General features: G+C 50.6%; 2 protein-coding genes across 4 annotated transcripts; both read left to right on the plus strand.

Moving 5' to 3' along the window:
- Positions 1-6708: 6708 nt before the first annotated feature.
- On the plus strand, positions 6709-27212 carry LOC311514125 (uncharacterized protein). 3 transcript variants are annotated; one of them, XR_014709828.1, is made up of 4 exons: positions 6854-6866; positions 10731-10843; positions 18858-18990; positions 21027-21151. XR_014709828.1 is itself a non-coding variant. In XM_084616532.1 (3 exons), the coding sequence occupies exons 2-3, from the start codon at positions 10810-10812 to the stop codon at positions 22379-22381; spliced, it is 1389 nt and encodes a 462-aa protein (XP_084472658.1). In that variant the 5' UTR covers positions 6709-6866; positions 10731-10809; the 3' UTR covers positions 22382-27212. The 3 variants fall into 3 exon arrangements, 2 of the variants coding, with proteins under 2 accessions (XP_084472658.1, XP_084472659.1); XM_084616532.1 differs by lacking the exon at positions 18858-18990 and having other exon boundaries at positions 6709-6866; positions 21027-27212; XM_084616533.1 differs by lacking the exon at positions 18858-18990 and having other exon boundaries at positions 6709-6866; positions 21030-27212.
- Positions 27213-33923: 6711 nt separating this feature from the next.
- Positions 33924-51835, plus strand: LOC311514124 (uncharacterized protein). The gene is made up of 3 exons (XM_084616531.1): positions 33924-34100; positions 40317-40443; positions 49169-51835. The coding sequence occupies exons 2-3, from the start codon at positions 40410-40412 to the stop codon at positions 50533-50535; spliced, it is 1401 nt and encodes a 466-aa protein (XP_084472657.1). The 5' UTR covers positions 33924-34100; positions 40317-40409; the 3' UTR covers positions 50536-51835.
- Positions 51836-70739: the final 18904 nt, after the last annotated feature.

Raw genomic sequence — 70739 nt, forward strand, 5'->3', positions numbered from 1 at the left:
GCAGACTGGATTTTGGAATTCATTTTTAGAAGCTAGAGTTGGTTCTAATATATGTGAGATGGAGAACAAATGTTAAATGGGTCATAATAAATGACATAACAATTATTAACGTTTTCAGCACCAGGTTTTCAGCAAACGGACTGTATCCTGCCCGCAGAAAAGCCGGGGGAGGCGGGGAGGGAGAGGATGTTTTTGCCCAATTCTTAGCCCAAAGCGAACAGCAGAGAAGAATGCAGCGCTCAGATTTCAGTTGGTTCTTTTATAGTTGAAAAGGACACAGGCAAAATGACCTTCTTCAATGACTGTAACAGTCCCTTGTGCCCGCTCCCTCTCCCCAGCGCCCAAGTCACACGCTCGGACCCACAAGGAGCAGTCTGCCCAGCGTGGCAGAGGGAAAAAATCACCCAGCAGAGTGGCGCAGCGGAAGCGTGCTGGGCCCATAACCCAGAGGTCGATGGATCGAAACCATCCTCTGCTAGCTTGGCTTTTATTCCTCAGGGCCCTGGAAATCACTCAGCCTGCCTTCCTTTCAGCCACGTCCAGAACAGGAACACCTTCTCTGGCTATTTCACTTTTCACCGTCATGAAACCAAGGGACAAAGCCACAGACGGTCCCCTCCTGTACGGAGAGAGATGTCCTAGGACTCCACTCCCGTACAACCGCAGGACTGGAAGGGACATCGCGGGGCCATCGAGTCCAGTCCCCTGCACTCACAGTAGGACTAGGTGTTATCTACACCGTCCCTGACAGGTTTGTCCAGCCTGCTCTTAAAACTCCCCAATCATGGAGATTCAGAATGAAATCGCACAATTGAAAATCAGCGTTCACCGTTTTTCCCTTGTCCCCCACTCTTTTCTTAAACTGGACCTATTACCCTTAACTATTGCAACACATATGATAGGTCTTGTCCCGTCCTGACCTGAGACCTCTGCAAAAGCAAGAGTTAAGGACTGTTGCGTGTTTTAAGATGTCTTAAACCTGTTATTTTCTCTATTTTTTTAATAGGGGAAAATCCACGTAAAGAATGGATAGACTAGCCTGTTATATGCTGAAAATTACACCATAGTACGTAAACACACGTTTACACATTTTAATAAACGCGTCTGATGTAAACATTTAAGAACTTTAACTACACGGGTTGTTAACACAAAGGCCTGCGAGCGTTGCGACACGGGTAACAATTTTTAATTCAGCATTAAACCCGTGCAATCGCTCCTCATCGACATGGCCCACATCTCCTATTGTGAAAGAGTGAGTTTACGGAAAGATGTAGGATTTCGACTCCCTTGGGGAAGAGGGCTGCTATCGTGAAAGGCTCCGTAACAGTTCTGGTTTGTACAGCTCAGCCATTAGGATGTTCTCTTTGAGGCATAGATTTTTCCTTCAGGATGCATTTTTGGATGAAAGACTCGGAAGCCCGAGGGATGGTTTTGGTAAACAAACCCGGGGGGTAGTTAAGTCGGTTTTGAGAGTTTGGGCGTCTCTTGTGGATATGGAATGATTACCTCTGTGGAGAAGGCGGCTTCCTTCACCGGAAGCGGCCTTCTGGAGGAGACAGGGACACAACCCTTTCGTGAAGACGCTTTGCAGAGTACAGCTGGCCAAAGAAAGGGAAGAGCTGCTTTGTTCTGGGGGTCTCCAGACTACCTTGGAAGGGTCCACCGAAGGTTGTCGTTACCACGGTTTCCAACCTGTGGTCTGCAGGGGATCTGCCGACAAAGTCTAAGCTTTCCAAAGGGCTCCGCGCCTACCTTCACAATTTTTTAGGGGTCCGCAAATGAAAACTGGCCTGGGCATGGGGATGCCTGGTGCCTTTCCAGACCCAGCCCTGGGACGCAGGGCTTGAGACATCCACTCCGGCGAGTGGGGGAAACGGAAAAGCCCCTTCACTCCCCCCCAGTTTTTGCAACCAGGGTTCAGCCCATCCGGGGTAACTTTTATCCCGTCTGCCCCTCCCAGTGCCGGGGTTTTGCCCTCTGCCACCATCTCAACCAGGGCTGGTCTTAGGGGAAATGGAGCCCTGGGCAAAGTTGTATTTTGGAGCCCGCATGGAGGCCCCTGACCCCGCATTGCCCCTGGCTCCCGCGGGCTCCCCACCCCCCCAGGGTAACACTGCCTCCCCACAGTGTTTAATCTGGATTGAAGAGGTGTATATTGCCACACTTACTGCGTGCTGCAGTCTCTTCCCGGGCTCCTAAGCCCTGCACCCCCCCTCCCATGCCCCCATGGGGAAACTGACCTGGGGCTTGCTTCCCCATCCGTCCCCTCCCCCCACATTCCTCCGCACCCCCAAAGGGGTGAGCAAGAAGCTGCCCAGCCCAGGTGGGGAAAGTGACGTGGACGCACGGACTGCTTGGTATTGCCCCTTGCTTGCCCCCCACCCCAGCTCCCTGGGGGGGTGCAGGATCTGTGAGACACTGCTCGCCCTTCCACCCGTTCTTAAAAGGGAGGCTAATAAATACAGTCCTCAACCTCCCAGGACCACGCCGCACTGGCCGATTGTGATAACCACGCTGCAGATTTCACTGGCTAACGAAGCTCACATCTTCCCCGACCTTCCAGGGAGCCAGGACCCTGCCCTAAATTATTCGCAATCTTAAAATATTCCAGCTGATTTAGAAACCTGGAATTGCCCATTGGGAAACAAATAAAATAAGCAGTGAGCTCCATTCCCCTCTCAGTTTAATACACTCTCTGGGCCTGCATTTCACTGAACAAAACCGCCTTTGAAAAATATACGGGCCTATGCAAAGTGCTCGGATCTCTCTTGCTCAGAGAGGTTTGGAAATCTGGCCACCAAGTTTTGAGGGCAGACTGGATTTTGGAATTCATTTTTAGAAGCTAGAGTTGGTTCTAATATATGTGAGATGGAGAACAAATGTTAAATGGGTCATAATAAATGACATAACAATTATTAACGTTTTCAGCACCAGGTTTTCAGCAAACGGACTGTATCCTGCCCGCAGAAAAGCCGGGGGAGGCGGGGAGGGAGAGGATGTTTTTGCCCAATTCTTAGCCCAAAGCGAACAGCAGAGAAGAATGCAGCGCTCAGATTTCAGTTGGTTCTTTTATAGTTGAAAAGGACACAGGCAAAATGACCTTCTTCAATGACTGTAACAGTCCCTTGTGCCCGCTCCCTCTCCCCAGCGCCCAAGTCACACGCTCGGACCCACAAGGAGCAGTCTGCCCAGCGTGGCAGAGGGAAAAAATCACCCAGCAGAGTGGCGCAGCGGAAGCGTGCTGGGCCCATAACCCAGAGGTCGATGGATCGAAACCATCCTCTGCTAGCTTGGCTTTTATTCCTCAGGGCCCTGGAAATCACTCAGCCTGCCTTCCTTTCAGCCACGTCCAGAACAGGAACACCTTCTCTGGCTATTTCACTTTTCACCGTCATGAAACCAAGGGACAAAGCCACAGACGGTCCCCTCCTGTACGGAGAGAGATGTCCTAGGACTCCACTCCCGTACAACCGCAGGACTGGAAGGGACATCGCGGGGCCATCGAGTCCAGTCCCCTGCACTCACAGTAGGACTAGGTGTTATCTACACCGTCCCTGACAGGTTTGTCCAGCCTGCTCTTAAAACTCCCCAATCATGGAGATTCAGAATGAAATCGCACAATTGAAAATCAGCGTTCACCGTTTTTCCCTTGTCCCCCACTCTTTTCTTAAACTGGACCTATTACCCTTAACTATTGCAACACATATGATAGGTCTTGTCCCGTCCTGACCTGAGACCTCTGCAAAAGCAAGAGTTAAGGACTGTTGCGTGTTTTAAGATGTCTTAAACCTGTTATTTTCTCTATTTTTTTAATAGGGGAAAATCCACGTAAAGAATGGATAGACTAGCCTGTTATATGCTGAAAATTACACCATAGTACGTAAACACACGTTTACACATTTTAATAAACGCGTCTGATGTAAACATTTAAGAACTTTAACTACACGGGTTGTTAACACAAAGGCCTGCGAGCGTTGCGACACGGGTAACAATTTTTAATTCAGCATTAAACCCGTGCAATCGCTCCTCATCGACATGGCCCACATCTCCTATTGTGAAAGAGTGAGTTTACGGAAAGATGTAGGATTTCGACTCCCTTGGGGAAGAGGGCTGCTATCGTGAAAGGCTCCGTAACAGTTCTGGTTTGTACAGCTCAGCCATTAGGATGTTCTCTTTGAGGCATAGATTTTTCCTTCAGGATGCATTTTTGGATGAAAGACTCGGAAGCCCGAGGGATGGTTTTGGTAAACAAACCCGGGGGGTAGTTAAGTCGGTTTTGAGAGTTTGGGCGTCTCTTGTGGATATGGAATGATTACCTCGGTGGAGAAGGCGGCTTCCTTCACCGGAAGCGGCCTTCTGGAGGAGACAGGGACACAACCCTTTCGTGAAGACGCTTTGCAGAGTACAGCTGGCCAAAGAAAGGGAAGAGCTGCTTTGTTCTGGGGGTCTCCAGACTACCTTGGAAGGGTCCACCGAAGGTTGTCGTTACCACGGTTTCCAACCTGTGGTCTGCAGGGGATCTGCCGACAAAGTCTAAGCTTTCCAAAGGGCTCCGCGCCTACCTTCACAATTTTTTAGGGGTCCGCAAATGAAAACTGGCCTGGGCATGGGGATGCCTGGTGCCTTTCCAGACCCAGCCCTGGGACGCAGGGCTTGAGACATCCACTCCGGCGAGTGGGGGAAACGGAAAAGCCCCTTCACTCCCCCCCAGTTTTTGCAACCAGGGTTCAGCCCATCCGGGGTAACTTTTATCCCGTCTGCCCCTCCCAGTGCCGGGGTTTTGCCCTCTGCCACCATCTCAACCAGGGCTGGTCTTAGGGGAAATGGAGCCCTGGGCAAAGTTGTATTTTGGAGCCCGCATGGAGGCCCCTGACCCCGCATTGCCCCTGGCTCCCGCGGGCTCCCCACCCCCCCAGGGTAACACTGCCTCCCCACAGTGTTTAATCTGGATTGAAGAGGTGTATATTGCCACACTTACTGCGTGCTGCAGTCTCTTCCCGGGCTCCTAAGCCCTGCACCCCCCCTCCCATGCCCCCATGGGGAAACTGACCTGGGGCTTGCTTCCCCATCCGTCCCCTGCCCCCACATTCCTCCGCACCCCCAAAGGGGTGAGCAAGAAGCTGCCCAGCCCAGGTGGGGAAAGTGACGTGGACGCACGGACTGCTTGGTATTGCCCCTTGCTTGCCCCCCACCCCAGCTCCCTGGGGGGGTGCAGGATCTGTGAGACACTGCTCGCCCTTCCACCCGTTCTTAAAAGGGAGGCTAATAAATACAGTCCTCAACCTCCCAGGACCACGCCGCACTGGCCGATTGTGATAACCACGCTGCAGATTTCACTGGCTAACGAAGCTCACATCTTCCCCGACCTTCCAGGGAGCCAGGACCCTGCCCTAAATTATTCGCAATCTTAAAATATTCCAGCTGATTTAGAAACCTGGAATTGCCCATTGGGAAACAAATAAAATAAGCAGTGAGCTCCATTCCCCTCTCAGTTTAATACACTCTCTGGGCCTGCATTTCACTGAACAAAACCGCCTTTGAAAAATATACGGGCCTATGCAAAGTGCTCGGATCTCTCTTGCTCAGAGAGGTTTGGAAATCTGGCCACCAAGTTTTGAGGGCAGACTGGATTTTGGAATTCATTTTTAGAAGCTAGAGTTGGTTCTAATATATGTGAGATGGAGAACAAATGTTAAATGGGTCATAATAAATGACATAACAATTATTAACGTTTTCAGCACCAGGTTTTCAGCAAACGGACTGTATCCTGCCCGCAGAAAAGCCGGGGGAGGCGGGGAGGGAGAGGATGTTTTTGCCCAATTCTTAGCCCAAAGCGAACAGCAGAGAAGAATGCAGCGCTCAGATTTCAGTTGGTTCTTTTATAGTTGAAAAGGACACAGGCAAAATGACCTTCTTCAATGACTGTAACAGTCCCTTGTGCCCACTCCCTCTCCCCAGCGCCCAAGTCACACACTCGGACCCACAAGGAGCAGTCTGCCCAGCGTGGCAGAGGGAAAAAATCACCCAGCAGAGTGGCGCAGCGGAAGCGTGCTGGGCCCATAACCCAGAGGTCGATGGATCGAAACCATCCTCTGCTAGCTTGGCTTTTATTCCTCAGGGCCCTGGAAATCACTCAGCCTGCCTTCCTTTCGGCCAGGTAGGAAACAGGAACTCCTTCTCTTGCTGTTTGCTTTTTCACAGTCATTAAATGAAGGGATAAAGCCAGGGACGGTCCCCTCCTGTAAGGGCAGAGATGTGCTGGGGTGGGCGCAGAGCAGGGGTGGGAAGGGCTCGGGTGGGGTGGGGCAGAAGAGGTGGGATGGGGTTGGGGGCAGAGCGGGGGTGCGGGGCTTGAGCACCCCCAGGGAAGCCGGGGCCTGTGTAGCGCCCCCCGCCCCGTGCCCTGCGCTCACGCTCCACGCCAGGGCACCAGGTGTGGACACGCTCCGGCGGCGCCCGAGATCCTGCAGGGTTTGGATCTCGCCGGCTGCGCCTGTGTGGACAAAACTCCGCGGTGCGGAGACCCCGCCGGAGCTCCGGGCACCCCGGGCTAGACCCAGCCCCAGCCCCCGCCCCCGCCCCTGCCCGGGCTGAGGGGGGCGAGCACCCCTGGGGCCAGCCCCCCCCCAGCCAGCGCCGCAGCCGCGGGACGGGATTTGCAGGGCACAGGAAGGGGCTGGAGCAGCCGGGAGGAAGGAGGCAGGAATCCGGGAGAACAAAGCCCCGAGAGCATCAGACGCTGGGCGAGCAGCTGCTGCTCCCCCCGCGGTCCGTGCTGGGGGGAGGGAATCCCCCCATTAACCCCTCCCTGCCCGGCCGGGGGGCGCTTTCTCCAGCTGGGGCCAGCCCGGAGCCAGAGACGGCAGGTAATTGACAGAGACCGTGGGAAAGTGACCGTGGGAAAGTGAGACCCTCTGCTCAAGGGGACCTGGGGGCATTAAATCTTCCCCCCCCCCGCCCCGAATCTGCTCCCTTGCGGCTAATGAAGTTGTGGGGCAGGATCTGCTCCTGGTGGGGAAAGAGGTCCCCTAGTTCTCAAATATCAATTTAACATCTCAAAATTGGGGGGGAGGGTTCCCCCCCCTCCCCTCCACCTTCTCAATGCTCATTGACCTGGCTTAGGTGGGAAACTCTTGCCCTGAGTCATTCCCCAAATGAGAAGGGGCTTAGTGGGCGCAGCTTTGCGGCTGGCTCTGGGGTGGAGACGAGGGGGCTGTTCTCTGCCAGCAACAGGGCATGGAAGGGGCACAGGAGGGAAAGGGAGGAGCAAGTGCCCCCCCCCCTCCATGTGCCTAGCCCCAGGTGACCCAGTCACAGCTGCTGTAGTCTCAAAACTCCCCCCCCCCACCCCACCAGCTGCCAGTCACCTGTTGCCACCCCATCCCTGCCCTCAGGTAGCCCTTCCTGCTCCAACCCCTCTGGCTGCCCTCTTAAAGCGGCTTTTCAAAGGGCACCTTGCTGCCCATATGGGGGTGGGGGTGGGAATCCAGGACCGTTTACTGAACATTCATCTAAAAATCCCTTCAAAGGAGCCCACTTCCCCCCCGCCCCCTTCTTTAATCTGGATATAAAATCCCCTCCGATTTTGGTGGTTTTCCCTCTCGCGTCGTCAGCATTTTATCAAAAACCTCACAGGCTCCAACGAGAGACGGCTGAATTGGAATTCATTTGCAAACTGGATCCAGTTAACTTAGGCTTGAATAGAGACTGGGAGTGGATGGGTCATTACACAAAGTAAAACTATTTCCCCATGTTTATTCCCCCACCTCCCCCCGGCCGCTGTTCCTCCGAGGTGCTTGTCAACTGCTGGAAATGGCCCACCTTGATTATCACTAGAAAAGGTTTTTTTCTCTCCTGCTGGTAATTGCTCACCTTACCTGATCACTCTGGTTACAGTGTGTAGGGTAACCCCCACTGTTTCATGTTCTCTGTGTATATAAAATCTCCCCACTGTATTTTCCACGGCTTGCATCCGATGAAGTGGGCTGCAGCTCACGAAAGCTTAGGCTCGAATAAATTTGTTCGTCTCTAAGGTGCCACAAGTGCTCCTTTTCTGTCGCCCTGAGACAGTTTCCGGATGCAGGGGGTTAAATTGTCCCCTGATCAACTTGCTTCTCATTGGAGAATCATTTAAAAGGGTCGATGAAAGAGACTGGCCCCATATGTCATAGGCATTAAAGCCAGGGGCTGCCCCTCTTGGAAGGGGGATCAGTGTCTCCCAGCTGCTAACCAGACCGTGGGCTGCATCCTCTGCTTTTCCCCAGACGGCACAAGCCGAGGAGTTTGCTCCTCAGTGGGCTGCCCTGGGTGTAACTGGGTCCTTGCGGCCCCATCCAGTGCCCGAGCATCTCCAAGCTACCCTCACGTTCTCCTCACCATTTTCACCAGAGGTACCCCCACCCGCCAGGTGATGAACGGTCTCCCCTCGGGGGTTCCTTCCCCCAGCACCGAGATGCAGCCACTTCTGGGGTGGTTGCCTGGTGGCCATTCTTGGCCAGTGATGGGACATGGAAATTTCTTAAATATTTTTTGGTTCCTCCAGGCTTTCCATTCTCCTGTTAAAGACGCTCTCTCTGCCTGTATGAATGGCCTGCAAGGGGTGAGGATAACTTTCTATCCACTTACAAAGTCTGATATGAAATCACCACCGTTTTTGCTTCTCTTCCCCCTTCAAAACTGTAGGAACGCCAGGTGTTTCTCCTGGTGGCGTAGGTACTCCCCGCTCCCTGAGTGACAGTCGCTGTGGTGACAGGGTGCTCAACTCACCCCTGGGGGTTCGCGAAATGTTTCAGGGGGTTCTCGGGGAGGGGGGGAAATCCCTAATGTCGGACAGAGCTGTCCCGAGGGACCCCGGGCAGCACGGGACCGACAGCCCAGAGCCCCTGGACTTCCGAGAGCTGAGCAGATCAAAGCAAGCATCTCTATCACACTGAGGACATTTAAACTTCAAGACTTTATAAGAAATAGAAAGGAAGGTGGATTTTTTTGCTGTTTTTAAAATTCAATAGGCAGCTCGTATGGTTTTTAAAATTATGACAAAGAACAAGTTTAAGCTTCGTTGTAAGGTGCGTTGTTTGCCTGGACCGCTCAAGACCTGAATGCTTGTGTAAGGGGAACTCTTTGCGTTGGCTTCTTGAAGCCCTTCAGGCTGGTTCACATCCGATGCTCCTGGAGGAAACCTAGGAGCCTCCTCTTATAACAGGCGTATTCAAAGTGATACAAGCTGCCACCGTGAGATCTGGGAAGAGTGTTGCCGTTTTCAGAATGTAATAAAATACTGTAATGATGAATAATAATAAATAGTGTGTAATAAGAATGTCGTAGAAACAAAGTTTATGTTTCCAAGATCACGGCTTTTAGCATTTATACTCGGGTAAAGGAGAAAATCCCGGGAAATATTCATTTTTAGGAGGGGGTTTGCGAGGCTTGACATTTTGGTGAAAGGGGTTCACAGGTTGTTTAACGACTGCTCTAAGCTGTGGCCCGTTGAGTTAATTAGCCCCCCCCCCCGCAGTCTCCAATAACCTACATAAATTGGTGGGGTGTAGACGAACCTTCAGACACGTGTTAATCCAGAGTTACTGCGAGGAAGGACAAAGAGTGACTCCAGATTAACACGGGATAAATGAGATCAGCACCTGTCCCTGTGGGGAGGTGTTGTCATTAGCTGCCCGCACCACGGAGCTCCGGTTGTAGCTAAAGGAGGGAAGGCGGCTCAGACCCTCTGCCCCTCTCTGCTCAGGATATGGGGGTTCAGCTTCCTGGTCAGACCCTGCAGCCTCCACTGTGATCTGGGAGACCAGGCTGAGCAGCTGCTGCTCCCCCAGTGGGATCGGTGCCGAGGAGAGACCTTCATTAAAGCCCCCTCTGCGCCAGCCAAGGTGAGGACATTCTCCAGCCCCGTTGCTCCTAACTCCTGAACCAGAGAGACCTCAGGGAAAGTCCTGGGTCTGCCCCAACGGCCTCTCGTCTCTCCTCCCATTAGCGATTGCGGGAGCCGATCCAGCCACGGGAGAGCAGACAACTCCAAAACGGGACTTTCCCGGCCAGAGGGAGCGCGATGGGGAAAGAGGAGGGAGACTGAAGGGGGGCAGTGGGAGAAATAAGTGGGGAGAGCGGTTGGCCGACTGGCCTGCCCAGACACACTTCTTACAGCCTCCCTGGGCAGATCCGCCTTCTGTGAACAAGGTGAGGAGCAGAGAGAGGGGAAAAGCCAGTCCCTGGTTCTCCCTGTCCCCTGCTGCTGGGGGGGTGTGGTGCACTGCCCTGGGGACAGTGTCAGGGGAAATAGTCCCTAATTTGTGGAAGAGGAAACAGGACCCCTGGACTCGGTAGGGAAAACGGACCAGGCTGCCCATGCTGGAGCCTGACCCGACTCACCAGCAGCTGCTGTGAGATATGAAGGGGGCACCCAGCAGTGAGGCTTAGGGGAGATTCCCCCTCCCCTCATATCCAGCTGCTGACAGTGGAATTCGTACCAGGGGGCTTTCCGTGGACTCTGCTGGGGCCTCTAGCCACTGTAGGAGGCTAGTGGGTTTGCCCCTGTTTCTCTGCTGGGAGAGACCAGGGGCTCTCTCTTTCTCCCCACGCCTGATCTCCGCAGGGTGGGAGTGGGGCTTTGTTCACCGGGAGCCTCCCGGAGCTTCCACTTGATTGGCTCCTCTGCCCCACGAATGGTGGGGCTGTGAGTGGGGCAGCAGGTCCTGAGGGTTGGACTCTTGCTCTTTCAGGGGCCGGTGACCTTCGAGGAGGTGGCTGTGTATTTCACCAGGGAAGAGTGGGCCCTGCTGGACCCCGCTCAGAGACGTCATGCAGGAGAACTACAAGAATGTGACCTCGCTGGGTAAGGATTCCCGTCCCCTCGGTTCTTGGAAGGGGAAGTGCAGAGTTAAGGTTCACGTCACCCCCATCATGTAACCTTAACTCTGCCCTGTTTCAGCAACGTGCCACTGTCACACGCTCGAGCGCTCTGCCCTCTCCTGTTGCAGAACGCTGCGGGGAACAGAGCCCGGGAACAGTACAGGGCAAAGTCGAACATCTTCTCTTTGCTAAGGCAAAACGTAGGCTTAGGTGCAAGGGTCGTGAATAGAAACTTCCTACCCCTGGCCTGTAATCTACCGCACACAGGCTGTCCCAGACTTGCAAAATGGTACGGAGCCCGTCAGCCTCAGGTGAGTCGTTGCCGTCACTTACCCCTCGAGACCACCAAGCCTGTATGCCACCACACTGCTGACGATCCCCCTGGCCAGAACTCCCCCTGGTGACACAACCTACAACCCTGAAATGGGGCAGACTCAGTCCCTCAAGTTTCATGTGCGCGTCCCTTCATGTCACAGTCACAGCTCCGCCAAGCTGCTCCAACTGATCCCTCCCCCATCTGATTACAGCTGACCCAGTGCACGCAGCCGGAGGGCATGCCGATAAATGCTGGGATTCCCGTCTGTAGAGCACAAGACAGATGGTGACATGTTCTCTTAGTCCGTCCTCATATTTATGACAGATTCATGGAATTTAAAGCCTGAAGGGATGAGGTCATATAGTCTGGTCTCCTGGGTAACACAGGCCTTCGAATTTCGTCCAGTTACGGCAGCATTCAGCTGAATACCTTGTGTCGGACTGTCAAGGTTCCTCCCCCACCCTGAACCCTAGGGTACAGATGTGGGGACCTGCATGAAAACCTCCTAAGCTTACTTTTACCAGCTTAGGTTAAAACTTCCCCAAGGTACAAATTAATTTTATCCTTTGTCCTTGGAATATCCACTGCCACCACCAAACTCTAACTGGGTTTACTGGGAAACGTAGTTTGGACACGTCTTTCCCCCCAAAATCCTCCCAACCCTTGCACCCCACTTCCTGGGAAAGGTTTGGTAAAAATCCTCACCAATTTGCATAGGTGACCACAGACCCAAACCCTTCGATCTGAGAACAATGAAAAAGCATTCAGTTTTCTTACAAGAAGACTTTTAATAGAAATAGAAGTAAAATCAGGATGGTAGATACCTTACAGGGTAATTAGATTCAAAACATAGAGAATCCCTCTAGGCAAAACCTTAAGTTACAAAAAAGACACACAGACAGAAATAGTTATTCTATTCAGCACAATTCTTTTCTCAGCCATTTAAAGAAATCATAATCTAACACATACCTAGCTAGATTACTTACTAAAAGTTCTAAGACTCCATTCCTGGTCTATCCCCGGTAAAGACCAGCATATAGACAGACCCAGACCCTTTGTTTCTCTCCCTCCTCCCAGCTTTTGAAAGTATCTTGTCTCCTCATTGGTCATTTTGGTCAGGTGCCAGCGAGGTTACCTTTAGCTTCTTAACCCTTTCCAGGTGAGAGGAGCTTTCCCCTGGCCAGGAGGGATTTCAAAGGGGTTTACCCTTCCCTTTATATTTATGACACGGACTAAATCGTCCTGAAGATTTCAATAGCTGGAGAATCCATCTCTTCTTCCCTGGTAGTTTGTTAACCTTTGCACCGCCCTTACTGAACTCTTCTGAGTAGCTCTTGCCAGCTGCAGTGCTAGTGGGTGGGGGCAGAGTTAAGGTTGCATGGAAGAGGTGTTGTGTACTTTTCATCTCCTGGTTTTCGTTCAGCCACCGTCCACACGCGGGACCCCAGTTGTTGGTGGGTGGGATCGAACCGGGAACCTCTGGAGCTTAGTGCATGAGCTGAAAGCCAACTGGCTGTTAGCTAAGGCTGTAGAGGAAATTCCTTAATCTCCCTCTTTAAGTGGTCTCGGCGCCACTACGTGGGCGTGTGGGTTACAGTAGCATTCGGCAACCTTAACTCTGCATTAATGCAGGTATGGGCATTTAGGGTTTTTAATGGACTTGCCCCTGTTAACTGTGTCTATACGAGAGATCGGCCGGCATACCTGCATCGGTTAGGGGTGTGGGTCTGCATGTGGGTTTCAGAGAACTTTAAAGTATTGCTTTTAATCTGGAAATTTCGAAGTTGGGGCAAAACGTCAAGAAGAAACTCCTGCATATCACATATTGTCTGGAAGTTGACAGTGGTATGGCTCAGACTCTACAGCATACTCCCTTGAGCAAGCCAATCTTTGTGACAGTGGATTGCCGGAAACCTCTGGCTATTAACAGAGCCTTAATCTCGCCGCACTTCATGGGCGTGTCCGTCCTTTTGATGCCTCACGTTTCCTCGTCAGTCTGAAAGTTCAATCTGTACAGTTACAAACTCTTTCAACGCTGCTATCCTGAAGAATTTCAAGACAATCTGAGTAAGCATCTGGATTTGAGAGTTGTTAGAATATTTGACTTTTAAACAGAAAGTAATGCTGAACGTAAATAACTATAGCTAGGCTAGGCAGAATTCGATTTTTATTTTATTTTTATACTTTTGATGGATAATATCCATGTTTGTTTTTAAGCTGCTTTTCCCCCCGATTTTTATCAATGTAATGTTTCACAGTTGCTCAAAACGGTGGGTTTTAAGCGTTTTTGGTGTGTGCCGTTTTTATCATAAGAACAGCCTTACTGGTCAGACCCATGGCTCATCTAGCCCAGTATCCTGTCTGCCAACTGTGGCCTGTATCAGAGCTTGAGAGGGAGTGTACAGGACAGTTGGAGTGATCGACACATCTTCCCCTCCTGGCTTCTGCCAGTCAGAAGTTTAGGGTTGCTTCCTGCATGGGGTTGTATCGCTGACCATCTTGTGGAATAGCCATTGATGGACCTATCCTCCATGAACTTGTCTAGTTCTTTTTTTAAAGCCAGTTATACTTTTGGCCAACTCAACATCCTACAACAACGAGCTCCACAGGTTAATTGTGTAGGGGGGGAAAGAATACTTTTGTTTGTATTAAACCTGCTTCCTATTCATTTCATCAGGTGACCTCTGGTTTTGGTATTGCAGGAAAGGGTAAATAACACTTAGACTCATAGGACTGGAAGGGACCTCAAGAGCTCATCGAGGCCCGTCCCCTGCACTCATGGCAGGACTAGGTATTATCTAGACTGGCCCTGACAGGTGTTTGTCTAACCTGCTCTTAAAAATCCCCAGTGATGGGGCTTCCCTGTTCACTTTCTCCACACCATTCATGGTTGCATAGACCTCTATCATATCCCCCCTTAGTCACCTCTCTTCTTTAAGGGTAGGCGTTATTTTTGCACACACTACAGTGATGGAGAAGTGGTATCTTAGTTGAAAGAATTCTTCCATAGACCCAGCAGTGTCTACACTGGGGCTTAGGTCAGCTTAATTACATTGCGCGGGGTGTGATATTTTCACAGGCTTCAGTGACGTCCTTAAGCTGGCCTTAAATTTGTGTAGACCAGCCCTAAACCGAACAGCTCAGAAATATATATTTTAGTTTCCCCTCCTACAGAAGCTTTTCTATGCCCTTGATCATCTTTGTTGCCCTTTTCTGAACCTTTCCCAGTTCCAAGATCTCTCTTTTGAGATGGGGTGACCCCATCTGCGTGCAGTATTCAAGATGTGGGCATGCCATGGATTTATAGAGAGGCAATATGATGTTTTCTGTCTTATTATCTATCCCTTTCCGAACGGTTCCCAACGTTCTGTTCGGTTTTTTGACGGCCGCTGCACATGGAGTGGATGATTTCAGAGAACTAGCCACCATGACTCCAAGATCTCCTTCTTGGGTGGTAACTGCTAACTTAGACCCCATCACTGTATATGTAGAGCTGGGATTATTGTTTTCAACGTGCATCACTTGGCACTTACCAATTTTGAATTTCATCTGCCATTTTGTTGCCCAGTCACCCAGGTTTGTGAGATCCCTTTGTAACTCTTTGCTGTCTGCTTTGGGTCATTTTGTATCTGCCACTTCACTGTGTACCCCTTTTCCCAGATCATTTATGGATATGTTGAACAGCTCGTGCAGATCCTTGGGGAACCCCACCATTTAACTCTCCCCATTGTGAAATCTATTTATTTCTACCCTTTGATTTTCTGTCTTTTAACCAGTTACCAATCCACAAGAGGACCTTCCCTCTTATCCCATGGCTGCTTACTTTGCTTAAGAGCCTTTGGTAAGGGACCTTGTCAAAGGCTTTCTGAAAGTCCAAGTGCATTATATTCTCTGGATCATCCTTATTCACATGCTTGTTGACACCCTCAAAGAGTTCTAATAGATTGGTGAGGCCTGATTTCCCGTCACAAAAGCAGAATTGGCTCTTCCCCAACAAATCGTGTTTATCTCTGCGTCTGATCATTCTGTTCTTTACTGCCATTGTTACCAATTTGCCCAGAAGGGAAGTGAAGCTCACCAGCCTGTAATTCTCAGGGTCGCTCCTGGGATACTTTTTAAAACTTGGGGTGACATCAGGAAGGTTAAAAATCGGTCACAGATTCCATGACTTTCCGTGAGTTCTGGAACAGCAGCCATTCGGGTGTGTGGGAGGCAGTCAGGGGGGATGACTTACCTCGGGGTGGGGGTTTGACATGTTTACCGCCCGTGACCTGTCCATGACTATTAAAAATACCCGCGACTAGAACGTAGCCTTAAACATTAGCGATCTTCCAATAGTCCGGAACAGAGGCTTGCTTCAGTGATAGATTACAGACCATGGTTAGTAGTTCTGCAATTTCACCTTTGAGTTCCTCCTGAACCCTTGGGCGAATACCCTCTGGTCCTGGTGACTTAGTACTGTTAAATGTATCAGTTTATTCGAAAGCCTCTTCTGTTTACACATCAGTGTGGAACAGGACTTCAGATCTCTCACCCCAAAACGACCCCCCCCACCACCAGAGCTATTTCTCCCACATCCATCATTTAGCTTCTCCAAAATGGCCTTGTCTTCCTTGAGTGCTCCATTTTAGACCGTGGTGTTCTAGTCAAATTGGTCTCAGGATATTAGAGAGACGCGGTGGGTGAGGTGGTATTTTGGTTGTTGGACCAATATCTGTTGGTGAGAGACACCAGCTTTCAAGCTTAAACGGAGCTCTTCAACACCTTGGTTGTCTTGTGTCTCCACTGGCTATCTGGCAGGCCTTCTGCTTCCAGTATACTTAAAAATAAATCTGTTCGTTTTTGCATCTTTAGCAAGTGGCTTCTCAAATTCCCTTCTTGCCCTGCATCAGCGTATCAGAGTTTGTGCGTGTTCCTATTCACCTCACCAGCATTTAACGTCCAGATTTTACAGCATACCTTGAATGGCCTCCGTAGCTCTGTTGTTTAGCTATAGTGGCCTTGTTTTGGTCCTCTTACTGTAGAGGTTCTCAAGTTTTTTGTTTGTTTGTTTTGTTTTTGCTGGGACCAGCTCCGAAAATACTTCGTGCTGTGATGATCGTCCCCCCTCCCTTCCATGCCACCCTGACTTCTGCACGGCTGCTGGTGGCGATGCTGCCTTCAGAGCTGGGTGCCCGGCCAGCAGTCATTGCTCTCCGGCTGCCCAGCTTTGAAGGCAGTGCAGAAATATGCGTGGCCATACCATCACCCCCCTTTTGGGTCAGGAACCCCCAGTTTGAGACACTCTCTTGCCTTTTCCAATTTGGGTTATACAGTTAGTCTGAACCCATACTGGGGCAGTTTTCGATGTTCCCCGTACTGCTTTCAGGCGTTTAACCCTTGTGACCGCTCTTTTAAATTTCCGTCTCATTTTGGTGTAGTCCCCCTTTTTAAAGCTAAAGGTTACCACGGTATTGTCCCCCCCCCCCTTACAAAGACGTTAAATTTAATTACATTATGGTCACACTTACTGGGCTGTGCGGACCGAATCCCGTGTCCACTGAGGACGAAATCAAGAATCGCCTCTCCCCGGGTGGGTTCCAGAATCAGCTGCTCCAAGAAGAAGCTATGAATGGTATCTAAAAGTTTCACCTCTGCTCACCCCCTGAGGTGACATTTACCCAGTCAACATGAGGGTAGTTCACATCAGTATTATTTGTTCTTTCTGGTTTTGTAGACTCTGTAAACTTCTGCAGCGTTTCACAGTCCTGATCTGGTGGGTGGTGTTATATCCCTACTGCTGTATTCTTTTTATTCAAGCTCGGAATTTCTATCCATAGATATTCTACGGTGCAGCTTGTTTCATCTAATTTTTTATTTTATTTTATTTGACTCTCTGCTTTCTTTACCAGATGGTGCCACTCCCCAACCAGTATGACCTACTTTGTCGTTCCTTTATATTTTGTAACCTGGTATTAGAATAGAATATCAGGGTTGGAAGGGACCCCAGGAGGTATCGAGTCCAACCCCCTGCTCAAAGCAGGACCGATCCCCAATTAAATCATCCCAGCCAGGGCTTTGTCAAGCCTGACCTTAAAAACTTCTAAGGAAGGAGATTCCACCACCTCCCTAGGTAATGCATTCCAGTGTTTCACCACCCTCCTAGTGAAAAAGTTTTTCCTAATATCCAACCTAAATCTCCCCCACTCTCCTTGTTCTGTCATCTGCTACCACTGAGAACAATCTAGAGCCATCCTCTTTGGAACCCCCTTTCAGGTAGTTGAAAGCAGCTATCAAATCCCCCCTCATTCTTCTCTTCCACAGACTAAACATCCCCAGTTCCCTCAGCCTCTCCTCATAACTCATGTGTTCCAGTCCCCTCATCATTTTTGTTGCCCTCCATTGGACTCTTTCCAATTTTTCCACATCCTTCTTGTAGTGTGGGGCCCAAAACTGGACACAGTACTCCAGATGAGGCCTCACCAGTGTCGAATAGAGGGGAACGATCACGTCCCTCGATCTGCTCGCTGTGCCCCTACTTATACATCCCAGTATGCCATTGGCCTTCTTGGCAACAAGGGCACACTGTTGACTCAGATCCAGCTTCTCGTCCACTGTCACCCCTAGGTCCTTTTCCGCGAAACTGCTGCCGAGCCATTCGGTCCCTAGTCTGTAGCGGTGCATGGGATTCTTCCGTCCTAAGTGCAGGGCTCTGCACTTGTCCTTGTTACCTCATCAGATTTCTTTTGGCCGCAATCCTCCAATTTATCTAGGTCCCTCTGTATCCTATCCCTGCCCTCCAGCATATCTACCTCTCCTCCCAGTTTAGTGTCATCTGCAAACTTGCTGAGGGTGCAATCCACACCATCCTCCAGATCATTAATGAATATATTGAACAAAACATTGTATTACCATGTCCCACTGATTAGTCTCTCTCCACCAAGTTTCCATGATGCCTATTCTATCAATACCCTCATGGCATGTCAGGCACTCCGTTTCAACCATTGTATTATTTCGACTTCTTGTATTTGTATACCAGTCTTTCTAAATTTTGTCTGTGCTTTCCTTCATGTGTTCTATTTAAATGGGATTCTGTTTCATTTGACTGTTCCTCACTACCTCCTATCTGGACTTCTTTCCTGTCTTCTTTACTGAGATATAGACATCCCCCTTTAATTAAACTCATCCCTAAGAGATGTCTTTGTCTGAACCATGTGCGCCTCCACATCTCTTGGCTTTCCCTCACCCCATAATTGTAAAAAAAAAAAAAAAAAAAAAAAAAAAACAAACAAACAAAAAACCCTCTACTATCTTCTCTGAATTTTGTGTGGCAGCAATCTGGTTCCGTTCTGGTTTCGTTGGAGTTCTTCCCCAGTTGCTAATAAACTGAAATCCCTCCTCCCTACACCGTCGTCTCACCCACACATCAAGAGCTTTCAGTTCTGCTCTCTTACCAGCCCTGCGCATGGAACAGAGGAACCATTTCAGAGAATACTGCCATGGAGGTCCCGGACTTTAAATGATTTTAAATGGTTCCCTAGGGAGGTGGTGGAATCTCCTTCCTTAGAGGTTTTTAAGGCTTGACGAAGCCCTGGCTGGGATGATTTAGTTGGGGATTGGTCCTGCTTTGAGCAGGGGGTTGGACTAGATACCTCCTGAGGTCCCTTCCAACCCTGATCTTTTATGATTTAAATGTTCACAGTTTCAGGAAATTATGCACGGGAGGGGAGAGGCCAGACAATTATTTTATGACCCCAGATGTCGACGTTGAAAAAGTGAATGCTTTATAACGGTTAAAACACAAGTCGTCAACGTCACACGTCAAAATATACCAAGTAAGTCACCTGACATCCAACCCTAATAAGTTCTCAAGCAGTATTTTTCTTATTTTGCCTATCTGGAAATATAGATGGTTATCGATAGAAATATTTTCCCATCCGTATGTGAATGTACGGTGCGGTCAGTGTTCATCAGCATGTACTGGTAAAAATTTCATCTTTCCAAGCCAAACTATAACAGAACTGCTCATCTGCTATAACAACTCCCCAAGTGCATGGAGGGTGTGACAGTCAGGTGGGGCCATCCACTGACAGGAGACCGTGTGAGGTTCCTCTCCAGGAGTCCTTGGGAGAAGGGAGGGCAGGGAGCAGTGGGAGGGAAGAAGATGATGGGGAGCTGGTGCTCGTGGGGTGCCACAAAAGAGGGAGAGGTCTTAAGCACCAAGGACTCTTAAGCAAAGAAAGCTGTCGTGGGATAAGAGGTAAGGGGCTCTCCTGGACTGATAGGAAACAAAGGGTAGGAATAAATGGTCAGTTCTCAGAACGGAGAGAGGTAAATAGTGTTCACCCCTCCGAGTTGAGTCTATCCCTTCAGGAAGTCACAAGGGGCACTCGAGGCTCAAAGACTGACTTGGGTGTCATACAGCACCCAGTGAGATATTTGGGGAAATAACTACGTTGAACTAAAATAATCACCACCACCACCACCTGTGAGATAAACCACCACGACCTAAGAGTTAATAACCTGTGCATACCGAGAGAGATCTGTTTCTTTATTTAGAGGGTTATAGTTAAGTACACTCAGTAGTAAGTTTTATAGTGTGTGTGTGTACCTTTTTATTATATATATTCATCTATTTAACGTTACTGTAGAATCAAGTTCCATTTATTCTAGTTTAAATAAAATCCCCATGGTATTGTTTTGGACAACAAGTTGTCCTATCTCAGCTACCCTTAAATAATCTTTTACCCCAGTGTAACACGCCCCTACCAGAAACATTCCACCGCCACCGCCGTGCTGAAACGTTACTAAGTCTTGGCAGCAGGGTTGGAGAGGGGGTGACCTTTGGATGTATTTTAAATTACAACCCAATAACCTACTCTGAGAGATCCGTTCACACTGACATGCCTAGTTTAAATGCCTGTTCGTCATGGACTTCAAAGCACAAATTTTGGGAGTGTGTATAATTTCACATGCTGCATTATCATCATAGAAGATGAGGCTTGGAAGGGACCTCAGGAGGTATCTAGTCCAACCCCCTGCTCAAAGCAGGACCAACCCCAACTAAATCATCCCAGCCAGGACTTTGTCAAGCCTGACCTTAAAAACTTCTAAGGAAGGAGATTCCACCACCTCCCTAGGGAACCCATTCCAGTGCGTCACCACCCTCCTCGTGAAAAAGTTTTTCCTGATATCCAACCTAAATCTCCCCCACTGCAATTGGAGACCATTACTCCTTGTTCTGTCATCCGCTACCACTGAGAACAGTCTAGATCCATCCTCTTTGGAACCCCTTTCAGGGAGTTGAAAGCAGCTATCAAATCCCCCCTCATTCTTCTCTTCCGCAGACTAAACAATCCCAGTTCCCTCAGCCTCTCCTCGTAAGTCATGTGTTCCAGTCCCCTCATCATTTTTGTTGCCCTCCGCTGGACTCTCTCCAATTTTTCCACATCCTTCTTGTCGTGTGGGGCCCAAAACTGGACACAGTACTCCAGATGAGGCCTCACCAATGTCGAATAGAGGGGAACGATCACGTCCCTCAATCTGCTGGCGATGCCCCTACTAATGCATCCCAGTATGCCATTGGCCTTCTTGGGAACAAGGGCACACTGCTGACTCGTATCCAGCTTCTCGTCCACTGTCACCCCCAGGTCCCTTTCTGCAGAACTGCCGCTTAGTTTGCAATAATGTGTGTTCGTCGTGGGGTGGTCATTTTCAAATGATATCCCAGTATATGCCTTGTGGGGTATCATTTGAAAATGAACAACACATATTATTGCACTAATATCATTGCATTAAAAGACACGGGTGCTTAGTGTCACCCTCTCCCCTTTTTCCACTCCTGTTTCTGAGGTTTCTCTCTCTGTCCCAGCAGGTGATGGGACGGTGAGTGAGAATGAGGAGCAGGAAGATGCTGAGCACGGGGAATCACACGTGGCGTTATCACAAAGATCTAAAGGGGATGTGTCCAGGAGCTGGAAGCAGGGAAAAGGTTGTGAGAGTCAGCACAGGCCAGAGTGGGAGCGGGGAAATGAGCCAAGGGAGAAAGTGGGTCATTGTCACGAGGACCTCAAGGAAACCACAGCCCAGCAGAGCATCCCCACAAGTGAGAGAGAGCCCACGTGCCCTGAGTGGGGAGAAAACATCAGTAGCCATTCAGATCTTCTTCAGCCGGAGAGAATCCGCGCGGGAGAGCCACCCTATGAATGCGGTGAATGTGGGAAAACCTTCCATCGGAACTCGCACCTTATTCGGCATCAGAGAATCCACACAGGAAACCGACCGTTTAAGTGCTTGGAATGTGGGAAAAGCTTCAGCGTGAGCTCCAACCTGGTCGCACATCAGACCATCCACACAGGAAATCGACCCTTTTCGTGCTCTGAGTGTGGGAAGAGCTTCAATCGACACTCAAACCTTATTACGCACTGGAGAATTCACATGGGAAATAAGCCCTTTACGTGCTCAGAATGCGGGAAAAGCTTCACGGACAGCTCAAACCTTACCAGGCATCAGCGAACCCACACGGGGGAGAGACCCTATGAGTGCTGTGAGTGCGGGAAAAGCTTCACGGACAGCTCCGATCTTATCAGGCATCAGCGAACCCACACGGGAGAGAGACCCTATGAATGCCGCGAGTGCGGGAAAAGCTTTAGTCGGAGCTCAACCCTTATTCGACATCAGAGGATCCACACGGGAGAGACGCCCTATAAGTGCTGCGAATGCGGGAAAAACTTCAGCGTGAGCTCAAACCTTATCACACATTGGAGAATTCACACGGGACATAGACCCTTTGCGTGTTCCGACTGCGGGAAAAGTTTCACTGACCGTTCCAACCTTACTCAGCATCAGAGAATACACATGGGAGAGACCCCCTATAGATGCTCTGAGTGTGGGAAAAGCTTCACTCAGAGCTCGGCTCTTATTGCACATCAGAGGATCCACACAGGAGAGCGACCCTATGAATGCTGTGAGTGCGGGAAACACTTCAGCGTGAGCTCTGCCCTTGTTGCGCATCAGAGACTCCACACGGGGGAGAGGCCCTATAAATGCTCCGAGTGCGGGAAAAGCTTCAGTGTGAGCTCAACCCTTATCATACATCAGAGAATCCACACGGGGGAAAGACCCTATCGATGCTCGGAGTGTGGGAGAAGCTTTAATCAGAGCTCACACCTGGTTAGACATCAGAGTCTCCACAAGGGAGAGCAACACCACAAAAAGCTTGTCTAAGGCTGTCAACAAAAAAAAAGTTTTTGAATGCTTTTCTAATTCCCACATCGTGACCTTTAAGGCTCTTTGCGGTGTTTGCCTCACTGTGGTCCCGCAACTCCCCCCACCCCAGATGAGTAGCACACTGTTGATTTTCGCAGCTTGCTCTTCTTTGGTCCTTTCTATCCGCTCCTTTGTCCTGAGTCATGAGAATGTAGGTCCCTCCTACCGGGAATGTCCATCAGCCCCAGGTAGGGGAGATGGGATGCCATCACCTTGCTACACTGAGGTAAAATCTACCTTGTCTCCTCTGGGATTTTCCCAGGGGTTAGCTAGCTTGAGGTAGCGATCCTCATGTAAAAAGACAAGTATATTTGCAGTACTGCCCTCTCACAGGTATAATGGACAGGGTTAACGAACACATTGCCCCTTGACCTGTCCTAATCTACACCCCTTTTCTAGTCTAGACAAAACTCTGAGCACCACATTTCTACTTTTTACTCCCATTAGCCGGGTGATTGGCGGAGTCACTGAGTTCCCCCTTTGGTGAGAGATTGTCTCGCTCCCGGCTGTTCTGGGTTGTATTAAACAGAAGCTATAGTTCCTACCATTTTTCTCATTTAAAAATATACTTAAATATAACGAACATCTGGAGCAGGGATGGGATTAAAGTGTCCTTTCAGCCACCATTGTCACCAGAAGGCCATAGGGTGAGCTTGATGGATTCCCTCCTTTTCCATCACCGTTCAACCCCCCCTCAACCCAGCAGAGTTAGCGTCTGTGGGAGCCGCAATGGAGCTTACCCTCTCCCCATTTTATCCTTCCGCCTCCCAAAGTGCCACATGATCCAGTCTTCTCAGCTCTCCGTGCTTAGGAATCACAACTGGATCTTAAATCAGACTCACTAGGGCTGGAGATGAACGTGTCAGAGGCCTGGAGGGGGAGTTGAGAGGATCACAAAACCACTCCGTGATGGTTCAGTGTTTTCATCCCTTTCTCCATCTATTGGCAAAGCTTTTCCTGGACTTTTTGCTGCTGAGCTGGGATTGTTTCCAGATGAGAAGACTGGATGTTCTAGCATCATCGAAACGGGGAAAACCTTTTGTAAATAACTTGACTCAATAATAATGAAGTGGGGCGGACTGAAGCAGGTTTGAATGGGTGAGAGGAGAATGCAGTGCAGGAATCTGTTCTTCTGTTCTGGAGTTCACAGAGGTAACCTGCTTTGGAATTTCATTTTATGTGAAACTGAAAATGTCTGTGATGTGGATTTTTCTCTCCTGCCTGAAGCCCATTCAGTCACGTAACTGTATGTTAGTTTTGGTTGCCAGGATGTAGCTCAGATTTGGGGACCTTGAGACAAAGAACCATGTACTAAAATTGTCGTTTCTTACTTTATTTTTGCTTTTCCCCTGCTCCTTCATGATGACATGGAAGAAGCTCAAGTGCAATTCAGTCCATGGTTCAAGATAATTGAGTAACATGGTTGTCATTAATGCCAATCAGCGTGAGTTTATGGAAAATAGATCCTGTCAAACAAACTTGTCCTGCTTTGAGCAGGGGGTTGGACTAGATGACCTCCTGAGGGCCCTTCCAACCCTGATCTTCTATGATTCTATGAAACTTGGTATCTTTTTTGTTGAGGTTACAAGTTTGATTGATGAAGATAATAGTATTAATATAAACTACTTAACTTCTATAGGGCATTTGACTTGATACCACAAGGTATTTTGATTAAAAAACTAGAATGCTATAAAATGAACATGGCATTGTAATGAGACTGGTTCTGGTGGGACCCCACTGAGAGTGACAGTTCAAGACACATTGCTTCCAGCAGGGCAGTCACAGCCCAAGGCTAGGGTTTCTGTGTATACCAAGGCAAACCCAACCAGCCAGACAGAGAAGACTTCGATTTTACCCCACTGCCTAACCACAAATCACACTAGCAATTCCCTTAGACACTCCAGTTTCCCCATATCTCCACCAGGGCCACTCGTCATGGGGACAAATGGTTATGAAAACCAATATCCCAGTAAAAGAAAAAAGGTTCCCTCGATCCCAAAGGACCAAGCCCCAGACCCAGGTCAATATACAAATCAGATCTTACCCACAAATCACGCTGTGGCCAATCCTTTAGAATCTAAAATGTAAAGGTTCATTCATAAAAGGAAAAGGTAGAGATGAGAGCCAGAATTGGTTACATGGACTCAATTCCATCCAGTCATGGCCAAGTTCTTGTAGCAGTGGTGGAATAAACTGCAGGTTCAAATCCAGTCTCTGGAGAACATCCCCAGCTGGGATGGGTCTTTCAGTCCTTTGTTTATAGTAAAGTCCCTCCAGAAGCAAGAAGCAGGACTGAAGACAAGGTGGAGATGAGGCATCAGCCTTTTATAGTCTTTTCCAGGTGTAAGAACCCCTCTTTGTTCTTACTGTGGAAAATTCCAGCAAAATGGAGTTTGGAGCCACATGGGCAAGTCCCTGCACACTTTGCTGAGTCACAAGGTGTATCCCTTGCCTTCTCTCAGTTGTATCGCTGATGGTCCTTAATGGGCCATCCAGCAGGCTAGGCCGAGCTGACACCAACTTGTCTGCGGTCTCCCCCAGAAGCACAGCACAAGTTTGAATTACAGACAGTACAGAGCCAATATTCCTAACTTCAACTACAAAAATGATACATGCATCCAGATAGCAGAATCATAACCAGCAAACCATCACCTTTCCATAGACGCTTTAAACGACAACCTTTGTACTGTATTTGCTGCAAATATATAACAGTGGTTGCACCAGTGATCTATACAGGTAGAGATTATGTCAATAATGTCACAGGCACGTATTACATGGATTAAAAACAAGCTAACAGATAGGTCCCAACATGTCATTGTAAAAGGGGAATCGCCATCAGTTGGGTCTGTTTCCAATGGGGCCCAACATGGATGTCTTGTCGGCTGAATGCTGATTAACATTTTTATCAGTGAGCTGGAAGAAAACAGAGAATCATCACGATGACGTTTGCCGATGACAAAGAATAGGGGGGAGTGGTAAATACTGAAAAGGACAGGTCCCTGATTCAGAGCCATCTGGATTACTGAGTAAACAGGGCCCAAGCAAACAATGTGTGTTTTAATACAGCCACATGTGAATGTAGACCATACATACAGAATGAGGGACTCTATCCTGGGAAGCAGTGATTCTGGAAGAGATTTGGGGGTCGTGGTGTGATGCCGTGGCCCAAAGAGCTAATGATAGAATCATAGGACTGGAAGGGACCTCGAGAGGTCGTCTAGTCCAGTCCCCTGCACACAAGACAGGACGAAGTATTATCTAGACCATCCCTGACAGGTGTTTGTCCAGACTGCTCTGAAAAATCTCAAAATGACGGAGATTCCACAACCTCCCTCGGCAATTTATTTCGGTGCTTAACTACCCTGACAGTTAGGAAGTTTTTCCTAATGTCCAACCTAAACCGCCTTTCCTGCAATTTAAGTCCATTGCATCTTGTCCTATCCACAGAGGTTAAGAAGAACAATTTTTCTCCCTCCTCCTTGTAACAACCTTTTATGTACTTGAAAACTGTTATCCTGGCCCCTCTCAATCTTTTCTTTTCCAGACTAAACAAACCCAGTGTTTTCAATCTTCCCTCCTAGGTCATGGTTTCTAGACCTTCAATCGTTTTTGTTGCTCTTCTCTGGACTCTCTCCAGTTTGTCCACATGTTTCCTGAAATGTGACTCCCAGAACTGGACACAATCCTCCAGTTGAGGCCTAATCAGCGTAGAGTAGAGCGGAAGAATTGCTTCTCGTGTCTTGCTTACAACACTCCTGCTAATACATCCCAGAATGATGTTCGCTTTTTTTTTGCAACAGCATTACACTGTTGACTCATATTTAGCTTGTGATCCACTATGACCCCCAGATCCCTTTCTGCAGGACTCCTTCCTAGGCCGTCATTTCCCATTTTGTATGTGTGCAATTGGTTGTTCCTTCCTTCGTGGAGTACTGTGCATTTGTCCTTATTGAATTTCATCCTATTGGCTTCAGACCATTTCTCCAGTTTGTCCAGATCATTTTGAATTTTAATCCGGTCCTCCAAAGCACTTGCAGCCCCTCCCGGCGAGGTATCGTCCGCGAACTTTATAATGTGAATGTGCATTGCATAAATAGGGGACTCTTGAGTAGTAATAGGGTGATTATTTTACTTTTCGTGAAACCACTGCTGGAATACCGTGTCCAATTCTGATGCCCACCATTCAAGAAGGATGTTGATAAATTGGAGAGGAGTCAGAGAAGAGCCATAAGAATGATTAAAGGATTAGAAAACTTGTCTTTCAGTGGTAGAGTCAAGGAGTTCAATCTATTTAGGTGAACAAAGAGACAGTTAAGGGGTGCCTTGATTACAGTCCATAAGTATCTCGTGGGGAACAAATCTTAAAGGTCTCTTGAATCCAGCCGAGGAAGGTCTAACTGGATCCAGGGACTGAGGGTTAAAGCTAAAAAATGAAGAGTGTTAATCGGGTGTATGTTTTTAAATAGTGAGGGTAATTCACCATGGGAACAATTCACCAAGCATTGTGGTGGATTCCCTGGTCTACAGAGGGCCCCTGTCCTTAGGGGTGGATTGGCCCATGGGGGCTTCGTAAGACAGTGTTTGTTCCGAGCTGAAGTGCTAATGAACTTATTATGACGAGGGTGCTCCTACAGATGGGTCATAAAAGACTGCACTTCTCAGAGCCCGTGTGAGAGCTGGGATGAACCCTGGTAAGCGTCTTAGCACGTGTGTAGCTTCTATTGTTTGTGATATGTTTTTTCTCCCATGGTTTTTACCTTAAGAATAAAGTCGGTTTGCTTAGAAGGAACTCTGTGGTAACGTCTATCCATAGCAACCTGTCTGTGCTGGGAATTACAAAGGGAAGTCACTATCCATTCTGAAAATACCCCCATCAGAAGGTAGACAGAGGCATGTCTCCCCCAAAGCCTTTGCTGGACCACTGAAGGAAACGCAGGTCCAGTTGCCCTGAACTGTGACAGATGGATCTTCCATTGCCTGACCAGGGGGCTCCATTTGTATGTGGACCGTTCTTGACGGTGTATCCATGCCAGCCTGGATGGGACAATGGTACACCAAGAACCATGACTTCCTCTGTTCCAGAGAAGGAATTAACTTCCTCACACCCAGTAGTTCCCAATGCAAAGTGAGAGGGGAAATGGAGTGATGCATGTTTCTTTAAAAAAATTAAAACATAACGGCCATACTGGGTCAGACCAAAGGTCCAGCTAGCCCAGTGTCCTGTCTTCCGACAGTGACCAATGCCAGGTGCTTCAGCAGGAATGAACAGAACAGGTCATCATCAGATGATCTATCCCCTGTCACCTATTCCCAGCTTCGGGAAAACAGAGGCTAGGGACACCCTCCCTGCCCATCCTGGCTAATAGCCATTGATGGACCGATCCTCCATGAACTTATCTAGTTCTTTTTTGAACCCTGTTATAGTCTTGGACTTCACACCATTCTCTGGCAATGAGTTCCACAGGTTGACTGTGCGTTGTGTGAAGAAATACTTCCTTTCGTTTGCTTTAAACCTGCTGCCTATTAATTTCATTGGGTGACCCCTCGTTCTTGTGTTATGAGATTACAAAAATTCCCACATTCTCCACAGGGAGACATGGTCAAAGTGAAGGACTAGGACAATGAACCCTAAAATCATACAAAAATAGGACTAAAATAAACCTCACAAAGTCAGCTGGTCCATCCTGAGGCAGAATCGAGTATAACATCCCTCACGGGTATTTATTTAAACACCTCCAGTGATTGCTATTCCACAACCTCTCTTGAGGCTTGTCTACACTTACCGGGGGATCGATGCAGTGGTGGTGGATTTAGCGGATCTAGTGAAGTCCCACTAAATCAACCACAGATCACTTTCCCGTCAACTTCTGTACTCCACCAGAATGAGAAGAGTAAGGGGAGTCCACGGGAGAGCATCTCCCAATGACCCAGCGTAGCGTGGACCCTGCGGTAAGTTGATCTAAGCTACGTTGACTTGAGTTATGCTATTCATGTAACTCAAATTGCCTAGCTTAGATCGACTTTCCCATGTAGACAAGGCCTTTGTAACCTAGTCCAGTAATTATCTATCCCTATAGTTGGAAAGGCTTTCCTAATATCCATCCTAAATCTCCCTGGCTGCTGATCCAGCCTATTATTGCTTGTACTATCCTGCTGCTCCGTGGCGAACAATTGATCACTGTCCTCTTTATAACAGACCGTAACATATTTGAAGACTGTTATCAGGATCACTTCAGTCGTCTTTTCTTTTGTAGTGAGCCAGCCACGCCCAGTCCCTGTTCAAGCCCAAATTGAGGGTGTTAAATTTGCAAATGAATTGGAGCTCTGCAGTTTCTCTTTGAAGTCTGTTTTTGAAGTTTTTTGTTGAAGGATAGCTACTTTTCAATCTGTAATTGAGTGTCCTGGGCGATTGAAGTGTTCTCCGACTGGCTTTTGTATCTTACCATTCCCGATGTCCGATTTGTGTCCATTTCACCTTTTGCATAGAGACTGTCCGGTTTGGCGAATGTACATGGCAGAGGGGCATTGCTGGCACAGGATGGCATCTATCACATTAGTAGATGTGCAGGTGAATGAGTCCCTGATGGTGTGGCTGATGTGGCTGGGTCCTCTGATGGTGTCACTAGAGTAGATATGGGGACAGAGTAGGCAACGGGGTTTGTTAATTTGGGCTTGAGTAGGGACTGGGAGTGGCTGGCTCACTACAAAAGCAATTTTTCCTCTCTTGGTATTGACACCTCCTAAACAATTATTGGGAGTGGACCACATCCCCCTGACTGAATTGGCCTTCAACATTGGTTCTCCACTTGTAAGGTGACTCCCTTCTCTTCATGTGCCAGTATATTTCATAGAATCATAGACTATCAGGGTTAGAAGAGACCTCAGGAGGTCATCCAGTCCAATCCCCTGCTCAAAGCAGGACCAACCCCATCTAAATCATCCCAGCCATGTATCTGTAATTTTCACTTCATACATCTGAAGAAGTGGGGTTTTTTACCCACAAAAGCTTATGCCCAAATAAATCTGTTAGTCTTTAAGGTGCCACCAGACTCCTTGTTGTTTCTGGGAGACCTAGAAGACTGAACAAATATATTGACACTGGCCTTCGTGGTATAAAAATGATAGCCCCTAAGACCTGGTTGGGAGTAGCCTTCAGCCAAGGGTACTGCCTAGCAATGGGATGGGAGAACTGCCAGACAGCTACTAATCCCAAGGTCTGCAGGAGACAATACAGTCCCCCGGCTGATGGAGCGTGTGGCTCCTCATGGTTCCTGTCCAAAACCTAATCTACATTGCCGTTGAAACCCCCTTCCAGGACAATAATAGTCTCAGGGTCACAGCCAACCATGGCCTGGGCAAGTGTCTGCAGAAAGGACGTGTGGTTTTGTCCCAGCGTGTGTGTGTGGGGGGGGGGCGGGTTTCAAGAAAGCGTCCCCTTCCTATTCCTTAACTTGACTACTCCTAGGCCTTAAGGTCAGAAAAGACCATCATGACCATCTAGTCCGATTTCCTGCACGTCACAGGCCACAGAACCTCACTCACCCACTCCTGTAATAGACCCCCTAACCACTGGCTGAGTTAGGGAAGTCCTCAAATCAAGGTTTAAAGCAGTGGTTCTCGACCAAGGGTACACGTACCCCTGGGGTACACAGAGGTCTTCCACGAGGGGTCCATCAACTCATCTAGATATTTGTCTAGTTTTACAACGGGTAACACAAAAAGCACTGCCGAAGTCAGGACAAAACTACAATTTCATACAGACAATGACTTGTTTATGCCTCTCGATAGATGACACACTGAAATGTAAGTGCAATATTGATATTCCAATTGATTTATAATGAGCTGGTAAAAATGGAAAGGAAGCAATTTTTCAGTAAGTGCGCGCCGTGACACTTCTGTACGTTGCTGTCTAATTTTGTAAGCAAGTCGTTTTTAAGTGAGGTGAAGCTTGCGGGGGGTACACAAGATAGATCAGACTCCTGGAAGGGGTACAATAGTCTGGAAAGGCTCAGAACCACTGGTTTAAAGACTTCCGAGTTACAGAGAACCCACCGTTTATGCTAGTTTAAACCCGCAAGTGACCTATGCCCCACACTGCAGAGGTAGGTGGAAAAAACCCCAGGGTCTCTGCCAATCTATCCTGGTGGAAAATTCCTTTCCAACCCCAAATAAGGTGATCAAGTAGACTCTGAGCATGTGGGCAAGACCTGCCAGGCAGATACCGGGGAAAGAATTCTCTGTAGTAACTCAGAGCCCTCCCCATCTAATGCCCCGTCTCCGGCCGTTGCGGAGTTTTGCTATGGGCAGTCGCCGATGGGCCACAGGCCATTGTAGGCAGTCTCCTCATCCCATCCCCTCCGTAAATGTATCCAGCGCAGTCTTGAAGCCGGTTCGTTTTTTTGCCCCCCACTGCTCCCCTTGGAAGGCCATGCCAGAACTTCACACCTCTGACTGCTCGGCAGGTGCAGCGAAAGGGGACCCTGCCCCGAGGCGCTTCCATGCCAAACACACCCACCCTGAAACAGAACAGGATTCGTATACTCCGGAGAGTGCTGTAGGGTGACAGCTACCCCAGCTCCCAGCCCCTCCGGAGCCAGGCCACACTCAGCTCTTCAGGGTAAACCCCCCCCTGCCGTTCAGGGTGACCCCCTTCTCCTCTCTCACTGACCCGGGTTGGGAGATTTCTGACAAATCTAGGCACGGCCAGAGAGCTGGGGAAAGAAATATCCAGAGACAGTTACTGGCTCAGGAAAGGGGAGATGGGTCCCTCACTTCAGACAGCAGAGCGCGATCTGAGTGGGGCCGTTACCCGACCATCACCCTAGGCGTGACATGGTTTAAGCCCAGCGGATCAGCATCTGCACCCGGAGAGCGGGATGAGGAATGTTAGCTCTACCAAAGCTCATTCGTGCCTCAGTGACCCTGCGATGGGCCCAGCCGTTCCTGCTCATACCAGTGTCACCAGCCGTGGTCTCTCTGGGTGGGAGGGTTGCGGGCAGGGATGCTGAGGAACAGAGGCTTGGTCTCTGAGCTCCGCAGGGTGCAATCTCCAGGACGTTCTCCAGACACGCCTAGCATTGAACGTGACGTCTGGATTCTGGCGGATTTGTGGGATCTTCCCTCTCCCTCCCCCAGTCCCAGCCCCACTCAACGTGCTGCATGCCACTGGGGGGAAAGTTCTGTATACGGACCACTGTGGCAACGCCAGGATCCCTGGCCAGGCATCAGAGAGACAGCAGGGCAATCCCTTTTTTCAGCCCTGTCCTGGCCATCCCGACTTTTTTGGCCAAAGTGGGCATTTGTCGCTGAATGGTGATGCCAGTCCAAAGCGGGGGGGAGGCAGGGCATGGGCGAGCAGAGATGCAAGCCCCAGCCTTTGGGAAATACGGTCACCCTAGACAGCAAGGGTGTTAGCTTCTCCATCCCCCGTTCTCACTGAGTGGTTTCACGTCAACTCAGGGCCTCAATAGAAGGAAAAACCTTCTCCCTAAGTCACTTGACTTCAGAAACCCTGTCATGCTTCCCTGCCGGGGAGTGGTGGGAAGGGGCAGGACGCTTACAGATGCCACATCTAAATCCTCAAGTATTGAGAGGCTTTGGAGAACCTCAGAGATCCAAACTCCAGAGTTACAAACTGACCAGTCAACCACACACCTCCTCTGGAACCGGACATACGTGATCCAGCAGCCGCAAAGACCAAAAAATCCAAATTCAGACACACTACAGTATTGCGTGAAATGTATTTGACAGAAAATAAAGGGATAGCAGCCATTTTCTTCTGCATAGTAAAGTTTCAGAGCCCCCCAGCCATGTTCAGGTGTAAACTTTGGAAAGAACAACCAGAACGTTTCGTTCAGAGGTACGAACGTCCTCCGTTCCCAGCGTGTTCGTAACTCCGGTGTTCTGCTGAATTGCCAACCCCAAAGGCTCAGAAACCCTGAGGCAGGCTCACCCAAAATCATGAACATGTCTTTACAATCATGTGACTGTGTCAAAAGACATTTGGGCTTCTTTTTATTTGCCTTCTGCTTTCTGAGTCTTCAGGGCGCACGGGGGTCACATTCTGAAGCTTTCTCCGTAGCCACGAGGGCTAGAAACTTACTTTTTTCTTTAAGAGCGAAGGCTGAAATCATCACATGTCCACTTGACTCCAGGAGCTGGGGCTTTACGGAAAACAATAATCGTCATGAGAGTTGACAACACTGAGGAAGGCCCCACCCCATCTGGTCTCAGAGCTCTGAGACATAACAAGGCTGAATTCCCCTCCTACCTGACTAGACTGGTTTGAGCATTGGCCTGCTAAACCCAGGGTTGTGAGTTCAATCCTCAAGGGGGCCATTTAGGGATCTGGGTCAAAAATTGGGGATTGGTCCTGCTTTGAGCAAGGGGGTTGGACTAGATGATCGCCTCACCTTCCAACCCTGATATTCTATGAATTGGATAGACCTTGTGGCTCCTTTCCACCAGGAACTGTTATGGTGGGAGGTAACAGGTGGCTCTGCTTGCTATCCAGGCTGACCCCAGGTTCTTTTCCTGAGCACATGAGCAAATGTTTAGCCTTTGGGAGACAATGTGTCCCGGTGTATTTAGGGCATCAGTTGTCCTTGGAGAGAAGCCGTGGCAGACAGCCAAGTTGGCTCCGGCTTTGTTCTCTGAATTCAGAGGCAAGATGTCACCCAAAGCAACAACCTGGGAACCAGGCGTCGGGATGGGCTGAGATTTCTGGAGGAGCAGGCTTCCCCTGGGCTGTTTCTCCGCTCCAAGGCAGGTGTATTTGAATAACAACAAATCATACTTAGAATTAGCCTAGAGTCTGCTCGCTATTTCTCCTCCAAAGGTGCAAGGCCCAGGACATCTGTCGCTCAGCCGTGGGGCCACACTGGCCTCAGTAGGGTAATATAATAACTAGAGTGGCAGCAGAGGTTATTATTTAACAGCTTGCAAGAGCGTTTATCTCACAAGGAGGGGGGTGAAACACTGGAATGGGTTCCCTAGCGAGGTGGTGGAATCTCCTTCCTTAGAGGTTTTTAAGACCCGGCTTGACAAAGCCCTGGCTGGGATGATTTAATTGGGGGTCCTGCTTCGAGCAGGGGGTTGGACTAGATACCTCCTGGGGTCCCTTCCAACCCTGATATTCTATGAACCCTAATCTATGAGGCTATGAATTCATGCAATTATTATTCAGCGAGGCAAGGGTCTGGGCTGACGGGGCGCGTCCTGGAGGGAGAGGGGGGATCTCTGAGGCCCTCGGCGCTGGGGGCCGGGGGGGGGGGGGTTACTTGTCCTCAGCCCAGGGATGGGGCAGCAAATGGAGGGGAGGGGCAGATGTGGGGAGGCGGGAATCTCTCTCCCCACTGATGCCCCCTGCAGCTGCAGGCCCTTGCCCAGGGTCTCGCTCTCTCTCCCCAGCCCCCGCAGACACCCCCCAGCCCGGGACGGGGCGGGGGTTTGCCGGGCACAGGAAGGGGCTGGAGCAGCCGGGAGCGGTGGGTGCCGGGAGGAAGGAGGCAGGAATCAGGGAGAACAAAGAACAAGATCATCAGACGCTGGGCGAGCAGCTGCGGCTCCCCCCCCCCCGGGGTCCGTGCTGGGGGGGGGGGAAATCCCCTCATTAACCCCTCCCTGCCCGGCCGGGGACTTTCTCCCGCTGGGACCAGCCCGGAGCCAGAGGCTGCAGGTAATTGACAGAGACCGTGGGAAAGTGACCGTGGGAAAGTGAGGTATGGAGGGGGAGGGGGGTCCCCCCCACCCCGTGTCTGTGTCTGGAAGGGGAGAGATAAACACTCAGGTGGAGGGGGGGGGGGAGACTGTGAATTGCAGGGGATTTGCCTGTAAAGGGGGGGTCAAGTTCCAGCAGATCTTGCCTGTCTTCTCTGAACCCCCCCCCCCCAAGTTTTGGCCTTTTTCTTCCCCATGAAAGCTATAAACTCCATGTCTATTCCCCGCCTTTCCCTCGCCAGCCTGCCCCAGATTTGCCTCCGGTTTCTCTGCACTGGCCCTTTCAAATCGACAAAAGATCTGCAAGTGTGTCCCCCCCGCACACACCCCCCCCCCCACACACACACCCTGGTTTAGGTGGCCAATCGGTGCGCCCACTCCTTCGCTAAATAGCAAGGCAGTTGTGGGGTGCGGCTGCTTCTGGGGTGGGGAAGGCGTGCCCGTTCTCTGCCAGCAACAGGGCAGGGGCACAGGAGGGGGAAAAGGGGGCCGTGCTCCCCCTACGTAGACTGACCAGCCCCCGGTCACCCAGTCTAGGCTTCCCCCCAGCTGCCCAAGGCAGCTCCCCACCCCTGCTGCTGGGCCCACGCGAACTTTGGGCTTCAGTGCCTGCCCTTCGCTTCCCCTGCCCATGTGGGTGGCCGGGCAGTGGGGGAACCATCGCTTCCAGAACATCTCTCCGCGGCTCCATCTCACTGGCCGGACCCCAACCAGCGGGACCCCGCCAAGAGCTCCCAGCCTCCTACGGCTCCCAGGGAAGGTCTGTCTTCAGCTGGCCTCCGCAGGACTTAGCGGTTCGTTCCCACTCCCTCCTTCCGCCAGGATCAGTGCACTTTGCTTTCGCACTCACTACGTATAAATGCAGTGCGGAAATGCAGCCACCTCTTTGGAAAGAGCAGGGGAATTTTGGATAGGAAGAATCTTTTCCTCTTATGCCAAATGCTTGAGTGATTTAATGTTCAGACAGGGCTGCATCTGTGACGGTCTCATCTGACTGTCAAATATAACACCGCAATTTCGAAATCAAAGTCAGTGTTTCTTTTAAAATCAGGACACTAAGGCTCACAGTAGTTTGAAAAACCACTCATCTTCCCCTTTTTCCCGTCCTCTTGTATTAACAGTACAAAGCACTTTGAAAATCCTATAGACTATTCAACCTTCATGTTGTTTATGTTTTTACACTGGATCGGCTTGGATAATTAAGGTAGGTCTGTCCAGTTCCCCTTCAGAGTCTCACGCACACATACAATGATCCATTAAGAACATAAGAACGGCCCTACTGGGTCAGACCAAAGGCCCAGCTAGCCCAGTGTCTTCCGACAGTGGCCAGGGCCAGGTGCCCCAGAGGGAATGGACAAAACAGGGTATCATCAAGTGGGAATGGACAGAACAGGGTATCATCAAGTGATCCGTCCTCTCTCTCCCATTCCCAGCTTCTGGCAAACAGAGGCTAGAGACACCATCCCTGCCCATCCTGGCTAATAGCCATTGATGGACCTAACCTCCATGAATTTATCTAGTTCTTTTTTGAACCCTGTTATGGTCTTGGCCTTCACAACATCCTCTGGCAAGGAGTTCCCCAGGTTGACTGTGCGTTGTGTGAAGAAATGCTTCCTTTTCTTTGTTTTAAACCTGCTGCCTAATAATTTCATTGGGTGACCCCTTGTCTTGTGTTATGAGAAGTAGCAAACAACACTGCCTTATCTACTGCTCCACACCAGTCATGATTTTATAGACCTCTATCGTATCTCCCCTTAGCCGTCTCTTTTCCAAGCTGAAAAGTCCCAGTCTTATTAATCTTTCCACATACGGAAGCTGTTCCAGACCCCTCATCATTTTTGTTGCCCTTTTCCTGAACCTTTCCCAATTCCAATATATCTCTTTTGAGGTGGGGCGACCACATCTGCAGGCAGTATTCAAGATGTAGGGGTACCATGGATTTATATAGAGGCAATAGGATATTTTCTGTCCTATTTTCTATCCCTTTTTTAATGATTTCCAACTTTCTGTTCGCTTTTTGACGGCCGCGGCACGTCGAATGGATGTTTGCAGAGAATTCGCCACAACGGCTCCGCGATCTCTTTCTTGAGCGGTAACAGTTAATTTGGACCCCGTCATTGTGTGGTTCACTGCCCACGCTGGGCAGACTTTACAAACACATGGGCTCAGGCAAACCTTCATTTGGCTTGACGTCCCCCCCCCGGGCTTCTTTCCAGAAGGCCACTCGCATAACCGCTCCATAGATAGGCCCCTAGATAGGTCCCTCTGCCCTCAAAAAGCTTTTGCAAACACCGTGTGGGGAGGTTCAAATGCACAGCAGGGAATTGTTGCCATTGGAAGTCAGACCACACCGGTCACAAAAACGTTTCCGTTCATCCTAGTTTGGCTAATTTCCTTTTAACACACAACTCAAAAAGCCAGCCATATTTAGTGCTTATTTATAAATCTCAAAGTGTTTTACAGAGAAAGGTCAAGGTCATTATTTCCATCTGGGAAATGGGGAAACTGAGGCATGGTGCGGGGGTGTGTGTACAGAATAAACACCCCAACCCGTGGCCAGAGCAGATACGTACCCTCTTTGCAGTTGCTGTCCCAGACCCTGTGATTCTGGCACACTGTACCCATTCATGTCATGTAACCGCGATGGTACTGCGGCCCTGGGGGACTTTCTGTGGCCATTTATGTTCCTGGGTAAATTTCAACAAAAGTGTACGCACAGCTGACGTTCACCCTAATGAGGGTTTCACGCGGGAACAATCAGACCCCGTCGTTTTCCCAAGGGGCGCTCCACCGAAATACACTCGTTTAGCATCAGAATTTGTCTTAACTTTATTCGTCTTACCTAGAGCCGGTTCCTTTGCCATCGGTAAATGGGAAAGGCTCGCTCCTTCAGGCTGACACTTAATGCTTCACACCTGCTCTTCCTTCTGAATTGGGAGCACAGTTGTCATTGAGGGACAATGTTATGTTGACCCAGTGACTAACCTCAACGTAAGAACATTTCTGCCAGCTGATCCAAGTAATTGGTCTCTTATGCAGTGGTAAGCCAGGGCCAGTGAAATACTGTTTTAGCCATTTTTTTAAAAGCACGCAAAAATAAATAAATTACATAAACTGATAGGTAATGGCCAAGAATGAGGTTTATAGGACCTTTACATGAAGTTACAATTTATCAACCGGTGTGGAGCTTGCCTGGAGCATTTCTCTGGCAGATAAGTGACTGTTTTATTGTGGCTTTATCTCCTGGCTATTCAGGTGGTGACAAACCATATTCTGCTAATCATAAAATCGTAGAAGATCAGGGGTGGAAGGGACCTCAGGAGGTATCTAGTCCAACCCCCTGCTCAAAGCAGGACTGATCCCCGACCAAATCATCCCAGCCAGGGCTTTGTCAAGCCTGACCTTAAAAATATCTAAGGAAGGAGATTCTACCACCTCCCTAGGGAACCCATTCCAGTGCTTCACCACCAGGCGTTTCTCCCATCCCCACTGCGCAGCCCCCGGGTCCCTGGAAACCAATGGTTCTCTAATCAGTCTCGGGCACCCGATACTCCAGTCCCATTCCCTGGCCCGCTTCATACCCTGCCTTCCAGCACTGGTAGTCTGACGTCTTTCACTGTCTTGCCTCCACGGGCGGTCAGCTGGAGTCTCAAGCCAGCTGGCTTCCATGTCCTGGAGCTTCAGCCACCTCCCATTGGGAACCTGCAACACGTATCTGCTCCCGTCATCGGTCAGCCCAGACGAAGCTGAGCTGTCCCCTTTTATACTCTGATCCCCTCCTCGCTAGGCCTCTCATCTTCACTCTCAGTGAGATGATCCGGGGCACTTGCCCCTCTGGTTACTGTTCACTTTCGGGGACACAGAGTGGCCTTCTCGGCGTTTTTAGGAGCCCCTTTGGTGACCCGCGCATGGCTGTGTGTTCCCAGCAGAGCTGGGAATAGTTAAATATCCCAGAGTGTCCTGCAGCTTAAAGCAGCTGGCTCTGGGATTTTACTGCTTAGAAATGAGCATGAATACCTTGAACGCTGCATGCCCCGCCTTGGAAAAAAGTTAGAACTGGAAAAAGAACAGAGAAGGGTCGCAGAACTGATGAGGGGTCTGGAACGGCTTCCATATGAGGAGAGATTAATAAGACGGGGACTTTTCAGCTTGGAAAAGAGACGGCTAAGGGGGGATATGATAGAGGGCTATAAAGTCATGACTGGTGTGGAGAAAGTAAATAAGGACGTGTCGTTTACCCCTCCTCATCACACAAGAAGCGGGGGTTGGATGACATTAAGAGGCAGCAAGTGGAAAAGAAGGAAAATTGGAGTTACTTCTTCACACACTGCAGAGTCAACCTTTGGAACTGGCTTTTAGGGGGCCGTTCTGAAGGCCAAACGTATAACTGGGTCGAACAACGAACGACGTCATTTCACGCAGGATAGTCGGTGGCTATTAGCCAAGATGGTCAGGGAGGCAACCCCATGTTCTGGGTCTCCCTAAACATCTGATTGCCAGAAGCTGGGGCTGGATGATAGGGGATGGATCACTCATTCATTGTCCTGTTCTGTTCATTGCCCCTGAAGCCGGCCACTGTCAAAAGACGGGATACTGGGCTAGATGGACCCTTGGTCTGACCCGTGTCACTATTCTTGTGTCTTATACAATCGTAAGACGGGAAGGGACCTTGACAGGTCATCTAGTCCAGTCCCCTGCACTCATGGCAGGGCTAAGTATTAATGAGCTTTACCCTAATCAGAGATTTCCATTGTGCTAGTGGAGAATAGCCGTCCACCACGCTTTTGCTGGGGAGAGACCTTCATTAAAGCTCCCCCTAAGCCCCGCCAAGGTGGGGACGTTCTCCAGCTGGGACTAGCCCCAGGCGCTGCTGATGGGAACTCCTGACCCAGAAACTCCCAAGGGATTGAGAGAGACCTCTCCACTCCCTATATGTCTGTGAGCCCCAGAGCTGCTCCCACCATTAAGGCCAGAAAGGATCATTAGGTCATCTCGTCCGACCTGCTTCACCCAGGCCCTTCCATTTCTCCCACGCACCCTGTACTGCGTCCAATAACTTGCTTTTGGTAACACGTCTTCCTGCCTGGGATCCCCCTTCCCAGCACACGCAGAGCGGGGCCAGCGGCGGGAGAGAGAAAGCCCCCAAGAATGGGATGGTGACCACGCCTCCCATCTAGAGGGTGGAAGGAGAGAGGAAAGTGGGGGAGAGAAAGGGACTGAAGAGGAGAAATGAGTGAGGGGGATTGCCAGACTCCCAGACACACCTGCTGCACCATCCCTGGGCACAACCATGTTCCTGTGAACAAGGTGAGGAGCAGAGAGAGGAAAAACCAGCCCCTGACTCTCCCTGTTCCCCCTGCATGCTGCCCTGGGGATAGTGTCAGGGGGAATCCCCCCAGAGGGGCTCCTTTGGTTCTGCTCTTTCCTAGCGTTGGATTCAGACCCTGTCCCTGGGAGGGATTAGAAATGTCTCTGTGGGTTTAGTGCTGCAGAGTAAGGTTAATGTTTCGCTCCCTGCGACCAAGGATCAGGGACGAGAAAGGGCCGCAGCAAAGCCAGGGAAGGAAGGGATCCCCAGGAGAATGTGGGGGGGGGGCAGTTCCTGCTGGAAGGAGAGGGGCAGTGAATACATGGGAGGGGGGCGCTTCTGGGCAGTTGTGTCTGGAGGTGGGAAGGGGAGGAAACCTACAAGGTGGAGAAAGGGAGGGGGACAGGCTGGGACTGGTTTAGTTTGAGGCTTAGATTCTGTGAACAGACCCTGGGGGTTTTAGTGGGATTTGTGAAATGGGAAACAAACCCCCTGGCTGCTGCAAGATCTGAAGGGGGCACCCTCCAGGGAGGCTTAGGGAAGCTGCCCTGGCCCCTCACATCCAGCTGCTCTCAATGAGGAAGAGGTTGGGCTTCCTACCAGGGAGCTTTCCCTGGACCCTGCTCGGGGCTCCATCTCCGGTATCCGTCTGTGGCTAGTAGGTGTGTGATGGATCTGCTCGGAGAGACGAGGGGCTCCTCTTCGCCCCTCACCCTGGTGTTTCCTGGGTGCTCTGAGCGGGTGGGGGTGGGACTCTGTTGATAACGAACCATCCAGAGCTTTCATTTGGTTGGCTCCTCTCCCCCACGAATAGTGGGGCCGTGAGTGGGGCAGCAGGTCCTGAGTGTGGGGCTCTGGCTCTTTCAGGGGCCGGTGACCTTCGAGGCGGTGGCTGTGTATTTCACCAGGGAAGAGGGGGCTCTGCTGGACCCCGCTCAGAGAGCCCTCTCCAGAGACGTCATGCAGGAGACCTGTGAGAACGTGACCTTGCTGGGTAAGGATTCCCGTCCCCTCGGTTCTTGGCAGGGGAAATGCAGGGTTAAGGTTCAGGTCGTCCTCACAATGCCACCTTAACTCTGCCCAGTTTCAGCATCGCCCCGACCTGCCAGGGACACACACACACTCGCCCTCTGCCCTCCCCTGCTACCAACCGTTCCGGGAACGGAGCCCAGGAGCAGTACCGCACAAAGTCTAACCCTTTCCTTTTGCTCCGATGATATTTGGGTTTCTTTCTGTCATAGCAAACAGAAGCTGCCTGCCCCTGGCCTGCACTCAAACCCTGACTCTACTCCACGGGAACCGGCTCAGGCGTGCAGAATGAGGCCACCCCTTTACCCTCGCCGGCAGGAATCCTCCGGAGTCGTCACCTTCACTTACCCCTCGCACTGCAGAGCACGAGCATGCGTGCCCCTAGACCTATCCTGACACAATCTACTACACTCAGCATGGCCACGGGGCAGACCCGGTCCCTCTGGGGTCACCCGCACCTCCCTCCATACCGCAGTCCCAGCTCTGCCAAGCCGCCCCAACTGCTCCCTCCCCCATCCGATTACAGCTACGGCTGAGCCCGTGCACGCAGCCGGAGGGCATGCCGATAAATGCTGGGATTCCCGTCTGTGAACACAACACAAACAGTGGCATGTTCTCTTAGTCCTTCCTCGTATCTATTGTAGATTGATAGATCTGAGTGCCGGAAGAGACAATCGGGCATCTAGTCTGACCTGTATAACAGGCCATCGAATTTCAGCCGGTCACGACTATACTGAACTGACTACCTTGTGTATGACTAAATTATCTTCCCATCTTGACATCCTTCAGGAAAAGAAGTCTCCAGTTCTTGTGGTCATTAGTTAACCTTTGCAAAACCTTACTAAACCATTCCCAGTGGCTCTTACTCTCAGGAGTTGTGTGTGTGTGGGTGGGAGCGGGGGGGGTCAGAGTTAAGGTTACACTGTGAGGGTGGTATGTACTTGAGCTCTTCATTTTCTGGTTTCCCGAAGTCTACGTTTAGCCTTGTCCCTATGGTGAAAGGCATGAGACCACACTGGGCAACTTGACTTTCCTTGAACGTAGTTTATGGGCATTTAATTTCCTTGATTTTTTTTTTAATTGATGCTTTCGATACTATACCAGTGTCTACACTCGAGCTTTTGCCAGAATAGACATGTTGGATGCGGGGAGGGGGATTTTCCACAGCCCTTATCAACAGAGGGATGAGAGCAGACCATGTCAGAGTCTGCGCGTGTGTTTTCAAGGACTTTTAAAATATTGCTCTGAACCCAGAAATGTTGGTATCCGAGGGCAAAAACTTCCAAGAGGAACTCCTGCGGGACGCAAGCGAAATGCCGAATGCACAGTGCCTGAAAGGTATCAGTGGCAGGGCTGAAATCTCTATCCCCAAGTGCATGGGTGCCAGGTTCAATGGCCCCAGTCTGTTCTCTCGGTCCAAACCATTATTGTGATTGTAGATGACTGGAAATATTGTGGCTAATCAGAGAAGCCTCGGCCTCGCGGCTTTTCATGCACACGTCGCGTGCCTTTCAATCGCCGGCTCCTCGCTTTTCCGCGTGCCAAACTCCTCAGTTAGTCACTTTTGCGACGCTGCTTCCCCGTCGCGGCAGTGGGGTGGCGTGTACTAGCTGAGAGACGTGGCAAGTGATTGAGATCAGTCAGATAATTAGAACTGTAGTTCAAAGTTTTTTAGAACTTTTTGAAGGGGCGGGGGTTGTATTTTAGGGGGGAAAGGGAAGGAGGAGAATCCGGGGAACTACATCCTCACCTTGCCTCAGGGTTGTCGGACAAGATGCCCTCTTGATGTCCTTTTCAGAGCGGATTTTACGATTTATCATCCTAGCCCTTCACTTTGCCCGTATCGCGCTGTGGAGAATGTGGGCATTCTTAATTAATATTCTTTTGTCATGAACAATATGTATGACTCAGTTTCCTCTCTCGTTTTGCTTTGTTACCCACTGGAGGTGAAGGCGTTAATTCCTCCTCTGGGACCGGGGAATTAACGTCTGTTGGAGTAAGGTAGGCCTGCCCAGGTTGGCAGGGATACGCTATAAGGAACTGTCCATATATGAATGGAGTGCCCTGGAGAGACACAACGACCGGGCATCGGTTTGTGATGACCGTGAGCCAAGGGACCATCTCGGGACAGAGGGACTAGGTTATAAACAAACAGGGCTTCCAGTTAGCTCCTGCCCAGGTAGGGCCGGCTTTAGGTGTTGGCGACACGGGTGCCTGCCCGGGTGGTAGAAGAGGGGCATGATGCCAATGGGCAGAGGGGCGCCCAGAGCGGTGAGTGACAGTGGGGAGTGCAGTGAATGGGCAGAGTTGGGGGGACATAAGGGGTGTTGCCCCCCCCCCCCCCAAACTCACAGAGGTGATGCATTTCCCGGATTTCTCCCTGCTTTGTCCGCATGGAGGAACGTTCAGAGGGGTGAGCGGTGATGCGCAGAGTGCATCCCCCCGCCCCCAAACATTCCTCTGTGCCCTCCTAGGGGGCTCTGGGGGGCTTGGGGGGTGGGGGGGGCAAGCAGCAACACCAGGTGCTCCATGCATCTAGGGCAGTTTCCCCATGTGGGTGCAGAAGGGGTTCGGGGGCTCAGACGGGATTATTCATGATTATTATTTCGTCTTTTACAAATAATTTCAGACATACATCTCAGCTCAAAACCACCCTCAGTTTTATCAGTGGCTCCACTCTCTGCTTCTCTGCGCTAGCCCGAGATGGGGTCCATCTCCCCTTCCGTCTGCCAGGGTTCGCGCCTTCCCTTACGTTATTTTTGGGAGCATGCAGAAACCTGACTGCAGGAGCCAAAGATTTGATCCATGTAAGGCAGGGGTCTCAAACTCGAATCACCAGGAGGGCCACATGAGGACTCGTACGTTGGCCCAAGGGCTGCATCACGCCCCTCCCCCCAGCCCCCACTCTGCCCCTGCCCACCGGGTGCGGCAGGGGGCTCAGGGCAGGGGGTTGGGGTGCAGGAAGGAGTGCGGGGTGCAGCAGGGGGCTCAGGGCAGGGGGTTGGGGTGCAGGAAGGAGTGCGGGGTGCAGCAGGGGGCTCAGGGCAGGGGGTTGGGGTGCAGAAGGGAGTGCGGGATGCGGCAGGGGGTTGGGGTGCGGCAGGGGGCTCAGGGCAGGGGGTTGGGGTGCAGGAAGGAGTGTGGGGTGCAGCAGGGGGCTCAGGGCAGGGGGTTGGGGTGCAGAAGGGAGTGCGGGATGCGGCAGGGGTTTGGGGTGCGGCAGGGGGCTCAGGGCAGGGAGTTGGGGTGCGGGCTGCAGGAGGGGTTCGGGTTCTGGCCCTGCGCCGCTTACCTTGAGCGGCTCCGGGGAGGCAGGGGTGCGCACCGGGGCCAGGGTAGGCTCCCTGCATGCCCTGGCCCTGGCCCCCTGTGCTCCGGGAAGCGGTGGGCACCCTGTCCATGTGGCCCCAGGGGGATGGGGAGCAGAGCACTCCATGAGCTGTTCTTGCCTATGGGTACCTCCCCCGAAGCTCCCATTGGCTGCGGGTCCCCGTTCATGGAGTTCTCTGCTCCCCTTCCCCCCGGGGGCCGCGGGGGCAGTGTGGGGCCCTCAGCACCATGGGGTTGGCAAATCTGCAGGCTGGATCCAAAGCCCTGAGGTGCCGGATCCGACCCCGGGGCCATAGTTTGGCCACCACTGGCCTGGAGGTAGGCTAGGGCCACAGCGCGCTGGGGAGGGTCCAGGGGGGGGGCCCCCACGGGGAGCTTGGCGGGCCGCAATAGCCGCTTTGAACTCATGAAGGTTGCAAGGATCCGTCCCCCGCTCCTGCTGTGGTTTGGCAGTTCAGAGTTTTGGAGCCGCTCTACATTGGTGTAGATTTGTCTGCCAACCTTTCCAAGGTTTGCTGCTGTCGGGATGAATAAAGAACACTTCTATGTTCTTCCATACTTCAGTCTCTGTATCCTGACGTAAAATCACCAGGCCAGGCTCATGTTGTCTATACACCGCACGTATTGTGAGAGAGAAAGCGTGGTTTCTTGCCAGTTCTGAGACAGATGTTGCAGATGGGCTGATTTAGTGGGGGCTTGGTCCTGCTTTGAGCAGAAGCTTGGACTAGATGGCCTCCTGAGGTCTCTTCCAACCCTGATCTTCTACGTGTGTTAAAGCTAGAACGTACAGGTTCCCGACAAATTAATTCCTAATACAGGGAACTTTTTTTTCAGAATAAGCTCTGGCATCAACTTTCGCCGCTTTGATTAGCCTAATCAAGTGATGATTCTTGTAAAGGCGTTGTCCCCGATTTAACTGTGTTTTCTAAGTCCAGAATTTTGCACTTGTTTATATATTTATATTCTTTTTATTCTGTAGCTGACGTAGAAGTTGCTAAGTTATGCAGTTATCACAACAGAACCCCCGCCGAAGCAAGCTCAGTGTGGTCTGTGTTCGGTTTGACGGGTTTTTTAAGCCTTCATCTTGTGAGACTCCAATTTTTTCAGTTACGGACAGTGGAAATTCCAGGAGCAGATGACGCAGTGTCCATCACGTTTTACTGGAATATGTGAAAGAGCGTACTTCTCTTTTAAATGACTTACTCCTGGTTTGTTTGTTTGTTTTTAAATTTACAAATGCAAAAACGAAATGGGTGAACTAAGTTTTTATTCTGTGTGTTTGCAGAGTTATTTGAAAGCAGTAACAGACCAGCCCGAAGAAAAGCTGACCTATAAAGGATCCTCTCTCATGGCATCATATTAAACCAGCCCGATAGAACTTCTCTGCTCTATCAAGTGGCATCTTTTACAATGTGCAGACAGATCGGTTCTTCTTTAAAGCATTTCAAAGTTAATTTTTTTTTTTTTTTGCCCAAATCACAGGATGTGACAAATTTCTTGTAACTTGGCCGTTCTCTCTGGTTTTTGCCTTCAGACCCGGGCGTCCAGAGAATGGCGGCTGCTGGCCGGGAGACCAGCTCTGAAGGCCGCGCTGCCCCCATCAGCAGCCCCGAACGAAGGGTGGTCTGGTATCTGGTGTATTGCCATACTTACTTCTGCCCTGTTGGAGTCTGAAGCAGAGATCGCTCAGGACAGTGGGGGAAAGTGGTTGGGAAACAGGAAATTTTGGGGAACAGGTAGCGAAGAGGCCTGCAGGGACTGAGAGCGGAAGCGAGAACACCGGGAGCAATTGCTTCTGGAGACCCAGGAGGTGGAGAGGGGTGAGACCAGTGGGAGGAAGGGGAGTGGGTCTCATAAAGAGTGACCGGGCTAGCTGCACCCTGTCCCCTTCCGGGTCTCTCTGAGTGCCCCCCTCAGCTGTCAGGCCGCAGGCTTTTCCCTCTCCTGCAGTGGAATTCTGCAATTTTACCATGACCGACACCGGGCCCTGGGCGACAATAACTTACGTATGAACCTCACTTGCCCAGCAAATCAGGCTGAGTGCAGATACCTTCGTCCGTCTGGGGTCAGTGTTGTAGAGTGACAAAACAGGCATCTTCAAACCCTAGCAGTGTTTATTTTGGAGAAGGAAAAAGGGATGCCCTGGGGTTGCCTCCCATAGAGACGTTCGAAGGGGAGAACCCAGTCGAGGCTTGGAGAACAGCCCATATGGCAAACAGCCAGGCTGGGAGTAATGTGTCCCAGTGCCCAGAGTTGTTTTCCCACCAACTTACGCAGCATCACCTTGTGGGGTCCATTAAACCTCTCCACTCGCCCGTCGGTTTGGGTTCATAACCTGCTCCCAGGCTCGGCTCAAGGTGGGGTCCTCCCTCTGTTCCCTGATGAGTCCCTGTCGTGCTCCAGCTCTGCGTGGGCATCCTTCATGGGGGTCTCCGCATCAGGGTATGGGTCACCTGAAGTCTCGGTGGGGTTGGATGGCCACTCTCCTGAGTCAGGCTCTGATCGGTGCCCAAGTAATCCCCAGCTTGCTAGCCCTTTCTTCCCCTCTTCTGCGGGTCGACAACTGTATTCACGTAGGATCTCCTGGATCCCCAGCCAGTCCTGTCCCAGGACCACAGGGTCGGCCAATTTTGGGGGCTGCACCCACCTGGAGAACCTAGTCATGGTGGCTAGTTTCCAGACTTACCCACGCGGTCGGATATGGCCATATGTCCCCGTGGATATACTAGAGATGTGTCTCAGTCCCTGCCAGTCTAGGTTTGGTACTGGGCCGGCCCGGATAAGCGTCTGGCTGCAACCAGTCTACCAAGGCTGTTGTGGAGATCCCGTCGACTCGTATGGGGGTCAGGAGTTTCTCTGGACCACTTTTCCGGGCCCAAGGGCTGGCTATGCACACCTGCCCATAACTACAGTCCATATAGGGGCAGTCTCGCCAAAAGTGCCCCTCCTGGCCACACTCATAGCAGCGGTCTTGGTTCCTCTTGGTCCCCAGGTCTGCCTTTTGTCAGGGCTGGCCCCCCTAACAGATCCTCCTCTCTCTGGGCTGTAGGTCGGCTGGCTGGCTGGCCATCTTCGGTTGGGGTTCGGATTAGCAGGTAGCATCGGGGCATGCGTTGTGGGTCCCCTGGTTGGAGCGACTGCGTCCCCCCTCAACTCCCTGCTGGGCCATCCCTCTTGCCCAGGCTCTCGGGTGTACAGGGTCACGGTTTTGCCCCCCTAGGCTGCCAAATAGTCTTCCACCAACTTGACGGTCTCAGCCAATGTCGCTGGCCGACGTCGCTGCATCCCCTCCTTCCCCCACGCACACTGGGGAGGATTTGGGTGAACTCTTCTAAAGTGACGGCTTCTGCCACCTGGGCCCCGGACCGTTTCGTGGGCTATGGTTCTCGGCGGAAAGTTTCGGGGTTGATGCCGGTTTGATCCAAGATGGCTCTGCTTTCACCTTCTCGTAGCTCAGAACGTCTTCCGGTCCAGATTCCGGGATGCCGCGTGGGCTGGTCCCATCAGGTATAAGGCCAGGAGGGTGGCCCAGGGGCCACGGTAGCCACCTGCTCAAAAGTCACCAGAAACGCCTCCAGGTCATTGCCAGGCCCCACCTTTGTGAGGTTTATTGGGAGGCTGACAGGTGGGGTCCCTTCTGGCAGCCCAGCTGTGGCAGGGGAAGGTGATCTTGTTAGTTGCACCTGCTGGACCAACTGTTCTTGTCGCACCCGGTGTTGTGCGGCCAGCTCTTGTATCATCTGTTATTGCTGGGCTGCTGCAGTTGGTCACCTGCTGCTGGGGGTTTTCCAGCAGCCGTTTCAGGAACTTGCCCATCTCCTTCTCGGGTCAGAGTGACTGCTAGTCAGGACAGAGGGGTCGTCAACTCGTCAGCTGTCTCGCCTACGGGGCCTTTCAGTGGGAGCCGACTGGCGCCCGCGTTCTCCACTATGCGTCGCAGGCCCTGTACACCCCGTCCATCTTTGGGGGCGGGGTGAGGGTGCCGCTGCCCCCCAGTTAAGTCCGCCTGCCTGCCCTTAGCCTCAGGGCAGTACGGCCCAATGGCCAGAGTCAATATGGGCACCCTCTCACTCAGACTCGGGGGGCCTAGTGGCCAGAATCAATTCAATTTCCCTCTCCCTTGGGCTGTATGGCCTGGTGGTCAGAGTCCATAAAACAGCCCCCCTCAGCAGGACAATGCAGCTTATTGGCCAGAGTCAGGGAAGTGGGCCACCACCAAGGAGGGGGTGGTGGCCAGGGTAGGGGGACCGGGGCTCTCCCTTTCCACCGTCCAGGGCCCTGGTAGTGGCAAGCATCTGTGCCACGGAGTTGGCAGGGATCCAGCTGAAACACAAAAGCTGGGTCACTAACTGGGTCCACTGCCTGGCTCCCCTGGGCTTCTTCCTCCTGTATCCCCTGATGCCGTGTCCGTGACGTCTTCAGGGTCTCGCTACCCCTGGTGACTCTGGCCTCCACAGGGGCATCCGCAGGTATCCAGGTGTCCAGTGCCAGGGGGACTTGCCCTCTCTCTGGCATCTTCACTTTCCGGCACATGGTTTTACCTTCTTTATGTTTTAGTAGCCCCTTTGATCATAACTAAGGCTCCGTTTTAGTAAAAGTTCTGCACCGGTCACGGGCCCTAAACAAAAATTCACAGGCCCGTGACCTGTCCATGTCATTTACTAAAAATACCCGCCGTGACAAAAACTTGGCTGGGGGGCCAGTCCGGGGGCTAGGGAAGTGGGGGCTGCTGTTACTAGGGGGGGTTGGTGAGGCTTCCTACCGGCTCCGTCCCTGCAGAGTGTTGTGTATCTTTGGGTACCTGGTGAGCTGACCCTGGGATTTTACTGGTCTACCGTGGACTGTGGTTGAACTAATATATAAACCTATACATTCAGCCGATCTCCCCTTTCTTTCCAATTTACAAACTTGATATCATTTCCCACCTGGAACAAAGGGAAGAGTTTTGGGCCCCAGAGGTCAAAGGAAAGAGAGATCCTTAGAGTTCGCTATACTGGTGAGGAGACATTAAACAAACTCAGAATCTGTAAGTGTCCGGAGGAAAGAGCTGGGATTCCACACAAAGACCATGAGAGCTTTCTAAGTTCAGGAGTCTCCTCAGCAGGTGTCTAATAAGTTGTAACTTCAGGGTACATATCACTCATGCCCTCCTACTGATTCTGACTGACACCTGGCAGTCCCTCCCTCCCTTCCCATTGAGAGCTTGGGTGGGATCTTGAGGCAGAATTGATCCCTTCCTCTCTCCCATAGAAGGGAAGAGTTTGGGGGAATTCGGATCCCGATTTTTATTTTCTCTCACTCTAGCTCTTATTTTGGTTTGCCCCTCCCTTTTCCTGAGGCTTCTCTCTGCATCCCAACAGGTGATGGGACGGTGAGTAAGAACAAGGAGCAGAAACCCCAGCATGAAGACGCTGAGGAAGTGGAACCAAATGGGGTATTATCACAAAGATCCAAAGGGAAAGTGTTCAGGAGTAATGAGCAGCGAAAAGCCTGTCAGAGTCAGGAGACGCCGGAGAGCGAACGGGGAAACCAGAAAGGGGAGAATGTATGTAAACCGATGAATGGGTGGGGAACTCAGAAGGACCTCAAAGAAACAGTAACCCAGCAGAAAATACTCACAGAAAAGAGAAAAAATACATGCACTGAGTGCGGGAAACATTTCAGTTACCACTCAGGCCTTGTTAGACATGAGATAATTCACATGAAAGAGAGACCCTACGAATGCAGTGAATGTGGGAAAAGTTTCACTCAGAGCTTAAAACTTATTACGCATCAGAGAATTCACACAGGGGAGAGACCCTATGAATGCTGCGAGTGTGGGAAACGCTTCACTCGGAGATCAAACCTTTTTACGCATCAGAGAATCCACACAGGAGAGAGACCCTATGAATGCAGTGAGTGTGGGACAAACTTCACTGACAGTTCAGCCCTTCTTAAACATCAAAGGATCCACGTAGGAGAGAGACCCTATGAATGCTGTGAGTGCGGGAAAAGCTTCACTCAGCAAGCAAGCCTTCTTACACATCAGAGAATCCATACAGGGGAGAGACCCTATGCATGCTCTGAGTGCAGGAAAAGTTTTACTAGGCGCTCAAACCTTATTACGCATCAGAGAATCCACACAGGGGAGAGACCCTATGAATGCAGTGAGTGTGGGAAAAACTTCACTGAGAGCTCAGCCCTTCTTAAACATCAAAGAATCCACACAGGAGAGAGACCCTACGTATGCTGTGAGTGCGGGAAAAGCTTCACACGGAGCTCAAACCTTATTACTCATCAGAGAATACATACAGGGGAGAGACCCTATGAATGTTGTGAGTGTGGGACAAACTTCATTGACAGCTCAGCCCTTCTTAAACATCAGAGAATCCACACAGGAGAGAGACCTTATGAATGCCGTGAGTGTGGGAAAACCTTCACTCAGAGCTCAAAACTGGTCACACATCAGAGAACCCACACAGGGGAGAGACCCTATGAATGCTGTAAGTGCGGGAAAACCTTTATTCAGAGCTCAGACCTTATTAGACATGAGAGAATCCACACGGGGGAGAGACCTTATGAATGCTGCGAGTGCGGGAAAAGCTTCACTCAAATCTCAAGCCTTATTACACACCAGAGAATCCATGTGGGAGAGAGACCCTATGAATGCTGCGAGTGTGGGAAAAGCTTCACTCAGAGCTCATACCTTATTAGACATCAAAGAACCCATAAAGGAGAGCATTTATGAATGCTGTGGGTGTGGGAATGGCTTTACTCAGGGTTCAGCCCTTTTTTATCATAAGAAAGTCCTCACCAGAGAGAGATCCTCGCAGTGCTGTGAGTGCGGAAAAAGATTCACACAGAGCTCAGACCTTACTACGCATCAGAGAATCCACATATGAGAGAGACCCTATGAGAGTTATGAGTGCGGGAAAAGCTTCACTCAGAACTCATCTGTCATCAGAGAAACTGTAAGGGGGAACAACACCATGAAACCCTTGTCTAGAACTGTCAAACTTTTTTTTTTTTAAGTCTTTTGCTGTTTCCGACATGCAATGCAGCTTGCACCGTTTGCGTCACCATAGTCCCTCAGCTCCCCCAGGTGAGTGGCCCACTTTTGCCTCTTGCAGCTCAACCTTCTTTGGGTTTCAGAGGAGCAGCCGTTTTAGTCTGTATCCTCAAAAAGAAAAGGAGGACTTGTGGCACCTTTGAGACTAACCGATTTATTTGAGCATGAGCTTTCGTGAGCTACAGAATGCATCCGATGAAGTGAGCTGTAGCTCACGAAAGCTTATGCTCAAAGAAATTGGTTAGTCTCTAAGGTGCCACAAGACCTCCTTTTCTTCTTTTGGGTTGAATCCCATGGTCCTTTCTATCAACCCCATTGTCCTATGAGTCTTAGAAGTATGTGTCCTTCCTATCAGGAATGTCCAGGAATGTCTATCTCCTCAGGTGGAGGACATAGCTATGACCTCAGCTAGCTAAATGGAGGTAAAATTTACTTGACCCCGATCACCATGATTTCCATGGAGTTAGCTAGTTTGCCTTCGCTTTTCTTATGTAAAAAAAACAACAGTTCTTCCTGTAAAGCCATGTATACTGGCTGGGGTGATCTAGAACATTTCCTCCTCACCTGACCTAACCTCCATCACATTTCCTAGTCTAAACAAACCTGGAGAATCACATTTTTACTCTTCCTACCACTGCAAAGTTGTTGTTCGAGTCACCGTGTACCCCTTTGAGGAGAGATTGTCTCATTCCCCGTCCTCACAATGCCCAGGGTTGCGCTGAACTGTAGTTGTTTTTCCTTCCATTTTTCTCATTTAAAATAAATGTTAATATAACAAAAAGCAGGAGCGGGGTGGGAAGAAAAGGATATGGGATGTGTCGGAGGGATCCCCTCCTTCCCCATCACTCCAGAACTCTAACCTTCCATCTCAGCCATGCAGAGGTTATCTTCTTTATGGAATCATACAATCATAGAAGATTAGGGTTGGAAGAGACCTCAGGAGGTCATCTAGTCCAACCCCCTGCTCAAAGCAGGACCAACCCCAACTAAATCATCCCAGCCAGGGCTTTGTCAAGCCGGGCCGTAAAAACAGCTAAGGATGGAGATTCCACCACCTCCCTAGGTAACGCATTCCAGTGCTTCATCACCCTCCTAGTGAAATAGTGTTTCCGATTATCCAACCTAGACCTCCCCCACTGCAACTTGAGACCATTACTCCTCGTTCTGTCATCTGCCACCACTGAGAACAGCCGAGCTCCCTCCTCTTTGGAACCCCTCTTCAGGTAGTTGAAGGCTGCTATCAAATCCCCCCTCACTCTTCTCTTCCGCAGACTAAATAGGCCCAGTTCCCTCAGCCTCTCCTCATAAGCCAAGTGCCCCAGCCCCCTAATCATTTTCATTGCCCTCTGCTGGACTCTGTCCAATTTGTCCACATCCCATCTGTAGTGGGCGGACCAAAATTGGATGCAATACTCCAGATGTGGCCTCACCAGTGCCAAATAGAGTGAAATAATCACTTCCTTCGATCGGCTGGCAGTACTCCTACTAATGCAGCCCAATAGACCATTAGCCTTCTTGGCAACAAGGGCACACTGTTGACTCATATCCAGCTTCTCGTCCACTTTAACCCCTAAGTCCTTTTCTGCAGAACTGCTGCCAAGTCATTCGGTCCCTAGTCTGTAGCCATGTATGGGATTCTTCCATCCTAAGGGCAGGACTCTGCACTTGTCCTTGTTGGACCTCCTCAGATTTCTTTTGGCCCAATCCTCCAATTTGTCTAGGTCACTCTGGACCCTATTCCTACCCTCCAGCGTATCTACCTCTCCCCCAGCTTAGTGTCATCTGCGAACTTGCTGAGGGTGCAATCCACACCATCCTCCAGATCATTAATGAAGATGTTGAACAAAACTGACCCCTGGGGCACTCCGCTTGATACTGGCTGCCAACTAAACATGGAGTCATTGATCACTACCCGTTGAACCCGAAGATTTAGCCAGCTTTCTGTCCTCCTTATAGTCCATTCATCCAATCCATACTTTTTTTAACTTGCTGGCAAGAATACTGTGGGAGACCGTATCAAAAGCTTTGCTAAAGTCAAGATCTATCATGTCCACCATTTTTCCCATATCCACAGAGCCAGTTATCTCACCACAACCTGACTGCCTTCTGGTCAGGCATGACTTGCCCTTGGTGAATCCATGCTGACTGTTCCTGATCACTTTCCTCTCCTCCAAGTGCTTCCAAATGGTTTCCTTGAGGACCTGCTCCATGATTTTTCCAGGGACTGAGGTGAGGCTGACTGGTCTGTAGTTCCCCAGATTGTTGTTCTTCTATTTTTTAAAGATGGGCACTATATTTCTCTTTTTCCAATCGTCCGGGACCTCCCCGATTGCCACGAGTTTTCAAAGATCGTGCTCAATAGCTCTGCAATCACATGAGGCAACTCCCTCAGCACCCTTGCATGCATTAGATCCAGACCCATGGGCTTCTGCATGTCCAGCTTTTCTAAATAGTTCTTAACCTGCTCTTTCACCACTTGAGGGCTGCTCAGTGTCACTAGGGCGGGAGATCATAGATTCATAGAACTGGAAGGGACCTCAAGAGGTCCCTCTAGTCCAGTCCCCTGCACTCATGGCAGGACTAAGTATTATCTAGACCATCCCTGACAGGTGTTTGTCTAACCTGCTCTTAAAAATCTCCAATGGTGGAGATTCCACAACCTCCCTCGGCAGTTTATTCCAGTGCTTAACAGTTAGGAAGGTTTTCCTCATGTCCACCCTGGACTGTCCTTGCTGCAATTTAAGCCCATTGCTTCTTGTCCTGTCCTCAGAGGTTAAGAAGAAGAATTTTTCTCCCTCCTCATTCAAACAACCTTTTATATGCTTGAAGTTGATGAAAGTTTCAAAGGGGAATTCAAATGGATCGAAAACAGAGTGTTGTAACCCGGGGTTCTTTCAACCCAAAGCTCTAGGTAACTTTATTCTGTGCCGGGGGTGTCAGGAAATAAATCCATGGAGACATGGCCACCCAACCAATAGCTTGCTGGCACAAACAATACAGTACAAGAGTGGTCTCAGTTAAAGCTTTATTTTATTGAGTCTCAAGCACTTACACACATCTGCAACATGCGAGCAAAACACCCCCAACCCTCGATAGTTACCAAAGTGTGGTGTGGCTCTCAAGCGGTGCATTGGCCCATCTTTCAGCTGCCCTTGGGAATCCTGCCTTTCAGCTGCCCTTGGGAATTGTATCCATGAAGAGATCCCAAAGAGTCCAAACCTCTCACCGCTTCTTTATCCTTGTTGGTAGACAATGACATATCAAGCAAAAAAAACCAAACCATGTTCGGTAAGCCATTTCAAAACCTAAGTGAGAGGTTTTCTCTGCTTGCTAATTAGCCAGATGTGTTCCTGTAAATTTTGCATGTCTTGAGGCCCTGACGGACACCTCTGAGAGGGCAAATGTAGACAGGCCTCTTGCTTTTCTCCTAAAACATAGGCCCCAGCACATCCAACAGCGATTTCATCAGGGAGGGACGTAGGTGCAGGCAAAGTTTGAGCCAGAGGCTCCCTTCCTTCCTGGCTTTGTCATGCACGGAATGGGTTCCCTAGGGAGGTGGTGGAATCTACTTCCTTTGAGGTTTTTAAGGTCAGGCTTGACAAAGCCCTGGCTGGGATGATTTAGTTGAGGTTGGTCCTGCTTTGAGCAGGGGGTTGGACTAGATACCTCCTGAAGTCCCTTCCAACCCTGATATTCTATGATTGTATGATTCTCTGCTAAGCTGCACTCCCTCAAAAAGGCCCACAAGTTTTGGCTGCTGTTAGCAACACGTATGGTCATCAATTTTTCACTATTGGTACTGATCCATCAAAATCTCCCCATACAGTGGGAGTTTAAATCCCAGTTTCCATCTATTGGTAAAGCCACTTCTGGGAAGTTTGGCTGTTTTTTCTCCCTATATGAGGATGCCAAAACTTTGCGAAATAACATAACTCAATAATGACAGTGCTGAGTGAAGCAGGTTTGAATGGATCAGTGGAGAACATGATGGGAGAATCTCTTGCCCTGATTCCGAGTCATCAGATGTAACCTGCTCTGGAATTTCACTTGACTCTTTCATTTTCATGTCGTCTACCTCTCTGCAATGTGGGTTTCTCTCTTTCTGGGCTGTTTGGTCACCCACATGGCGATTACTTTAGATTGACAGGATGTTGCTCAGATTTATTGGAGATTTTGAGACAAATGGCTATTTGCTAAAATGATTTCTCACTTTAGTTTGGCTTTCCCCCCACCCCTGCATGATGACATGGAGAAAATTCAAGCGCAGTTCAGTCAGTAGGAGAGAATGCGCCAATCTACTGGACATGCTAACAAAAGAAAGAGCAGTGATTTAAAATCTCCACTTGGAAATGGTGAACAACAGCAGACCCCAAACTGGAACTAACTGAAGGAAGTGCAGATGATCCCAGAGGAGTACTAGTGTTTAATTCACTATTAGCTCAGATGATCTGGGAAGAGAATTCCACAGTAAGTGACTTGGCACTTGGCAAAATGTTCATATAATTGGTTCCAAAAGCATTTGTAACCCTACAGAAATCTCTCCTAGCTGATCCAATGATATGGGAAACGCTGCCCTTCATAATGCAAATGTGGAGGAAATAGAAGTAAGGGTTTTTTGTTGAATTTACTCTTTGTAGGTGAGGCAAATTTGTATAAAATGAGATCAGTGTATAAAATGAAATAGTTGCAGAAAAATAACTTTTTTAATAGAAACTCCAGCTTTGGTAACTTACAGAGATCCCGACCCAGGCCTGTATCTAGTCCCTAGCCTAGATCTGTGCCACCAAATAAAAGAAACACTGGGCATGTTTAGGAAAGTGACTCTTCACTAACACTGCTGAGATTTCAAGTGGTCTGGTAAGGGTTCTACTTCAGAGAAGTGTAAATTTACCCTCGTCAAGGGCAAGGATTTGGAAAGAACTGGCATAGAAATAATATGCACACACTTCTTGGTTTTCACCCAGTAAAGGTAGCTATGGTGACCAATGACACAAGGGAAATTGAACTAAGGAATGGTGTTCTAAAAACAGTGTCACTGATTACAGTCCCAAAAGATGTCATGGTTAGCCTGAGAACAATCATCCTTCACTGTTTGGATTCAAAATTTCATGAGGCAAAGAGAGAGAGAGTCCTTTGGAGGATATTCCTTCCCTGTGGATCCCAAACTGGCTGACTGAGTGGGTAAAAAGGATTTTCATGCTCTGGAAATAACCAAAGAGGGGACTGAATGTGTCGGGCTCCGATTTCAGGCTCTAGGATGCATGAATATTGAGTCCTGATTCTGTTTTTGTCTCATAAAGCTTGTCTGCACTTAAAAATGCAGCATTCGTGGAGCTGCACCGCTTCTTCCTGGGGGACTTCTGCGCTACTGCGGATGCACAGAATTCATCTGTCTCACATAATTTTGTATTTTCCTGTCTAAAAATCATTTTGCCTCAGATATGCTGCAGTTCCTCCTTTTCCCCACCAGAGGCCAATGGTGGGCAAAAGTCGGAACTTCGGCACTTCTTAGGCAAAACGTATTTGAGGCAGGAAAATACACGGTTTTATGTCCAGTGCTGCAGAATTCCCACAGGAGTAGGAGTTCATCACAGCACACTGACCGCAGAACCAGGTTAGGACAGAGGGGGGTACACAGGGCTACCGAGGGGTCACAGAGAGGGGTCACAGAGAGGGGTCACAGAGAGGGGTTCAGAATGGCTAGGGGGGAGGACAGGCTGGAGCATGAGCTCAGGAGCTAGTGAGGTGAAAGTGTTTAGCCTAGGGATGGAGGAGGGGACCCATGGGGATGAGGAGTGTGGGGACAGGGGCAGACATGCCTGACTGAATGGAAGATGCTTGGGGTCAGCCAGGGTCTGCATGGGGGAGGCTTCCCAACACCCTAACAATCCCCGCCCCCCCCCCACACACACACAAACAAAAACTTCCCACCCACACCTAACACCCTCCAGGTTCACTCCTAGGCTCCCTCCCTCTCTCTCTGCTCCTCCGTTACCCCCGATTCCCACCTGCTTCTGACAGGTGCAGGAAATACAGCTCTGTATTGTAATTTAAATGAATTGCACAAAGTTCTGTGTTAATATGCCTCGTAAGGAATCTATTTGTAAAAAAAAGAAAAAAATTACCAGATTTTTTTTTCTTTTTTGGTCTGTATTGTTACAGACATACTTGTTGACAGATCTTTTGAAACTCAAGTTGCAGTGGGGAGGTTTAGGTTGGATATTAGGAAACACTATTTTACTAGGAGGGTTGTGAAGCACTGGAATGGGTTCCCTAGGGAGGTGGTGGAATCTCCTTCCTTAGAGGTTTTTAAGGTCAGGCTTGACAAAGCCCTGTCTGGGATGATTTAATTGGGGATTGGTCCTGCTTTGAGCAGGGAGTTGGACTAGATGACCTCCTGAGGGCCCTTCCCACCCTGATATTCTAAGATTCTATGAAATTACCAAAATAATTGTAACTGACATGATTATATTGTGCTATTTTGACAAATAAACTATGCAGAATTTTCAAATATTGTGCACAGAATTTTTGATTTTTTTGGTGCAGAATTCCCCCAGGAGTAACCACTGTGGTGCTTTAATGAAGAAGCTCTATGCTGAAAGAAGAGAGCTCTCATGTTGGCTTTGTTAATCCACCTCCCTGAGAGGCATTAGCTTTGCCAGCAGGAGAAGCTCTCCCACCAACCTGGCATTGTCTGTGACGGGTTAGTTCTGTATAACTAGGTCGCTCAGAGATGTGGATTTTTCACACCCATGACCAATGTTAGTATACCGATCTAGGACTGTAGTGTAGATCAAACCCTAAGTTTTTTTCTTGTGTTTTATGTATTTGCATCTCTTCTCCTCTACCTCCATCTACTTCAAAAGATTAAAAAATGTGAAAATACAAGAGAGGGGGTTTTTTGCACAGTGCAAACATTCCCACAGAGGAGACCCCTTCCATCAATGCATATGGCAGAAAATCAAGAGAGATATGAACTCACAGAAGTGGGACCAAGTTTCAGAGGGGCAGCCGTGTTAGTCTGTATCCACAAAAACAACGAGGAGTCTGGTGGCACCTTAAAGAGTAACAGATTGATTTGGGCATAAGCTTTCGTGGGTAAAAAACCCACTTCTTCAGATGCATGGAATGAAAAACTGGAAAGTGGGACTTGGAGGCTCCTATGTCGTGACAAACCACAACTTGGTTTCACTTGGTGGCAATGAGGATCAAAAGAAAACGAACGTATATGACAAGTTTTTGTGATCTTTGAATGTGTGATTGTTAAGGCTGCGAGTCTGTCAGGGAGGTCACGGATTCTGTGACTTTCCGCGACTTCTGCAGTGGCTGGTGCTGGCCCAGGGCAGTTTGGCTGTGTGGGAGGGGGCTCAGGGCTAGGGGCAAGGGTTTGGAGGGGACGCTTACCTGGGGGTGGGGGCTGCAACTCCTAGGCAGCGGAGGGGATCTCCGCCCAGCGTCATCAGGCCCCATCCCCACCGCTCCCATTGGCTACAATTCCTGGCCAATGGGAGCTGCGGCAGCCGGCGCTTGTGGCGGGAGCCGCGGAGGGGCTCCTGCCTTGGCCCGCCTCCACCACCTAGAAGCTGCAGGGTCGCGGAGCCGGGTAGGGAGCCCTGCCAACCCTCCCTTCCCCAGCACCAGCCAGAGTCCTGGGTCGCACGTCATGGCCCGCCCTCCCCAGTACCAGCGCGGCTCCCCACCGCACACCGCGGCCTAGCTCCCCCCCCCGGCCCGTACCAGCAGGGGTCCTGGGCCATGTGCCGCAGCCCAGCCTCCCTCTTCCCCAGCACCAGAGGGGGGCCCAAGTCACCTCGACCCCCTCCCCCAGCACCCGTGGTGCCCCAGACCATTGCACTTTGCAGTGCATTCCCGCCCAAGTTTTAGTCACGGTGGGTAGTTTTAGTAAAAGTCCTGGACAGGTCATGGCCCCTGAATTTTTGTTTAGGGCCCGTGACCTCTCCGGGACTTTTACGAAAACTACCCACTGTGACTAAAACGTAGCCTTCGTTATCGTTACCAATGTTGCCTGATTTTTGGGGGGCTGTTTATTATTGTTATAGACTTGCCAGTTGATCGGAGCAGAGGGTTTTCGTCCCAGAACCAGGCTACACAGAATCAAATGTCGTGAGTTCCAACAGTTTGCAGGTGTAACCCATGCATCTCCTGGGTGTGGTGCTCTGTCCCATCTGGTGGCACGGAGACCACTTGGAGAGAGAAGAATGAGTCTGCTCTACAGCCTGAGCTAACAGCCCATTGGCTTTCGCCTCATGGGGTGAGGCTGATGCACTAAGCTCCAGAGGTCCGAGGTTTGATCCCACCCGCCGATGACCGGGATCTGTCGGCATTACACAAGGACCCTGTGGCAAGAACACTCGCGCTGAGGACAAAACAAAGCCTCGGAGACTTTTATTAAAATAAATGGGAAAGTTATCAAAGCTCCAAACCACAAAATCAAAAGGAAATAATACAGTTCTGGGGGTATTATAATATCATTTTATAAAAGCTTCCTCTATTAACATACTCACTCCCTTCCTTGCGGACCCGGTGGTAAGAGTCAAAGGACCAGCCCCGTCTTTGGCTTGCCAAATGAGTCCGATGGTCCAGGTTCCTCAACGCTCGACACTGATGGTGAATAATAGAGCTGAAGGGTCAGCAGCTGAGTAGCTAAATTAACAGCTAAAAGACTCAAAAGATAAAGATGAAAAAGCCAAGAGCTGGAAAAAGCTAGCGAGAGCGGCTTCCGCTTGGTGGTCTGCCCTCTTCTGGGGTCTGAGCACTCTGAATGTTCATGCCAGTGCCCAACCTTCCATGCCCAAATCTAATTTCCTCACCCCCATAATATGGGGGTGCACTTATCCTATAGTCTAATATATTCATATATATTAATGCCAATGAGCTCATTCTCGAAACCTGTTGCTCAAACCAGTTTCTGTTCGTTACCTCCATGTTCTGGTGGTGTACCTTGTGGTTACCGTTGAGTCCCAAATTTCTTAACTAAACATGTTTAGTTACCCAAAATCTCAAAGGGTAACTGTTAGGCCAGTTATCTATGCCAAAGGTCACAAGTCAATACAGGATACAGACCTGTAGGATCCTTGGGTTACAGCCAAACATCACACAATAGTCCTATATAAAAATATAAGCCAAATATAATCAAATAAACGAACAATAAAGGCAGGATATAAAGAAGCAAGCCAGCAGGCTAGCCCTATGGGATAAACCAATGAAAAGGAAATTAAAGATGAAGTTATGGGTGAAAGAGTAAGATAACTCCCCCCCCTTCAGTATAGGTAATCCACCTCCCCTAGCGGCAGTAGCTTGGGCCTCTGGAATGATGACCGAAGCATGAAGGGGCATATGAACGTTGAGCATATCTGGCACGTAAATACCTTGCAATGCCAGCTACAAAAGTGGCATGCGAACAGCTGTTCTCACTTTCAGGTGACACTGTAAATAAGAAGCGGGCAACATTATCTCCCGTAAACATAAACCAACTTGTTTGTTTTAGCAATTTGCTGAACAAGAAGTAGGACTGAGTGGACTTGTAGGCTCTAGTTTTACATTGTTTTCTTTTTGAGTTCATTTATGTAACAAAAAAAAGCTACATTTGTAAGGGCAGGTCTACACTATGGGGTTAAGTCGACCTAAGCTACACAACTGTGTTACGCAGCTAAGTTATTCACACAGCTGTAGTCCAGTGGTCTCAAACACGAGGCCTTTCAGGGAAGGGGTTGGAATGAGGGCAGGGAAGGGGTAGGAAAAGGCAGGGCAGGGGCGGGGCCTCATGGCAGGGGCGGGGCCAGGGGCAGCCAGGGGGCGTGTCAGTGATGTGGCCCTCTGGCCAATGTACGAGTCCTCATGTGGCCCTTGTGGTCATTTGAGTTTGAGACCCCTGCTGTAGTCGCTGTATCTTACTGCAGTGTCTACACCACACTGAGTCGGTAGGAGAAGCTCTCCCGTCAACTTACGTTATGCTTCTCGTTCCGGTGGAGTACCGGAGTTGACGGGAGAGCGACCGGCGGTCGATTTAGCGGGTCTTCACTAGACCTGCTAACTCGACCCCCGGTGGATCAATCACCATATAGAATCATAGAATATCAGGGTTGGAAGGGACCTCAGGGGGTCATCTAGTCCAACCCCCTGCTCATCACTGAGCCACGGTAAGTGGAGACAAAACTTAAGTTGCACTTTTACAATAAAGAGATTGCACGACAGTACTTGTATGAGGCGAACTGAAAAATACAATTTCCTCTATCTTTTTTACAGTGCAAATATTTGTAATAAATACTATAAAATGCGCACTGTGTACTTTGTATTCTATGCTGTAATTCAAATCAATATATTTGAAAATGTAGAAAAACGTGCAAAAATATTTCTAATCAATTTCAACTCGTGTTCTATTATTGTTTAACAGTGCGATTAAAATGGCATTTCATTTTTTTAATCATTCATTTTTTGAGTTAACCGTGAAGAATTGACAGCGCTAATAAAATACACTGCATTATCATCTACTACTGCTGTTGGACAATGAGGCCGAACACAAACACATCCCCTTCCTGCCTACACAACAGCTGACTTCTGTTCAGGGAATATATCCCTAATTTGGACAAAGATGGACTTTTCAGTTCTTCTATTTCAGCTGTAACATAACTCAGTTTGTTTGTATGTTAGCAGTATCCAGTACTCCAACTCCTAATCCAGTTCCACCCAAAGTAGTTTCCAATACACCCCTCGGTGTCCTTTTTTAAATGGATTTTTCAATATACATCATTTCAGCCATGCTGCCCACCCCTTATGGAGACTTTGTACATATGGGGCACACTGAGATACAACCTTGGACACATTTAACCCGGTGAGGTCCAGCTCAGTTTTGCTTTAGAGATCGTATTGGTGATTTAATAACTTCTCCCCTACGATCCAGTTGTACCACATGTGGTCTGTTCAGTGAGTGTCTCCTTGATTTTTGCATATCAGGTTCAGTAGCAATTATTTCAAAATGTAATTTTACCCAGATGTTTTGCAATATATATTCACCGAGTTGGGGAGGGATATTATGAAAATTAGTCAGACACGGATATTGTAATCGAACTTTAGGTTGTTTTTTAGTACATTCACGGCCCTGAGTTTCTTTAATCCATTCAGGGGGCTCCATTTCTCCTATATCCCAGATATTCACCTGCCAAGGTGCATTGGGGCAGTTTCCTGACGTTTGCAATTGTTGTCCTGGGGGAATAGTCAGTGTGCTGGGCCTTGATTCTCAGATTTGAAGCAGGTGATGCTCATTCAATCCCATTAACATCCTAATGTCAATGTCCCCTCCTGGCTGCGATGAAATCCCATGACCTTCAGTATCCCTCATTTTGGGGTAAATACCGGAATCCTAAAAGGATTCACCCCTTCTTGTTTCTGTATGAGTTTAAGGTGGTCAATATTACATATTGTGGCTTTAGGTCCTGTACAATTTCCTAACATAGTGTTAGAGTATCCAGTCATTAAGGACAACCTAGATTGGGATGGAGCTTTTGGGGATAGCCCTCTGGCCACTATGGTCTAGTAATGGGTAAACCCCTTTTCCCAACACAAGCAACAGCTGCCGTGATTGAATACTAATGGATTAATCCAACATTGTACCATCATCCAGAATTCATTTCTCCATACATTTACTGCATGAATGTCGACAGGCCAGCGAATAGGGTTGGCTAGCAGACAAACAACATGCAACATACAACACACACAAACACACACACGACAGAAGCTTCTTCATTATGGTACTGGCTCCAGCCTTTCCTTGGAACTCTGAAAGACAAAAACATTCCCCCCCCCCCACCCCCGCCTTCCCCTTGGTGGGGCTAATTAGAGGTTACTGCTTGAAATCCCCTTTCCATGGAACCATTTTAACTTTGGCTTGTTTAGCCTCTATGACCAGATGTCTCCCTGGTATACTGTTGGGCTGGATTTTTCCACAGAGTTCGGTGGGCCTTCCCATTTCATGCCCAAGGAATGATCTTGTTCTGCACATTTTCAATCCAACCCCTGCTTTCCAACCTCCCACTAAATCGGCTTTTTTACCCAGCTTTTTTACATTAAGGCCCAATTGTTCTGCTCTTTTCTTGCGGGTTTCTGTTAATGCCTCCAAAAGGGACTGGATCCTTTGGTTATTTAGCACTCTGGGTTGCCACCCATCTGGAATATCTACATCTAGCCACCCTTTTTGGGGTGTTCTCATGTCCCTTCCTGTCCTTGCTACAAAGGGACTGCAACCATGACTCGCTCGGACCAACCTTAAGGCCGTTAGAATCATGGGCAGTTTTTCATCCCAATCTTCTCCATTTTCTTTTAACATTTTTCTTAAAGTATCCTTTAGAGTGCAGTGAGTTTGTTCCACTTGTCCTGAGGATTGGGGGTGTCCTGCAATGTGGAACCTTTGCTTAAAGCTGAGTATTTTACACAGTTCCTGCAGAGTTTTCCCAACGAAGTGTGGGCCTTGGTCCAAATTGATTTTTTGGGCAGCGCCCACGGGCTAACCACCACATTAAACGATTGGCTGTAGTCAAAGCTGTGTTGGTTTTTATTGGGATGGCTTCTATCCATTTTTTAAAGGGATCTGCAATCCCCAAACAATACTTGTTATTTCACGGGTGACTAGTAGGGGTCCAATATTGTCCATCTGTAACCGGGCCCACGGACCCTCCATCCTTTGGTGAGCAATGGGACCCTTTTGTACCTGAGGGCCTGCATTGACCATAGCACATTGCAAACAAGTATTACACCACCGCTTTACATCTTCCTTTAGGGTGGGCCACCACCCTGTGTCTTTGATCCTATCCAGAATTTTGTCCACTTCAAAATGCCCTTGCTCATGCACATACTGAATCAATTCAGTCCTGACTTTCTTAGGCACTAACCACCTTTTAGGCTGTTCCCCAAGATCTGAGTCATGCTCAGTGACCCACACTGCCCCTCCAGGGTCTTTATGTACATGCCATTTTCCTAGGAGAGTTTTTTGCTTCAGTAATCATTCAATTTCATCGTCCCCATCCTGTAGGGCCTGTAGAGCCAACATCTCTGGGCTTGTCACCTGCTTTTGTGCTCTGGTTACTGCTTTGATTACCTTCTCTTCCTTGCCTTGTGTTAACATGGCCGCTTGTTTGGCTAACACATCTGCCCTGTTATTCCAAACTCCATCCTCACTCCCTGGTTTCTGATGTGTTTCCATGTGTTACATAACCGTCTCCCTTTCTTCACACCACCACTTGCTCCCAGTACTGTTCACAAGCTGCTGGCTTTCCATCTCCTGGGCACATACCCCTAGCTACCCAGATGGGTAGTCACACCACTACGGCTCTGCACACCTAGTCCGAATCGGTAAAAATTGCCAGGGCGGCTTCCTGATCCTCAAACTGTAACACCTTAATATCACCACCACTTCTGCAGCTTGTGCTGCGTGTGGCTTTACTGGTCCCTTTAGTTCCTGGCTGGTATTTACCTTCACAGCTCCAAGTCCTGTCTTAACTCTCCCAGCACTAGAATAGCTAGACCCATCCACGAACCGGATTTGTGCATTTTTCTCTTGAGCTTTCTGTAGGGTGAGTCCTGATTTCACTGGCCACTCCACCTTTTTATAGTTTGGGAGGGGGCACTCATGCTCCTGCCCTTGCACTTTCAGGGCACATGGTACAGGGGATAGTACCTTTCCCTTTTCTAGTTATCCCTCGATTTACAAGGGCCAGAGTCCATTGTGCCAACGTAGGATTAGATACCTGTCCCTCCTGCACTTTTCCCGATACGATGTATTTTAACGGGGAACGTATGGTCTGTACTATGATGTTGGATCCTACAATTATATATTCCCAATGCAGCAAGGCCCACACCAAGGCCACGCACTCTCTTTTTTTACACAGCGTGTAAAATTCTGCTCAGTGTAATTCAGTGTTTTGGCTCTACAGACCCCGAGTTGTAATTGCCCCATGCTTTGCTTCCGTAACAGCACTGCTCCCAGTGCTACAAACCATACTAGCCAGTGGCGGGATAAATGGTTCTCCCACCTTTGGATCCGAGAGGGCTGGGGCCTGGGACAAGTCCTGTTTCAGAGTCAGCGATGCCTTTGCTTGATAAGGTCCCCACTCCAATTGCCCCCCTTTCTTTAGGAGAAAATACAGTGGATGACTCTCGTCAGCATACATTCCAATAAAATCCCTTGAGAAGTTTACAGTTCCCAAAAGGGCTCTTAAGGATGCCCCATGAGTAGGGGCGGGAAGTTTTCAGTTCCACTCAGTGTGCCGCTGGGGTTTGTCCTTCCTTTCCCAATATGACCCCTAAATATTTTACCTCTTGCTGTACCAATCGGGCCTTGGCTCTGCTAGCTTTGAATCCAGTGTCTTGGATGATCTGTAATACCTGTTCAGTGATCCTACCAACCTCCTCCCTATTGTCCCCATGCGCCAATATATCATCAACATCGGAAATTACCCTATTTTGGGCTTCAGGTATCAATTTTTCCCACATCTTAACCACATGGGAGGGACAAATTGCAGGTGCATTATGAAAACCCTGGGGGACCCTTGTAAAACAGAACTGTTGTCCCCTGTAAGTGAACCCAAATTTGTGCCAAGACTCAGGGCGTAAGGGAATGGCAAAGAAAGCATTTGCTAAGTCTATTACTGAGAACCACTGTGCTCCTGCATCAACTACTTCTTGGTACTTGGCCACCCCCGGGGCAGTGGCAGGGGTTACTGCAGTTAATGCTCTAAAATCAACGGTCATTCTCCAGGTCTTCCCATCCCATTTCAGTACAAGCCAAATCAGGGCATTATTTGCACAACGACACCCTGTTCTAACAAACGTTCTATGGAAGATTTTATTCCTTCCTCTGCCTCCTGAGGATACCGTATTGACACCGTGGAGTGGAGTCAGACCCTTGGATTAAAACCTCAGCATCCATTTTCCCACACTCCGATTTATTTTCAGCCCATACCCCAGGAAACTTGTCCACCCATGGGTCCCCTTCTTCAGCTTGCCCTCCTTCTGAGGCCTTTACCGCCACACACCTACGTACAGCATTACTGGAGGGGGGTGAGTGTTTCTGCTGGCTCGTCACTATTTGCCCATAGGAACCCAATGGCTAAATCCGCAATGAGTCTCCCCTCATTAAGGTAAGGCGTTCCCAATATTCCATCCTCCTTACCCCTATTCCCAATTTGATCCTGCTTCTGAACACATCACTTTACCCATGACTCCCGATTCCCTGGGTGGGTCAGGATCGGTCTCCCGATAAAGGTTTTCATGGTCTCCCCTGTATACGATACTAGTTGTCTCGAATTTTCTGTTGCCACAGCGTCCCCGGGAAGCCATTGCTTGCCAAGCACACATACTGATGCACTGGTGTCAATTAGCTTAGCGGGGCATGTTGCTTTTCCTAATCTCCCCATTATTGCCCCTACAATGGGATGCCCCCATTTGTCAAACTGTAGGTGGGCCACTACCTCGGAGGAGTCCGGGAAGGCGGGCACCGCTATCAGGGTGGCACTGATGATACAGGGTCCATTGTGAGAGTTACAGGAACCCGTCAGTCAATTCCTTTTGCCCCTCTAACTGGACAACGCTCTACAATAACTCACTTGTGGGCTTCCAATTGCCATCACGTGCTTCCTCCATGCTTCCACTCTCAGGCCCTTCATACAGCCTCTGTTTCGCATCTGATATCCATATCCATTTCCCTTTCTTGCTCCTCAGGTGCCCATTGCACCTCCCTGTCCTCTTCCTCTAACATGCCATACTGCACTGGGCCCCTTTCTCCGCCCGGCTCCTCTTGTAGAGCTGGAGGCCTGCTGATGGCAAAAGTTACTGCCTGGACAGGTTCAGTTCTCCTGTCATTTCCTTCCCTAGCTTGTCTCAAAAAACAAACAACCGCTCAAAAAATGTCTTATTATAACTCAGGGTGCCTCCTACCTGGATCTCTGGATCCTAAAATCACCTTTATTTCCGAATTCAGTCTAACAATGTAGTCTTAAAAGCTAATGTGTTGAAATCAGGGGCAGTTCCAGTTATCATTGGTACAATCCCAGCAGCTATGGCCAGGACCTCCTTTTTAACAACACACAATTCCAGGGATTCACAGGGGCCCTGTTCTGTTACGTGGAACAACTTCCCCAGTTCTCAGGCCGATATCACTACCTTCGTTACTCCCTTTACCCAGTCTCGGCCACTAGCAAGAACACCGTTCGCGTCTAACCGCTCCCCAATGATCTTTATTACTGCCCAGTCAGTACTGCCCGGGCTAAAACCTCAGCGCCTGCCGACCTCCAACCAGGTCACGAGAACCCCTTCACCATCCAGTCCAGACACATATCCCTATCAAAGGGTCTGAATGAGGACCTGCTGTGGGGTAACACTGGAAACCTCTGTGATACTTTGCCTTGCTGTTGCTCTGTATCATTTGGCTCAGACTCAGCAGGGAACCAACTGCAGGAGTTTAGAGTCCTAGATTCAGACAGTCTAAGCCCAGAGGGGAGGACTGTGATCCTCTAGTCCAGTGGTTCCCAAACTGGGGTTCATGAACCCCTGGGGGGTTCGAAAAATTTTACAGGGGGTTCCAGGGAAAAAATTCCCTAATGGTGGACAGAGCTGTCCCGAGGGACCCCGGGCAGCACGGGGCCAGCAGCCTGGAGCCCCTGCACTTCCAAGAGCTGAGCAGCTCAAAGCAAGCATCTCTATCACACTGAGGACATTTAAACTCCAAGACACCTTTTAAGAAATGGAAAGGGAGGTGGATTTTTTCTTTTTTTTTTTTTTTTGCTGTTTTTAAAATTCAATAGGCAGCTCGTATGGTTTTTAAAATTATGACAAAGAACAAGTTTAAGCTTCGTTGTAAGGCGCGTTGTTTGCCTGGACCGCTCAAGACCTGAATGCTTGTGTAAGGGGAACTCTTTGCGTTGGCTTCTTGAAGCCCTTCAGGCTGGTTCACATCCGATGCTCCTGGAGGAAACCAAGGAGCCTCCTCTTACAACAGGCGTATTCAAAGTGATACAAGCTGCCACCGTGAGATCTGGGAAGAGTGTTGCCGTTTTCAGAATGTAATAAAATACTGTAATGATGAAAAATAATAAATAGTGTGTAATAAGAATGTCGTAGAAACAAAGTTTATATTTCCAAGATCACGGCTTTTAGCATTTATACTCGGGTAAAGGAGAAAATCCCGGGAAACATTCATTTTTAGGAGGGGGCTAGCGAGACTTGACATTTTAGTGAAACGGGTTTGTGGGTTGTTAAGCTTTGGGAACCACTGGACTAGTCCAACTGCCGGTGGGATACAGGCCATGGCATGCCTGGAATTCATGCCTGGATGAACTACAGAGGCATCAACCCACAGCCACCCCCCGCCTCCCGCACACAGCCCCCCCAGCCCCCCCGCTTCCCCAACACGCCCGCCCCCAGCCACCCCGCCTCCCCCACACAGCCCCCCCCAGCCACCCTGCACCCCCAGCCACACCACTTCCCCCACACAGCCCCCCCGCTTCCCCCAGCCCCCCCGCTTCCCCCACACAGCCCCCCCGCTTCCCCCAGCCCCCCCGCTTCCCCCACACAGCCCCCCTGCTTTCCCCAGCCACCCCGCCTCCCCCACACAGCCCCCCCAGTCACCCTGCACCCCCAGCCGCACCACTTCCCCCACACAGCCCCCCCAGGCCCCCCCGCTTTCCCCAGCCACCCCGCCTCCCCCACACAGCCCCCCCAGCCACCCCGCTTCCCCAACACGGCCCCCCCCAGCCACTCCACTTCCCCCACACAGCCCCCCCGCTTCCCCCAGCCACCCCGCTTCCCCCACACAGCCCCCCTGCTTTCCCCAGCCACCCCGCCTCCCCCACACAGCCCCCCCAGCCACCCTGCACCCCCAGCCCCCCCGCCTCCCCCACACAGCCCCCCCAGCCACCCCGCTTCCCCAACACGCCCGCCCCCAGCCACCCCGCCTCCCCCACACAGCCCCCCCAGCCACCCCGCTTCCCCAACACGGCCCCCCCCCAGCCACTCCGCTTCCCCCACACAGCCCCCCCGCTTCCCCCAGCCCCCCCGCTTCCCCCACACAGCCCCCCTGCTTTCCCCAGCCACCCCGCCTCCCCCACACAGCCCCCCCAGTCACCCTGCACCCCCAGCCGCACCACTTCCCCCACACAGCCCCCCCAGTCACCCTGCACCCCCAGCCACCCCGCCTCCCCCACACAGCCCCCCCAGCCACCCCGCTTCCCCAACACGGCCCCCCCCAGCCACCCTGCACCCCCAGCCACACCACTTCCCCCACACAGCCCCCCCGCTTCCCCCAGCCCCCCCGCTTCCCCCACACAGCCCCCCCAGGCCCCCCCAATAGCCCCCACATTCACTCCCCCGGCCACGCCCCCGTGACCTGCAGGGCTGGGCGGGGCTCGGCGGGTCACGATGACGTGCCCGGTCCCGCGTTCGCGGCGCTGCGCCAACCGCCCTCCGGGAGCCCCCCCAAGGGAGCCCCACGCCACGGCACGCGCGACGTCACTTCCGGGCTGCTCCCGGCGGCCGCACGGCCCCGCCCCCGGGAACTGACCCCTCTCGCCCGCCGTAGCTGCGCTGGGTGTCTCCCCTCCCCCACGGCTGCCCCCCAAACCCCCCCTCCCCGAGCGCTGACGCCCCCTCCCCCACGGCTGCCCCCCAAATCCCCCCTCCCCGAGAACTGACGCCCCCTCCCCCACGGGTGCCCCCAAAATCCCCCCCTCCCCGAGAACTGACGCCCCCTCCCCCACGGGTGCCCCCCAAATCCCCCCTCCCCGAGCGCTGACGCCCCCTCCCCCACGGGTGCCCCCAAGATCCCCCCTCCCCGAGAGCTGACGCCCCCTCCCCCACGGGTGCCCCCAAAATCCCCCCTCCCCGAGAGCTGACGCCCCCTCCCCCACGGCTGCCCCCCAAATCCCCCCTCCCCGAGAACTGACGCCCCCTCCCCCACGGCTCCCCCCAAAATCCCCCCTCCCCGAGCGCTGACGCCCCCTCCCCCACGGCTGCCCCCCAAATCCCCCCTCCCCGAGAGCTGACGCCCCCTCCCCCACGGCTGCCCCCCAAATCCCCCCTCCCCGAGAGCTGACGCCCCCTCCCCCACGGCTGCCCCCAAAATCCCCCCTCCCCGAGCGCTGACGCCCCCTCCCCCACGGCTGCACCCCAAACCCCCCCTCCCCGAGCGCTGACGCCCCCTCCCCCACGGGTGCCCCCCAAACCCCCCCCTCCCCGAGCGCTGACGCCCCCTCCCCCACGGCTGCCCCCCAAATCCCCCCTCCCCGAGAGCTGACGCCCCCTCCCCCACGGCTGCCCCCCAAACCCCCCTCCCCGAGAGCTGACGCCCCCTCCCCCACGGGTGCCCCCCAAACCCCCCCCTCCCCGAGCGCTGACGCCCCCTCCCCCACGGCTGCCCCCCAAACCCCCCCTCCCCGAGCGCTGACGCCCCCTCCCCCACGGCTGCCCCCCAAATCCCCCCTCCCCGAGCGCTGACGCCCCCTCCCCCACGGCTGCCCCCCAAATCCCCCCTCCCCGAGAACTGACGCCCCCTCCCCCACGGGTGCCCCCAAAATCCCCCCCTCCCCGAGAACTGACGCCCCCTCCCCCACGGGTGCCCCCAAAATCCCCCCTCCCCGAGCGCTGACGCCCCCTCCCCCACGGGTGCCCCCAAGATCCCCCCTCCCCGAGAGCTGACGCCCCCTCCCCCACGGGTGCCCCCAAAATCCCCCCTCCCCGAGAGCTGACGCCCCCTCCCCCACGGCTGCCCCCCAAATCCCCCCTCCCCGAGAACTGACGCCCCCTCCCCCACGGCTCCCCCCAAAATCCCCCCTCCCCGAGCGCTGACGCCCCCTCCCCCACGGCTGCCCCCCAAATCC

This window comes from Lepidochelys olivacea (genome assembly GCF_965140295.1).
Source record: "Lepidochelys olivacea isolate rLepOli2 genome assembly, chromosome: 28".
Classification (NCBI taxonomy): Eukaryota; Metazoa; Chordata; order Testudines; family Cheloniidae; genus Lepidochelys; species Lepidochelys olivacea.

Coding starts and splice junctions, on each gene's coding strand:
- LOC311514125 (XM_084616532.1), top strand. CDS start 10,810: ATGCAGGAGAACTACAAGAATGTGACCTCGCTGG. Junction 10,844..21,026: donor CAAGAATGTGACCTCGCTGG/GTAAGGATTCCC, acceptor TCTCTGTCCCAG/CAGGTGATGGGACGGTGAGT.
- LOC311514124 (XM_084616531.1), top strand. CDS start 40,410: ATGCAGGAGACCTGTGAGAACGTGACCTTGCTGG. Junction 40,444..49,168: donor TGAGAACGTGACCTTGCTGG/GTAAGGATTCCC, acceptor GCATCCCAACAG/GTGATGGGACGGTGAGTAAG.